The following is a 72,089-nucleotide window of genomic DNA, read 5'->3' as shown; positions in this document are numbered from 1 at the left end:
CAATGGCCACAGTTGCCAAACTGTGGAAAGAACCAAGATGCCCTTCAATGGACAAATGGATAAGGAAGATGTGGTCCATATACACTATGGAGTATTATGCCTCCATCAGAAAGGACGAATACCCAACTTTTGTAGCAACATGGACGGGACTGGAAGAGATTATGCTGAGTGAAATAAGTCAAGCAGAGAGAGTCAATCATCATATGATTTCACTTATTTGTGGAGCATAACAAATAGCATGGAGGACATGGGGAGATAGAGAGGAGAGGGGAGTTGGGGGAAATTGGAAGGGGAGGTGAACCATGAAAGATTATGTACTCTGAAAAACAATCTGAGGGTTTTGAAGGGGTGGGGGGTGGGAGGTCGGGGTACCAGGTGGTGGGTATTATGGATTGCATGGAGCACTGGGTGTGGTGCAAAAATAATGAATACTGTTATGCTGAAAATAAAAAATAAATTAGAAAAAAAAACCAAACACAATATTAACGAAAAACAAAGCAAAAAGAAAACAGAACAAAACAATAGCAACAAGTGAGGATTTTTTTCTATTCCTTAATCTGACATATTTAAAATTAGCTTTAGATATTTCAATGCTTGGTTTGCCTAGCCCAACCTCTAGTATAACCACCTGAAACAGAATGATTTTAAACTTATTTCTATGAAAACTTTTCCTTGTGTCCTACACTTCACTGGCTTCCTGGGAGATATTTCCTCTGTTGCTGGACAGCACCCTCTTTGAGTTTCTTCTCTTCCAGGGCTCAGCTCTCTGTATCCACCTCAAGCCACAGCTTCGTGGTAGAGCTGGTAGATTAAAGATCATCCCCTGGGCCTCTGTCTGCAATTCTCCACTGAAATGCTTCTGCCTGTCCTTTGCCTAGCATTTTCAGCTGCAGTCACCTCTCGCCACCTTTTCTGTGCCCAAAGACATGAGATCATTTATAGCTTCCCTGACATACAAAAGTGCCACCATTTCTCCCAGGCTCAGACTACATTAGCCTGAACACAATGCACAGACCTTCCTTTATTGTGGCTGTGCCATGCTTCTAGGTGTCAGCTTTGAGGCAAGATGTCCACACAGCAGCCGAAGCTTTTTCCAGGTCAATGGATTCCTTCCTACAAAATCCCCTGCTGCCTCTAGTCTCTTTACTCACCCATATTCTCTGTCTTCCTACAAAACTAAAAGAATATTCCCCAGTTTCCCCAAAGCAAGGAGCTCTCCAGTCTCAGCACTCTTGACATTTCAGGCTAAATTATATTTTGCTAACCGTGGAGAAATCGTCTAGTTCATACTGTAGGTGTTTATTGTTCCCAGATAAAGAACACTGCCCCAGCAAAATGATATGTAATCCTCAAATCTCACTCACCAAACATTTAAAATATGCTATAAGTGTTCCAATTTTTTTTCAAGGGCTGTAGTACTTTGGAAAGAAAAGTTGGCAAAGACTTAAGGAATATTTTCTATTTTCTATCAAACTTATACCCCTTACCCCAAGATAATAATTCTGTATCTCTTTAATTGAATGGAATGATGGGGTGGGGGGAGAAAAAGGAAGCAATGTCAGGAAAAAAAAAATCAGTATCTCAAAAATATTATTCTGTTGCATGTATCTGTTATTCTTATAGGCCCAGTCTTCTGATTTGATGGGAAGAATAAAGAACACTCATTTAGATTATTTTTGGAAGTGAGTAGGAAGTCAAAATTATTTTTCTCATGAACATGCTTCTCCCATAGCATATGAAGCAGATTGCCTCCAGATGTTACTATGTGTTAATTCATACCTATGATCATGCGGTGACAAAATCTGTCTCTTCTTTCTGTACTTTTTTTCTTTGATTTTAGAGAAATAATTCCCAGAACTTTGCTTCTTACTGGGACGCCTCTACCATTCTTATTGATCCTATTCCTCTAGCTATGAATACAGTGGAAAGACCTGATTTTAGAACACCGTTTGCTTCAAATTTGACATCTTTAATGCATGTGGTTTGTTGTGTATATAAGATTTCACTGTAACACCTTTTATTGACTGGAGGAGTTGTTTTATTTTCTCTTTTCCAACAAGTGAGGCTTTCACTTAGCTTAATTTTTCCTCTAATGGTACTATTATGTTCCTCTCACTTTCCATAGTTTTTAAAAACAATTTTTGTTTCTTATTGTGAGTTTTCTCTATCTACTTATTTTTACTTATCCTGTGAGACTCATCTAAGGCTGTCCCAAAATTTTAATCGCTATGTTCTGTGAAGGATGGCTCTGGTTTAGTGTTCTTTTGAATTTGATTTATACTTCTTTTCCACTAAAATCATTTTTTTTCTTTAATTTCCTCTTATGAATCCATAGGATAATTTTGCTCTGGAAAAACATTCTGGAATCTTTTTTTTTTCCCTAAAGATTTTATTTATTTATTTATTTGAGAAAGAGAGAGACAGCATGAGCGGAGGGGGACAGGCAGAAGGAGAGGGAGAAGCAGACCTCCCACCTTCCCAGAGGGAAGCCTGATGCAGGGCTATCTCCCAGGACCCCAGAATGATGATCTGAGTGGAAGGCAGACACCCAAATGACTGAGCCACCCAGGCCCCCCAGAGGCATTCTTGATTCTTTTTTCTCTCACAACCTATATTCATTCTGTTGGGGAATTCAGATGGCTCTTCCTTTAAAATATATCCATAAGTCCATAACTCTGATTGATTCTCTGACATTTTCCAAGTGATATGCCAGTGTCTAGAAATAGTAGGTGCTTGATAATATTTGTTTAATGAATGAATATGTGGATGAAAATAAAGATCTTATCCATGTTTACCACTAAGTTCACATATCTAATAAATAAATATATGTAAAATCAATAGCAGTGCTAATCATGTAAGAATTAATTTTGCCTATAAGAAATATAGGCAACTGCAATCATGTTAACCAGCATGTTATTGTTTTCTAAGAAAATATTGGCAATATCATCAGATAACCAATAATTATCATTCTAATTTCAAATATTTCCTATGTCTTAATGAAAAACATCTTCACTGGGCACTGGTGAGCCCATAAAATTGAGGAACTGCTGCTACAGAAACATAATTTGCTGCATTGTTCTCTAAGATTGCTTTTTATTAGGTGAAACAGAAGTGAGCATTGTCCTTTCCAGTGTACATATATTTTTATTTTGAATATAAAATGTTCATAATTAAACTTCTCTTAATGTTTTTCTTTTCATGCAAAACATTTTCTCAGGGGTACCTTAATTTTTTTTCATTGTATATTAAATAAAAATTTGAACCTTTTGGAGAATTTTCTGTAAAAATACATTGGTTTATTTAAGCCTTTCTTTCTCTATTTTTTTAAATTTTCCCCTCAAAAAAAATGGTGCCTAATATCTAGAAGGAAACAAAACAAAACAAAACAAAACAGTCTTTGTTAAATAAATCAATGAATCAGTACAATATGTGATTGGCAAGTCAGCCTTACATATTCGTGGACTTCCAGATTCTTTTTTTTTTTTTTTTTTTTTTTTTTATAAAAATATATTTTTATCCCCAGGGGTACAGGTCTGTGAATCACCACTTCCAGATTCTTTTATTCTGTTTTCCCTTTTAAATATCTGTCCATGAAAGCTGGCACACTGTTTCTTTAAATTCTATAAAACACTTTTGTACAACCTGGAGTATTGCTTTCTGTATATTGTGTTTTCAGTTTCATGGTCACCTACTTCTAGAGACCCACTTTATCAGTTACATTTGACCCAATAGTTGTATTGGTCATACATGATCCAGTTCATTAGAGTCCCTTGATGTTTTCTTTGTGAGTGAAGTATGCATTGGTCAGCAAGATTAATCAAGTGTCAGCTAGGTACGTTTACTTTACCTGCATGAGTGTCCCGGCAGATGTTTAAGTGGATTTGGTGCTCATTTAGTACTCTGGCAATGCTGCCAATATTGAGAACTGCATATGGAACTTATCTATTTACATCATCAAGCCAGATGGCTTTATCATATATTCCTTAATTGATGCTATGTGTCTTACTCTTTCCTTTTATTCTCTGCAAAATGAAAATTTGCCTCATTAGTTCTATTTGCTTAGAGAGCTAGACACCTGTTAGATTTCCTTCCTGAATCTCTACTCTCAGTAAGAAACAGTTTGATCTAAAAGTGTACAGTTTTCTATCCTGTTTAAATTATGAAGGTGGTCTTGGTAAATACCAATCTAAACTATAAACACAATTAAGATTGCATTAGTAGCTACTTTAATGAAAACTTCTCTCACATAAATATATATGTGTGGGCACATGTATACGTATATATGTATATATATCATGATAAAATAAAATGGTCAAATATCCTTTAAAATTAAAAAGTGCCCTTATTAATTGTATCCTTATGTAAGGAAATTTATTCAATCAAGGCACTAGAGAGGGAAAAAATATAACTGAAATAATTTTTCCATGTCATTTTGTAATTAAGAATCACTTAACTAAGCAAGTATATAAAATGTAATCAAAAGAGTTTAATAAGTGCTCTAACAGTACTGTGAAAATTAATGGCTTCAATGAGAACTAATTATCTAACTTGCTGTTTCAAATATTTAAAATAAGTTTTTGTTCTTCACCCTTTAAATTCGTTAATATTAAACAACTTCATTAATAATGTTAAAGTGCAGCTTACATTTGGTGATTAGAATACATAGATACACTTCCTAGCATAGAAATATAAAGGTCTGATAAGAAAAAAAAAGTAAAATGGGCTTCAATATGAGTATATTATAGCACAGGTTTGGTTCTGACCCAGTGGGAGCATAACTGCATGTTGTTTCCTTATAATGGGAATAGTTCCCATAAGAAAGATATTTAAGGAGTAGATATTTTAAAACTGAATAATGTTGCAGTTAGCATAATAACCAATCACTGAAAGAATCATAAAGGTAAATGAGTATTTGATAGTCATTTTTCATTAAAATGCAGCAGTGTCCTGGTATTAATAACTAGTTAATAAAAACTAAATGATACTTGCATTTTGATTGCAAATCTAAATTTTCTAAAACACAGACAGTTGCTTATAAGTTCTTCTGCATTTAATCATTTCATGTAATGATATATTTAGAACTTTATTTTTTTGAAGTGTTTTTCACTTCTAATTTTCAGTTTTTAAAGGGTTTTAGTTAATTATATTCTTCAAGATATTCCAGCTTGGTTTTTGCTAAGGGAGATGTTTCCTCTAAACAGCAAGAATGGATTAAAATTTAATCTCAATAAAAATCTACATCAGTTTAAAAGAAAATAAAAATAAAATTGTCCAAACGATTTAGAAGAAATCATGACTGCTTATCAAAGCTTTGCTCTCATTTGTGCTCATTTTTTTCACTTAAGTGAATTGACGGTATTTACATAGTTATACATCTGCTTTAAATTTATCATGCTCATAATGTTAAATTTGGTCCCTGCTATAGTCACTCCACATGTTCTTAGAGACGGTTTGAAATAAGAGATTTGATTATTTTTATATTTTGAAAACAAAAGAAGAATTGACATATGAAGAGAAGTATGAAGAGAAGAGAAAAAATATTCCTTCAATAAACATCCATGAGAAAGTTTTTTAATGTTCAATAAAATTAAAAAAAAAAGACATATTGCATAATAAGTTGTTCTTTATCCTCAGGCTTTAGCTTTCAAAGTCTTTTACACCTGAAACAGAAAGTTATCCCTACTATAGGAAAATAATTTATTTTCCATGAAAGTTTTGCTTAGAAGTAAATTATTCTCACAAATTGTATGGATTTTCTTTTCTTTTTTACTTTTTTTTTTTTTTAAGATTTTACTTATTTATTTGAGAGAGAATGAGAGATATTGAAAGAATGAGTGGGAGGAAGGGCGGAGAGAGAAGCAGGTTGCCGGCAGAGCAGGGAATCCCCTGTGGGACTCAGTCCCAGGACCCTGGAATCATGACCCCAGCTGAAGGCAGACACATAACTGACTAAGCTACCCAAGCAGCTTGTATGGCTTTTCTTATTAAATGTCTTGTGTAGTTTGGATTTTGACATCTGTTCTTAAAATCTGAGGGTAACTGATAATAGACTCTGGAACACAATAATAAAAGGTAAGATTATGTATTATATATTATTTCTGGGTCAAAGATCCATGACATAACTCACTACAAACATGCTTTCCTGACATGGCCGTGTTGGTGGGATGTGAGAATGTGTGAGATTTAGAAATGGCTTTAAGATTGTCCAGGAATGTGTTTTATGGCATATATTTATGTGTATGTGTATGTGTATGTGAATCATTTTGGCTCCATATCCATTTTTAAGTTTTCATACATAAAGATAGAGCTTCAATAGCTTGGCTACAGGACTAAAATTACATGGTTCAGGCAAGAAGATAAGGTAAAAGTAAACTAATGTAAAAATTGTTGAAAAAATATTATTTCTTCAGTTGTTTTTCAGTAAGTCAGCCACTGAAATGTTATGCTGTCATATACACTTATAACAATATTAGGACATTGACTTTTCATACTACCAACCAGGGAATACTGCTATGGTTTCCTAGATAGAAAAGAAGAGCTGCACAATTAACCATGAAATCCACAGAAAATATTTTGTAAACTTGAACTTGTGTTATCAAACTGAGTAGTTAAGAGCCTGCATCTGGAATCAGAAAACCCAACTTCTAGCTGACTTTGTGACAATAAAGGGCTGTGTGATTTTTTGGAGATGTTCATAACATTTTACTTTTATAATATTAGCCTGATTCCAAACTTATAATGCTGTATTTACAAGATTTCTTTTAATAGTTTTACAATCAGTCCTTCCCTTGATAATTAACATAAAAGTATACTTATTTCTATGCATGATAATTTGCATATATAAATTCCCACTTATAGTAATGGCAGAGTTATATGCTATGAAACCAATTCATCTACCAATGAAAGTTAGAAAAGTCATGGTACTTTAAAACAGATGAATAAACAGACAATAGTTGTTTCAAGTAATCTGAGCAATCAAGCCATCCAGACAAGAGGAGGGTTTCAAATCCCAGTGAAGACTAAATGCCTCTAGATGAATGTGAAATTTTATCAATGAGTTTGAGAGAGTCAAATGAGCCTCTTTGAGGAATCTGCTGCTTTCTTGACTGGTATTCTATCTAGAGAGTTAGAGTCAAATAAACAAACCAACAAAATGACTATTATACCAGAAGGTAAATATAGATTGAAGTAATTCTGTACAACTGGAAGACAAAATTTGTATTTCAGAGATTGACAAAGCAGCACCCTTATACGATGCATATTTCTAGTGAGGATCTTATAAACACTATTACCAAAGAAAGTACAAAAGCAAAGATTGTCTAGGTTTTACAAAGAAAGAAGTTCAGTTTCAAATTACCTAAATCTCGTATTATATTAAATGTATATGCAACTATTCTAATTTCCTATCACAAAGAAAAAGAAAAATCTCTCTTTTAGTAGATAACACCAACCAAATCTTGAAGTTAGTCTTGTCAATCATTTTATACAAAGGAAATGACCCAACTCTAGGAGAGGAAACAAAACCAGGAGAAAGAGATATGTAAATGATCTTGAAACTGAAGTAATCAAAGACTTTAAGTATCTTGATAATCATTCAAGATAATGATGAGTAGTTTCTCCAGATATTACAATCTGAAAAAATACAGTCAAATAAAAAAAAAATACAATGAGGGGCACTTCAGGAGAGTTGAATAGGCATCTGACTCCTGGTTTAGGCTCAGGTCATAATTTCAGGGATGTGAGATCGAGTCCCACATCTTTGCTGGAGTTTCTGTCTCCCTCTCCTTCTGCCCCTCCTGCTCATGTTCTCTCTACCTACCTCAAATAAGTAACTAAATCTTTTTTTTTTTTTAAGAAAAAAATACAATGAATGAAATTAAGAATACAATGGTTAAGTTTAACAGATTAGGCATAGCTGAAGACAGGATTGGTAAAAATGGAAAGTTAAAAATATGAAAGTTTTGACCAAAATATGCAGAAAAAGTGAAAGAAAATTAAGAAAAGAGCATAATTGATAAATGGAGCATAGTGAAAAACCAAAACAGTTAATTTGGGGACCAACAGAAATAAAGGAGAGCATGATGCAAAAGTGAAATTTCAAGAGATACTTTGAGAATTCTCTCAAAATAATGAATGACATCGAGTCTCAGATTCTAGAAGCCCAATGAATTCAAGTAAGGAAACACACACACACACACACACACACACACACACACACATGCACACGCATACACACGAGTTTCCAGGGAACAACTATATGTCTGACATCTGACTTTCAAAAGAAAATATAGAGGACAGAATAAAATGTGTTGATATATTTTAGTATTTAAAAAAAAAACACCAATCAATAATTTTAAATCCAGTGAAATGTTAGGATGGAGTGATGATTTTCAAGCTCTTTATATGCCAGACTGAAAACAAGGAGTCTATTTGTTTTTAATAAAATTAAAGTCCTATGTTCTCAGGAGAAAAGTAAGTGATAAATAAGTTGTCTTCTTTTTTCCTTCCATGTTCATTTCCATTTTTGTTTAAAGGAATAGCAAACTGTTTGTTATTCATAACTATAAAGGCTATAAGGATTTGATAATTATTACTGGAAAAAAGAAACAATGAAATGGAGTGATGGTTAGAAAAAATTTAAATAATACCATTATTTTCCCTTTGAGTTATTAAATGGAAAATATCAATGGACACCATTAGCTATTTAGGGACAAGGACAGGGAGGGTACCTTAGGTAGAAGTCAATAAAGACTTTCAAAAGATCCTAAGACTTATAGGGACTAGAGGTAGCATGTCCTTACATGTATCACTAAACATAACCATCTTGTGGTCCAACATTTATTTCCTTGTAATATAAGAAAGCAGTATTTGGGGGGTGGGGGGTTGCCCAAGTGGCTCACTTGGTTAAATGTCTCCTTTTGACTCAGGTCATGATCTTGGAATCCAGAGATCAGGCCCCACATCTGACTTCTTGCTCAGCAGGGAGTCTGCTCCTCCATCTTCTTCTGTCCCTTCCCCACTAATGATTTTTCTCTCTCTCTCTCAAATAAATAAATAAAATCTTAAAAAAAGAAAAAAAAAAAGAGAGAGAGAGAGAGAGAGAGAGAGAGAGAGAGATAGTGCAATGGGTGTTGTTAACCTGTAGGAAAAAAGTACTCATCATTAAGGAGTATATGCATTCAATATAATTTTAGACTCTTGACTCCTCCTACAAGCTTCCCTATTTTATAGTTTCTGTTTTCCTCCATTGGTATAGATTTAATCATGAATTCAGTACACTGAGCAAAGAATTTCCTGTCATTGGGATAGTCATCTCTATTAAAATTTGGCCGTGATATGGAACCACACATAAAAAACTGGCTTAAATGGTCCAAGGGATCTTTGTGATGTCATGAATAATTATTGTGATTTAACTCTTTAGTGATGTGGACAAACGTTTCTTTAAAATAATATTCATTTAAGGGCACCTGGGTGGCTCAGTGGGTTAAGCCTTTGCCTTTGGCTCAGGTCATGATCTCAGGGTCCTGGGATCGAGCCCTGCATCGGGCTGTCTGTCTGCAGGGAGGCTGCTTCCCTCTCTTTCTCTGCCTGCTGCTCTGCCTGCTTGTGATAGTTCTTTCTCTGTCAAGTAAATAAATAAAATCTAAAAACAAATTCATTTAAACAAGTTTTAACACAATATAGTAATGATTAAAAATTTTATTAATCTTTTTTTCAACCCCTGGGTTAATTATAATATCTAAATTTGCTTCTACTTCCTTTCTTTATTTAATACATACGATTTACTTTGATTCTCTTTTTTCTTTGTTAAAATTCTCCTACCAGTGTCTTCCAAAGGTCAGGAGATAGACAATCTAGTCACTCTGACATTTCTCTAAATAGAAGGTGAAGTTTGTGCACTTTCTGTTTTTCTCTCCCTAGTCAATGATTTGTCTCTCCAAGAGCAAGTGTACACTTACTAAGTCCTGACTTTAATTAAATATTAGCATTAACTTATTCCAAGAAAGTTTTTTTTTAACGATTTTATTTATTTCTTTCACAAGTAGGCAGAGAGGCAGGCAGAGAGAGAGGAGGAAGCAGGCTCCCTGCGGAGCTGAGAGCCTCATGCAGGGCTCGATCCCAGGCCCCTGAGATCATGACCTGAGCCAAAGGCAGAGGCTTTAACCCACTGAGCCACCCAGGCTCCCCTTCCAAGAAAGTTTTAACAAACCTCTATACAATTTTCAAATTCTGGAAATAATTTTTTTAAAATAGAAAATATCAGGATTTTATATATAATAGTGTGTGTCATATGTATGTATGTGTATATAGTGTATATATATATGTTTTCACCATTAACCTCCATTTTCAATGGATGATTTTAAAACCATACTTTAAACATAATAGCTTATAAAATATACGTAGTCAGTATTCATTTATTCTCCCTCATCTTCAATATAATTTTCATGTATTCATATAAAGAGCTAAACTATTACTGGGTATATTTTTATAAATAATGTATAAGATATAAAATTTGTTTTAAATCATACAGATGTACATATATCATATATAAGTAAATATGTATATGTTTATGACCCCATAGATATATTCATATTTTCTTATAATATTTTTCTTTTTTTAAAAATTAACATATAATGTATTATTTGTTTCAGGGGTACAGGTCTGTGAATCATCAGTCTTACAAAATTCACAGCACTCACCTCATAATATTATTAAAAGTTACTTTATCATACTAATATTTTCCCTTAGAATTCATTAAAACATAATAATTTCCTGCAATGACCCACTATGCCTGTTGAAATGAAACACAGATTATTTTAAAATACCTCATGTTCTTTTGTTTTATTCTTATAAATTTGTTTTTTATTATACTTGAGCTTTATTTTCAGATTATATTTCTTATTCTATAGATCTACATTACAGGCTATAGTCTGTAAGAATATTAAGGTCATTATTTATATATTTGCAATTCTTCTCAGTGAAAACATTTTTTCTAATAACATGGAAATGGTATGTCATTGTCAGCTTTCAATATATTCATAATCATATCAGGGAAACTGACAGAATCTTTTTAAAAAAGACAAAAGAAAAGTGAATTCAAATATCTACAAATTACCCCAGAAATAAACAGATTTCCAAAAAGCAAGACTCATAACAAAGTAAACATCAATGGTAACATATTGAATGACTAACATATTGAAAATTACATTCCAATATAGCAAGATTATCAGAACAAGAAAGTTTAGTTTCTAAAGGAGTAGTATTTTTAAAATGTCTTTGCAATTAATTTTATTGAATGGATAGTTCTGATATCAACTGAAGCACCCTCAAAAAAAAATAGGCAGAAACAAAACTTAAGACATACTTTACTCAAGTAGTATCTTAAAATTAAGAAAAATTTTACTCAAGAAGTTATTTGCCTTCTACCCCAAATTTTTCATTGCATAGATTTAAAAGTGTATGTAACACTTATTTGTCTATGTAAACTGAAATGCAGAGAAACTAAGATTAGGTCATCTTAACAGAAGAACAACAAATAATAAAAATGTAAGTGAGTTATAATGCCTAAAACCCTCATTATTTCATAAGGTAGGGATTCAAGGATAGATTTAAAATTTCTTTATTAATAAGATATCTACCTCTGTTTAATAGCAAATCATCTACAAAGTGACTAACAGTACAGTGATAATATATTTGGCTACATCCCACTTTATTTTCTTTACAAGAAAGAGTGAGTTGAACATTAATCCATCAATGTATCTACAACTTAAAAATTACTTTTAAGAATTAGGAGGTACTTTGAGTGTTTTTTCAATGTGCTCAGTTGGTATTGAATAAAAAGTGGCAAGAAATGATTATGTGCTAAAAGTTGTTCATGAACGATGCATATAAGTGCTAGTACCCTAGACATAGTCAATCTGTTACACTATAACAAAATATTCTGAACTCTGGTGAATCTACACAGTAAATTCAGTTACAGTGGATACACTCAATTAGTTGACTTAACCTATCCTTTAAAGTTATCATTGTATTAATAATGTACCTCCAATAACTTCTTCATAACCTTACTCTTTCTGCCCCCAAATAAACTACAAAAAGTGAAACCCAAGTGTATGTAACATGCCATCTAATGTGAATACAAATGAAATTTCCACTTGCTCTCAGTTGTGGAGGTAAGAAGATAAGCACGTTTTGATTCAAGTTTCTTTCTTTGTGTGTCACTACAAATAAGGGCACTTGATTGCTATTTTTTGACAGTAGTTTTGACATATATCATGGTTGATATTTGTAATCTTGAGAGTGGAAAAGATTTTGTTTCCTCAACTCTTTAAGAATGAAAAATTTACACACGAATTTAAACCTTATATGGATTTGCATGTGATTGTGAAGTTATAGGTCTGTGGCTTATTTAGGAATGACATCCTGAGCTATATTTCAACAAATCTTTACATAAATCAAAACAAAAAAAAAGAGAATTAATTGAAACCTTACACTTTTTCTCACTGATCATCATAGTGTGTAAGATTAGACTATATGGGGAATTCTTTCTTTATGTAATCTTTTTTTGTTAATATTAAGAGGGAATGAACAAAGAATTGGTAAATATGAGTCTAGGTGATTAACTGATTTGGAGTACATCTATTAATATACTTCCTTCTTAGACTTTACTTGTCCACTCATTTTCCTTGATTTGACTTATAAACTCTGGATATGTTCAGATAAACCTCTAGATTCTCTTTATAGCTCACTTCTTTCTTTACTATTAGCCTCTTACTCCCTTCATAATTTCATCTCATGCCATAATTTTTCTTACTTACATACTAACAAATTTTAAATATGTATCTCAGGCACAATACTGACACAAATACAGCTTTACAATTCAAAAAAATATTAACACTTCTTTGGCTGGTTCCTCTCCCTTGTCCTACATATTTCATGTAATATGCATGTTTATTCTACTTTAAATCTCTTTTACATTTATCCTTTTCTCTTGATCTCACTGTTACAATTCTAATCCGAACAACCATTCATTTTTTTAACTGTAGCAATAACTCCTAATTGATTTTTTATTGTGGCTAAAAAACATAAGATCTATTATCTCAACCATTGTTAAGTGTACAGTTCAGTAGCATTAAGTGTATTAATTCACACTGTTGTAAGACAGATCTCCAGAACTTTTTCATCTTGCAAATCTAAAACTCTATAGTTTTGAGAAGCTTCCCTTCCCAGATCTTCCTTCAGCCCATAGTTACTTCCATCCCATTTTCTAAGAATTTGACTACTTTACCTACCTAAAATTATAGAATCAGTGTATTTGTTCTTTTATGATTGGCTTATTTCATTTAGCCTAAAGTCCTCAAAGTTCATCCATGTTGCATTATGCGACAGGATTACTTTCCTTTCTAAGACTGAATAATCTGTAGTATGTATATACTGCAGTATGTATATATAATATATATAAATTAAATATTATACTTTATATATTATTTTATATTATATATAATATATAAGTATATATTAAATATATAATATATTATATAATATAATAATCTGTAGTATGTATGTATATGTAATGTGTAGTATGGATATATACATTTCATCTACTCATTCATCTGTTACTGGACATTTGGGTTGCTTCCATCTCTTGGTTATTATGAATAGTGCTGCTATAAACATGGGTGGACAAATATTTTTTAAAGACACTGCTTTCAACTATTTGTATATATACCCAGCAGTGGCATTGTAGTTCTATATTTTTAATTTTTTTGAGTGGCTTTCCTACTGTTTGCCATTGCATTTGCAACATATTTACATTTCCACTAATAGCACACAAGGATTTCAATTCCTCTACATTCTCCCAGCATTTGTTCTGTTTTCTTTTCTTTTCTCTTTTCTTTTCTCTCTCCCCTCTCCCTTCTCCTCTCCTCTTCTTTTCTTAGTGGTAGCTATCCTAACGGGCATGAGGTGATACCTCAGTGTGGTGTTGAATTAACTTCTCTGATGATTAGGGATGTTAATCACTTTTTCATATGCGTTTTGGCTATTTGTATATAATTTTTAAAGAAATGTCTATTCAAGTCCTTGGGCCATTTTAAAATAGAGTTATTTCATTTTTCAGTTGTTGAGTTATAGGAGTTCTTTATATATTCCAGATACTAATCCCTTACAGACATATATTTGTGTCTTCTCTCATTCTTTGTCTTTTCACTCTTGTGTCCTTTGATCTTATTTTTTAGTAGCCTCTTTTATAAGCCCCCCAATCCATTATCCATACTCTTTGTCAAAAAAATGCTTACAAAGCCCAAACAGGATCTTGTAATTTCACAACTTTATAGTTACCAATGTCTTCCCAAAGCTCTCTAATTAAAATTCAAAATGCTTAAAATTGTGCTATATAATCTGGCATCAATCTATTTTTACTAGTATCTTTACACACCTTCTTTCTCCCTTTACTTTCTGCCACACTGATTCTTCTCATGTCTCCTCTGATGACCCAAGCCCCTCCTTATCTTAGGTCCTTTGTCTATGCTTTTAATTCTGTTTTGTGTTTCTCCTTATTCCATGCAAAGAAAACTGTATTTTTTGAGCCTCAGATTAAATGTCTCTTATTCAATGAAGCATTTCCAGACTTTCCAGCTTAGAACAAATTTTTAGGTCTATAATGTCAACATTCTCTGAAATGATTTGTAGTATTCATCAAATGGAAAAATTATTTGTGCAATTATAGTTATTTATTTCATATCTGTCTCCTCAAATAGAATGTAAGATCCATGAATAAAGAATCATCCTTTCTTATTTATCATTATGTCTCCAACACCAGCAGAGTTCCCTGCCTATTGAACTGTTCAATAAATACATTTTAGATGAGTAAAAGAATAAATGAGGGACTAAATTTAGTTTAATTTAATTTAATCAGACAACTAAATCAGTTGTCTGATTTCTATAGGGCAATTTTGGCTATCAACCAATGATATCAATTTGGGTGATGTGGTATCTGGACTTGAGACTTGGGTTTTATATTCTAGTTGACACTTAGGAATAAAATATTAGGCCAAAAGTCTATTGGGTTGAAAGGTGTAGCCAATGAAGGGTAGGAGGAAGACCTTGATGTAATACAAATCAGGAACAAGAGATCAGGTAAAACAAAATTAATTTAGGAGAAAGGCTAGTAAAAAACTGACAAAAGCTTAGGAAATTCATATGAATGAAAATGAAGAGAGGTTTGCCTGAGTTACTGGCCTGGAGACACATTTAGGATAGGTGAGTTGAACAGAGTTGGTTTCGAGGGGAGTAAGTGTTAACATGATCAAAGGTATGGCCCAAGGCAAAGACTTAACTACTTATTTTTTCCTTCAAACTTTAAATATCTGCTTTGAATTGTTACATATTACCCTTATTATAACTATTGTGTTTTCTCCATGAGATCCACACTGTCTGTGTTACTTTACAACAGGTATTCCTAAACCATTTAGGAATGTATTAAAATTAAAGCATGTAATGTGAAGAAATTTAGAATACTTTGTTAGGCAAGAAGAATTCTGGTAATTTTAATTAATGGTCTAGTGCTCCCAGCTAGAATTGTATGCAGTTGCCTGGCAGATACCATCTATGCCTATGACCAAGGAACATGGCTTACTTTTCCCCTTTCTATGTAATGGAATTTAATCATAGTACATTGTAGTACATTGCTTATTGCTCTGATCTCAACAATAATCTTCCACACAATATTTTGCCATCACTTAATCAGGATATGAAGACATTAACTTCAAAGGGCAGTTTTACTTCCTGATTGTGGTTTCTTTATATTTATTTTTCCTACTCTAAGAAAGGAGATCATTTTTCATAAGTAGGTAGAAGAAGAAGAAATTTTGATAGTCTTTTCCAAGTGGTATTTAATACATTATGGTGCATGAAGAGATTTTTGTCCTGATTATTTCATAAAGATATCTTTTACCCTTTGATATGCCAGCGTCTGACAGTTGTGAACTCCTTACTTTGTTGAACAAGCTCTAACTCAGGGAAAATACCGAGTATACGTGCGATTGACCTTTAAACAAGCCTTGCCTTCTACTGGAATTTGTAAGTCTCTGTGACTGAGTTTCTCTCAAAGGAGGTTTTTTTTTTTTCCCCCCTATTATACATTATCATACAAGTAATACTTAGTTTTGAATTTTCAAATAATGTTGCATTCTGTTTACATCAAAATATCAGACTAAGAGGTAATACCTGACAGTTACATCACTTAGGTATAATGTAGGTACTTAGGGGTATTTTTTTTTCCTACAGTGCTTCTTGTTTTACTCGATATTACTTGTGTATAGAAGCAAATTGACCATATTCCATGCATTATATATTTCTTTTATTTTATCCATACTACCTAGTAAGAATGTATTGTTTCAGACAAATCAATTTCCTTCTCTGTATCTAAGCTTCCTGTCAGTAAAACGAAGGTTTTTGAAAACAGCCTGTTGAGCTTGCTGTCAAGCTCTGACACTGCTATCAAGCAGTGACGTTGCTGTCACTCTGTTTCTGTATTCTCAATGGGGATGATACTATCTCCAAGGAGGTAAAAACTGTTTTGGGGGGGTGCAGTAAATGACATCTTAATGTGTGGTCCTCCAAAGGGCCATCATAACAGTAAATAACAGTATTAAAATTCCATGAAAGGAAAGAAGTAGTTAAAAACAGTATATTTAGGGACACCTGGGTGGTTCAGTTTGTTAAGTGTCTACCTTCAGCTCAGGTCACAATCCCAGGGTCATAAGATTGAGTCCTGCATCCGGCTCCTTGTTCAGCAGGGAGTCTGCCTCTCCCTCTCTCCCTCCCTCTGCTTGTGCTCTCTCTCTCTGACAAATAAATAAAATATTTAAAAAAAATGATCAGTGTATTTAGTAAGTTTCCTTAGGAAGTAATAATTTAAAACAACAACAAACAAGTTTAGAAACACTGCTCCATGCATTTTTGCACCTCACCTCATGGGCCCAGGCTAAAATCATATTTAAGCCTCTGTTTAATTCTTTTTTCATTCATACCATATAGTCATATGATCACTATGTAAAGTGGATCATACATATAGGTGTTTACAGTGATTATTTTCCATCTAATGTTTGATTGCATGTATACATTCTTTATTTCTTTCAGACCTACATCTCTAGGTAATTATTTCCAAGTAAGGACTTGAACCCTCAATAAAATTGCCCTCAGGAATATTATACAATGTAGAGAAAATTTCCCAGCTTGATAATAAATATTTTCTTCAGGTAGAAAATTATTAGATTTTTTTTTAAGATTTTATTTATTTATTTGAAATGCAGAGAGAGACAGTAAGAGAGGGAACAGAAGCAGGGAGAGCATCAGAGGGTGAGGGAGAAGCAGGTTCCCTGCTGAGCAGGGAGCCTGATGCAGGGCTCCATCCCAGGACCCTGGGTTCATGACCTGAGCTGAAGGCAGACAGACATTCAATGACTGACCTACCCAGGCACCCCTGGATTATGTTGGTTCAGAATGATAAGCCATGACTTAAAAATGGAGCAAAAAATCAAATATGATTCAACTTACTATCCAAATATTTAGAACAGTTTCTTGTATTTATTTATTTATTTGACAGAGAGACATAGGTAATAGTGAGAGAGGGAACACAAGCAAGGGGAGAAAGAGAAGCAAGCTTCCCAGCTGAGCCCAATGCAGGGCTCCATCCCAGGACCCTGAGATCATGACCTGAGCCAAAGGCAGCTGCTTAATTGTTGAGCCACCCAGGTGTTCTTCTACTTTTTTTTTTTTTTAAGATTTTATTTATTTATTTGACAGAGATCATGAGTAGACAGAGAAGCAGACAGAGAGAGAGGAAGGGAAGCAGACTCCCCACGGAGCAGAGAGCCTGATGTGGGCTCAATCCTACGACCCTGAGATCAAGACCTGAACCAAAGGCAGCGGCTTAACCCACTGAGCCACCTAGGTGCTCCCTTTCTTCTACTTTTTAATATTAGATATAAAATATACCAATACAAAGAGTGCTCTTTCTTAATCATGTTCCAATCCAACATTTTAAGACACAATAAGCATATATATTAAATAATATAGGATTACATATATATATGTGTGTGTGTGTGTGTGTGTGTATGTGTACACTAATTTCCCTTTGTTTTTTATGAGGAAAATTTTAAAAAAGAAAGCAAAGTAAATGTAAGCAAGTGACCCAGGATAATAACAGACTTGTCATCAAAATGTAATCAGTTTTCACACTTACAGGATTCTACTCTTAAAGGGTTTATATTTTACACCAGAGAATGAAGTTAAGTATTCAAATTGCAGTTATTACCAGCATGGTTCCAAGAGTCTGGGAGAGTAGATAAAACTGCCATGCCTTGCTACAGGTTCACTGACCAAATGGCAATATCCAATAAAAACCAAACACGTGAGTGGTTAACACGGGTAATGTTTTCTAAATTTTCTAAACAAAACAGAATTTTATAGCCCAATGTCAAAGGTACAATTAAGTGGGTAATTAATTCAACCTCCCATTAAACTGTGATGATAATGTTTTGTACACACACACACACACACAGCACATGTACAAAATACTCTGTATAATAAATATGTCATGAGTATGGTGGGCAGAATAATGGTCCCCCAAAATGCATATGTCCTAACCTCCTGAACCTTTGAATATGTTCTATTACACGGCAAGGGGCAATTAAATTTGCAGATGAAATTGAGGTTGTTAATCAACTGAACTTAAAATAAAGGGATTACCTTAGATAATTCTGTGAGCCCAGTGAAATATTCTCCTGGGCATTGCTCGCTGTGAAGATATTCAGGAGCCACAAGGCAATGAAAGAAGGCAGCCTTGAGAAGCTGGAAGAGGCAAGAAAATGCATTCTCTCCTAGGGCCTCCAGAAATGCATGCAGCCCTGCCAATTTTATTTTAGCCCAGTAAGGCCATCTCTGTTCTCCAAGCTCCAGAAATAGGTGTTGCTTTTTAAGCTGTTTGTGGTAATTTGTTACAGCAACAACAGAAAACAAATAGAATGAAGTAAAATATTCAAAAACCTAGAAATATATTATTAAGGCCAAGTAGGTTAGCAAAAATATCAGAAGTTACTTATGCCTTTAAAAACATTATTTCTATAGACAGGTGGGTCAGCAGTATAGTTCAGAAGAAGGTCTCTAGAAATAGTCTACTTTTTTCCAGATCCTAGCTTTACCATATTCTATGTGGTAACCCTAAGAAATTACTTAATTCCTGTGGCTCCACTTTCTCATTTTTATAGTGGATGAAATAATAATTGTACCTCAAAAATTATATAAAATAAATATATCTGATATTACAATCAATATTACCAAGCACAGAAGAAGTCCTATGTATAGTTTTCTTAATATTTTTATACTATTTATTATTTGCTATTTGTGCTATTATTATTCTGAGAGATAGCACTCTAACACCCAATTTCATTTTTGTATTGTATCTTATATAGACGTAATATTTTTGGTTTCAATATTATACCTGAAAGAACTGGTATAAATTGTTAGCCTTTGGTTATCTTTATAGATTGATAGAGGGAGGTTTTTGCCCAAGGGCTTTTTATAATAATCTCAGTATCATAGGTAAAGCATAAATTTGTGTATCAGAGATAAACATGAAGACGATAATTTTTAAGCCATTTTGTGGTGGTCATTTCAAAGGGAATTGGCCCATCTTGAAGCTATCATTCTTTGAAAATACGTAATGATTTAATGTATTGCCATATATAGACATAAGTACTGTGAAATTTACCAATTACATGCTGGTTTTGCATTATGTTTTGGTTAAATAGAGCTATTATGAAAATGAAGCTGTTTATTTTGGGGTGCATTTATTTTGGGTAAAGACAACAATTTACACAAAGATAAAGTTTTGTTTTTTTTTTTTTTTTGGTCCTCCCCTTTTAAAGAAGTGTTGATGTTAGCAAATTTTAAACAGTGAAACATCCATTCCCCTTAATATATTTACGCCACCACAAATTCACTTATATCAGACAACTCAAGGGAAGGAGAACATATTGTATATTGCTCAAAGCTACACAAAGCCACTGAGATGTAAAAAATTATCTAATGACAGTTTTTATTTCAAAAACGAAGTTACTTTTTTACAGAAGAAAAAAAAAAGAAGCCCAAGCACTGCAAAATCTTGGGTTTTTTTTCTCCACTTCTGTAAAATGAATTTAGATTAAACATTCCTAGCTTCATCTAGTTTTTTGAAGTCTGTTTTTATTGTACATGATGGAAAGATGTTTTGCAGTTATAACCACATCAAACAGTGAAAGGTGATACTTTGATAGACTCAGCATCTTGTGGAGCTGGGAGGATTCTAAAATCATCAAATCCACACACACTCAGCTAAAATTTGACAATATATTGAATAAACCATTAAAATTTTATATCATTTTTCATGTTCAGGATATGAGAATCTCATATATTTATGCTATGACATAAGCTCTTTCAGTTTGTCTATTTATATAGAAGTTAAAAATACTAGATTGCTGTTTTGCTTTGTTTTCATGATAAAATTTCAAGCGCTTGAAGACTATGTCGAAGTTTATTTTTCCTTGTTCTTCTCAGTAGATAAAGGGATACTGTTATTCTTCGTTCCTTGGGTTACTGTGTCCAATATCTGGTCTTTTTCTCAAGATAGACTTCAAGTTTACTCCAAGTTTCTAAAGAATATATTGACTATAATTTCCTTAATTTACTTTAAAGGCAAAACATTTACTTGTATTCTACCTTGGTATCACCACTTTACGATGAAGATGATAATTCAATCTTGTTTTCATTGAATGCATCTGGCACTCAACATCCAAGCCTAATAAAAACTACGATCTAATGAAGATGAGAAAAAAAACCATTTCTGTTTTCTTTAGACTGACAAATCTAGTCAAACAACAACTGAAATGTTCATTTATAGAAAGAGCAAAACTTCTTTATCATCAGAAACTGATTTATCACACCTGAGTATTTCTGTGCTTGAATTTCCTTGGGGTATCTATTAAAGTAAAGTTGATTTTAAAGGTAGAAAAGGTAAAACCAATTTAATTGGAGAGATCAAGAGAGCTGAGGTGAATATCACTTTGAAAATGTTGCAGTATTATCTCAGAAACTAGGATAGACAGTGTTATTTCAAAAGAAAAAAAAATAGAACTATTTCTATTCAGGCAATCATAGGAATATAAAATGTGAAGCAGGGAAATAGGGTAGTATAAACTGAAAAAAAAAAAGTGTTAAAACCTCTTCTGTGTCCTGAACCCTGGGGGCTAGAAATCGCTGTCCCCTAAATGAAATTATATTGGTGCATCTTTAATGTGGATGTGTATGATATCAAGATTTTTTAAAGATTTTAATTATTTATTTGAAAGGGTGTGGGAGAGGAAGCAGCAGACTCCCGGCTGAGTAGAGAGCTTGGTGGCGGGGTTTTATCCCAGGACCCTGGGATCATGACCCAGAACCCAAGTCGAAGGCAGGCACTTAACCAACTGAGCCACCAGGCGTCCCTGATGTCACTTTTTTTTTTCTTTTTAAAAAAAATTTTTTTTTATTTATTTGACAGACAGAGATCACCAGTAGGCAGAGAGAGAGAGGCTCCCCTCTGAGCAGAGAGCCTGATGTAGGGCTCAATTCCAGGACCCTGAGATCACGATCTGAACTGAAGGCAGAGGCTTTAACCTACTGAGCCACCCAGGTGTCCCATGTTTTTTGTTTTTCTTTAAGAGACTCATGACTGAAATTAAAAACATAGGGCAAAGTTTAAAGTAGCAGATGGTCCTTATTAGTATCTCTCCTGTTGTTGTCCAGTTTGAAAACATGACATTAAAAATTAACACATGGGTGTGCTTGTGTGTATAGTACAAGGTGTTATAAATATATGCATATATTCTTTACTAAAGTGGAGTTTGACAGTTGGCACAGAAGTCATAATATTCTCTTTTTTCAAGATAATAAAAAAATGCAATGTGTCTTTTAATATTCATTTTATGAATACTACTGAGGTTTCAAATGCTAAAATGCACCCTTCAGTGACTATGGCTTTTATAGAAAGGTGGTAGAGACAGCTAATGATAACTCTTAGAAAACATGGAAGATAAACAATAAAATAAAGCATTACTTTAAAATGCCTTAATAAGAATGATTATAAAATAACTACAAACTGCATAGTATAGTATTCCGTTGTATATATATACCACATCTTCTTTATCCATTCATCTGTTGATGTACCCATCAAAAGAGATGAAATCTTGCCATTTGAGACGACGTGGATGGAGGGTATCATGCTTAGCGAAATAAGTCAATCGGAGAAAGACAACTATCATATGATCTCCCTGATATGAGGAAGTGGAGATGCAACGTCAGGGGTTAGGGGGGTAGGAGAAGGATAAATGAAACAAGATGGGATCAGGAGGGAGACAAACCATAAGTGACTCTTAATCTCACAAAACAAACTGAGGGTTGCTGGGGGGGGGGGGAGGGAAGGGCAGTGGGGTTTTGGACAGTGGGGAGGGTATGTGCTATGGTGAGTGCTGTGAAGTGTGTAAACCTGGCAATTCACAGACCTGTACCCCTGGGGATAAAAATACATTATATGTTTATAAAAAAATAGAAATAAAAAAAAAAAAAAACTGCAAACTAAGACCGCCTTAAAGGGTATTTGGGTATTTGGGCCATGATCCTCCAGCACAATGTTTGGCAAGTTCAGTTGGAGATGATGTGTTTCATTGGCAAGCCACAATTGCGGGACCTAATGACAGCTCATATCAAGGTGGTGTATTCTTTTGGACAATTCATCTTCCTACAGATACCTCTTCACACCACCTAAGGTTGCATTTGCAACAAGAATTTATCATCCAAATATTAACAGTAATGGCAGCATTTGTCTCGATATTCTAAGATCACAGTGGTCTCCTGCTTTAACTATTTCTCAAGCTCTTGTATCCATTTGTTCACTGCTGTGTGATCCAAACCCAGATAACCCCCAGTGCCAGAGACTGCTTGGATGTATAGAACAGAGAGGTAAGTACAGAAGAACATCTCGGGAAAGGACTCAGAGGAATGCCATGTGATGCTACTTTAAAATCAGAATAACCTGCATTAGAGCTGGAATAAACTTTAAATTACTGGGTTTTTTTTTTGTTTGTTTGTTTTGTTTTGTTTTGTTTTGTTTTTAAAGGTATCTGGTCAAGACTCTTAAGTTCACTAAGATATAAACATAAATTACTATCTAAAATTGGAAATAGCTACTGGTTAATTTTGAAAAGTCTTATTTGCAGATTTTTAGGAAAGACAATAATAACACTAAGCATTAACATACACAATATATTATGACCATAAAATTCTGTTTTGCTGAGTCAAAATAAATGTCAAACACTACTTCTTAATGTTTGGAAGATTTTGTGTGTGTGTGTGCGTGCGTGTGTGTGTGTGTGTGTGTGTTTTCCCAAAAAAATCCCTTGAGAAATTATGTACCCTTATATTTTATAATCTGATATTTCTCTAAAGTGATTTATAATGATAAACAGCTTTGGAGATAAGAACAAATCCTTTATTACTCTTTCCCTTATGTTCTGTTTTGCAAATATGTTTACTGTAGTAAGAGTGAATGCAAAGAAGAAAAAATCCAAGTCAACCTCTCAACTATATCTGAAAAAGTTCAAGTGAATCAGTTACAAAGGGCCTGATAATTGGTAGAAAGGACTCACAAGTCTCCATAGGGTGTGGTGACAAAAACCTTTAGTAAAAGTCAAGAGTATGGCACATTAGGAGAAAGAAGAACATACCCATCATAGAGGGTCTGACACTTCCAGGTGCAGTCCCATGTTTATTCTCAACTGCAGATGTTCTTTTCATCAGATTATAAATCAGTAAGACATGCAAGGCATCTTGCTTTCAGGGTTGCCCAGTCAAAAATTTACAGCAGTACTTTAAGATTTATTTATTCATTTATTTGAGAGAGAGGGAGAGAGAGCACCATCAGCAGGGGCAGAGAAAAAGGGAGAGAATCTTAAGCAGACCCTGGGCTGAGCATGGAGGCTCATGACAGGGCTCTATCTCATGAGCCGAGATCATGATCTGAGCCAAAATCCAGAGTCAGATGGTCAACCAACTGTGCCAGCCAGGCACCCCTACAATGGTATTTTTTGATAGCTAACTGGTTATATAGCTAAAGCCAGGTTGTGCAGATTGAACTGAGTGTAAACCTTTAATCCATCCCAAAACAGTGTGGGTAATTTAGCACTGGGCACCTATATTATATGGGAGTTTCAAACTGTAATTTGCACTTTATAAGTAGCTAACATATCCCTATTCCTATCAAGTGTCGGGACGACATTTCTAAGCATTCCTGGAGATTAGCACAAAGTAGAAGAGCTGCCACTGAAAGATGACCTTACCTTATACACAACTGGTAGTGTCGTCACTTCATTGATGAGAAAGCAGAGGCAGAACAAATGATCAGTTTTCCTGAGTTTATTGTTGAGAGAGCTAGGATTGGTAACCATCCATTGATACCTAGCCATGAATCTTCTGGTGGAACACACAACCTCTTAGAATAAGTGTCTGATATTTGCATTTGGCTAGCATTAAATAGCAAGATTCCTTTGGCTAGAATGACAGATATTTGCAAAGAGTGAGGGATTTTGTGCTTTTTCCATTTTCTCTGGGAGTGCTGAGTGATCCCATAGTGATTTCAGACATGGACAAAGAAGTGAAAAGAAAGAAGGAAAAGGAGATGAGAGTAGAAGAAATAAGGAGGGAGGGATAGAGAGAAAGGGCCACAAGGAGAAGAGAAGAGGAAGAAGAATCTAATTCATGCCAAATTATAAATGCACAATAGAAGATCTTTGTCTTTTGGCAATCTCCCCATATATATCTTAGTCAAAATAACAAACAATCTCATAAATTCCAGGAATAATTTACTAGTGGTATAAATAAGAATTATCATAAAGACACAAGGATAGTTTTCACTGGGGCTCAAACAGTAGAGGAAATCTCGGTTCACAATAGCACCCAGCTTCTAGTTTCACAGCATATAGTGTACTATATAGGTACTACTAAAGACATGATTCATGTGTGTGTGTGTATGTGTGTATGTGTGAGGGGAGGGAGGTATTACACACTTTAGAACTCATTGAATTCTTCATCTTTTCAAAGAGGAAAAAAAGTCATATGTAAAATCATGGTATTAAGGAAACAAAATAATTGCTAATTTAAATGAATAATCTCTACAACAGTTATTCAAACCTCGTACAGAAGATATCTTTCCAGCCCCCATCCATAGCTTCTCATTTCTACATTTTTCAGGACCTTATTGCAAATAACACCATGTGTTTCCAACATAAAGCTATTTGTCTCCTTAAAAAAAACACACACACACAAAACAAAAGAACAAAATCCTGGAGCCTACTGTATTCTTGGTAGCAACATCCCAGACAAAGAAATGCACTTACTGTGGCAAGCTTTCTGGGTCAGAGTCTATAAAATTCCTTGAGAAAAAAATTGAAAAGAAAACATATTTTTACTCTAAGACTAGAAAGCTTGTAACTCTAAATATAAAAAGTTGTCTTTAGCTTTTTTTACTTTTGTTAGCTCAATTAAAATACCTTCTTTATCATTTTAAGACATATTACATCATCACATGATGGTACAGCTGTGGTGTAGTCATAAACATTTGCTCCAAGAGATGGCCTGGCCTGAAATGCTTCTCATCTTGTTATTTTAACATGAGTTGGAATAACTGGTGTGAATTACCTCTCAACTGAAATCACATCATTATAGAGCAGAAGTAACATGCTCAACACTCACTCAGCATAGACATCTGCCTTAAAACCCTGTCTAAAAGATTCATTGAAAGTATGAGAAGACATCAGAAATCTGGCATTTCAAATAGGTATTTATGACAATGCTAGTCCACTTTCTCTGGGCTTTCTGAAGTCTCGTTTACCACTTCTCTTAAGTGTTTTGAGTGTTTATCATTTCTTTTCTTTCTGTTATTAGCTCTGAGGAGGGTAAAGAACATAAAATTTATTTACCCTTCCTCTGGGTGTTGTAAATCTTGAGGAAAGAGTCTCAATTTCTTTCAGCTAAGTCACAGTGCAGTGGCTATGAGAAATAAAGAATCCTGAAAATAAGATCTTCTGCATGGACACAGTGTCTGCTACACACACAGTTAAATTATCTTGGATCACTGTGGTAATTCACATTTTTTTATTCTCATTGGTAGTAAATCTTAATCAAAGCTCTTATGTCTTTGAACCATCCATGGGTTTATCTGCCTGAATCCTGATGTCAAGAGGCTGCAAAGTATTGGAAGCAAAGGTATCAAGAAAAGAGAACTTTCAAGAGTTCAGTGGGATTTTGAGTAAATATGAATCCCAACTCTCATGCACTAAGACATTCTATGGGGGTAAGGGCATACAATCTGATATTAAGTTTCTTATTTGTTTGTTCACTTACCCATTCAACAAATATTTATTTGGTACTTACTATATAGCAGGCACTTTATGGGTACTGGATATACAGTGTTATCATGGAACTTATATTTTAGTGGTGGAAGGCATTCAATAAAAATACATATATAAGTAGAAACTATGCTAATTTTTATAGAGAAAAGTAAAATAGTGAAGAGAAATAGGAAGGATTGAGATGAACGACTTAGTTATTGAGCAGGAAAGGCCCTTTTGAGGTTAATATTAATAAAATATCGGATCAGAAGAGACCAAAATTTTTTTGCGGGGGCGTGGAGGAGAAGAGTATTCAGACATAAGGAACCACAGGAGGCTTAAGGCTTAAGTTTTCCTGGCATGGTTGCTCTGCCAGAGTCAGCAATAAAATAATGACTAACAGAAACTTGACAAAGATGTTCATAAAAGATTTTCAGTTTTCTCCTTTTTAAATATGTAGAAGTATCTCAACATAACAAGATTGAATTTTAAAACAAGTATTATTGTGAAACCATGTAAACTTTAAAAAATATATACAGAACATGCCAAACATCCATATACTCACCACCTATATTTAAATTTAAACTTAAATTTTTGCCATGTTTTCCAAAATTCTTTTAAGGAAGTAAAGCATCTGTGAGAGTGAGGACAACACTGACCCCATCTTTGGCCTTCCATCTTGTTGATATCCAAACAAGGACCTCCCAGCTTTGGGGATACATGTTCTAGGCCCCCTGGAGGTTAATGTAAGCCCTGACAGAAATGCAGAAAGTCTTCTTCTGATTTTCCCTAAAGGGACAACATAGCAGTCTCCATTGCGGCTAGCCAGCAGAAATGACTGGCGTACAGACGGCCTCAGTGTAGATAACTACTCTGTGACCTCACCACCATGTCCCTCTCTCTATAGACACTGGGGATTAAGTTCTCACAGTGAAAAGGACCAAGTATCAGGGAGGGGACACTATTGAAAAGAGCTTCACATTTCTGGAAATTCAATTTTCTACACAGATAATCCATAAAGGCACAGGTGTAACAAGGAGCAAAGACTACAAAGGTTGTCATACTCTCTGATGATAGGATGAGATGTAAACACATAACGTAGATCCTTATCCAAAAAAAATGGTGCTCGGGCAGTAACAGTACAGAAAGCCACAGAGATCCCCTGGGAGAAATGACCAATGAGCACCTATGGGAGTTTACAGGAAGGGATTGAGGTGATCAGGAGTATGTAAACTTCTTCCAGTGAAGAGACCATGGAGAAATGAGGAACGATATACTTGGCCAGCAATATACGGAACCAGTGTATGCTGCCTTAATCAACATGTGGTAGGTGAACAGAATGCAAAGGATGGCAGTCCCACTATTATCTCAGAATACAGCTACAGATCAGGAGACATATTCGGGTTCTGCAGTTGGTATGAGAGCAGCAGAGGCCCAGCCCCTGGGAGCTTGAGCTATCTGGAAGGCGACGACTTGATGATGAGAGTGAAGGGGAAGATAGGACAGGGACATCTGACATTCTGAAGGCTGGTAATAATGTGGAGAAAACGAAGTACATGGTAAATTGCTGCAGAAATAGCCATTAAGCCTGGGTAAATTGTTCCAAATAGTACCAGTCCCAGCCATCAAACCAGTTACAGAAATTACAAAGCCCCTCTTCAGCCAGGAACTGGGTAGTCCAACAATTAATGTACAGATAAAATTTGTGGATGACATTTTAAAATCTCAAGACAGCCAAGAAACAGGTGAAGAAAGGTAACAGTGATTAATCACTGACCGGAGGAAATCTTTAGAGGTATATTCTGCTTCTCATAGGATAACTGCAGCAATCTCAACTAAGCCACCTTGACATCAATGGTTGGCAATCCAAATAAACAGTTCCACAGCATTCCTCAAAAAATCAGCTCTTTTGGAACAGAAGTTTTGAAAATATATTACTGATTAATTTTTAGCAGTAAAGTGCACTTAACTGAGTAATATGAAATTAAATGATAAATAAAAGGCTTACAATGATTAAAACGAGTAAGAAAACGGTGGGGAAAATTATGGATGAAGTGAAATGCTTCCCACAGACTCTTACATTCGTCTTCAAACATACAGGACAACTGTCCCACAGAGGATAAGAAAATTGGATTGTCTAGCTTCCTTAGAGAACAACAGCCTAAAGAACCAATACAATAACACTTGCCAACTCAACTTTGGCTCTGTACTTTTCTTACATAATGCTTTTAAAGTCTTTTAACTGATTTTTTTTAATCTAAAGTTGTGATATTACTAAAAATTTAAATCTAATTGCCAAAAGACTACTTCAACCTAGCTGGGATTTCATATTTTTTTTCTTTTTTAAGATTTTATTTATTTATTTGACAGAAAGACCACAGTAGGCAGAGAGGCAGGCAGAGAGAGGGGGGAAGCAGGCCCCTTTCTGAGTAGAGAGCCCGATGTGGGGCTTGATCCCACGACCCTGAGATCATGACCTGAGCGGAAGGGAGATGCTTAACCTGCTGAGTCACCCAGTGCCCTGTATGTTCTTAATCTATGATCAGAATGTATGATGATTAATTCTTTTCTTAAAAATTTGGAATTGCCTTTCATTTGTTGCTATAATCAGACTCTAATGGGGTTTCTCAACTTTAATGTGCACATAAATTACCTGGGGATCTTGTAAGAGTGCAGATTCTGTTTCAACAGGACTGAAACTAAACTGGGTCTAAGATTTTGAATTTCCAACAATTTCTCAGGTGATACTGATGGTGTTAATGCGAAGATAACACTTTGACTAGCAAGGCCTTGGACCTCACTTGTACTATCCCAACCCCAGCCTTGTCTAGCTGAGAGCATTCCTATTAGCAAGTGAGATCAGGCCTGCAGACAATGGCAGAAATAGATGAGAGATTATAATCTTTTTAAAATAAATATTATCTCATCCCCTAAAGAAACTGAAATTTTTTTCCCGAACAGTGGTTCTCTTGCAGGCAAGTTGTTAGATCTGCTCAGATGTAAATAGGTTATTCTTTATATGCTATAAGCTTGTCTTAAACACTTTGTAATATTTTTTTAATTAACATGTGGCAAGAAATAGGCCTCTGAAAGTTAAGAACCACAAAACAATAAAGAAAGTAAACCCTTTTGTTGAAAAGCTCCGATTCCCATGTTAACATCTCATTCACAGCCTAATCGTAACCCAATTAAGAAAATTAAGATAAGTAGAAACAGCTGGAACAGAAGGCACTCGGAGTGAAGTGTACCCTCCGCACTCATTATTTGATGGAGATCATTACCCAACTCTACACACAGTGCGTGATATTTAATATGATTGGGCTAATTTATATCTGAAAAGAATAAGAGCACCTATGTAAAGAAATGAATCGACCTATTAGCTCTGATTCTTTAAACACTCTGCTATCTGATGTTTCAAGTGTAGCCGTGTGACACACCTCGGCTATGTTGTTAGTCTCCTTTCTATGTCCCCCCATGGCTTTTCCTCTTACCTTTTGGTCATGGTATTGTATTCACCCTGTGAGTGTTGCAACCAAAGAGGCACTGGCAACAGCATTGAGACGTCCAGTGTTCAATTTTATGTGTAGTTAGTGTTAAAGACAGAATGAAAGCCTGGTTTGAATTTCACACCAGTAGTTACACACATACAGTCTTGCATTCAAAGGACTCTCACACTGAGGAAAAGCCTACATTGTTACAGCATGTTTTTTAAGAAGACAAGTTATGCATCACAAAAGGACATTTTTTTCTTTTCTTTTTTTTTTTTTTTTTTTAATCTATGTGAGATGATGGAGGGTAGCTAAACCAATTGCGGTAGTCATTTCACAATTCGTGTAAATCAAACCATCATGTTGTAAACCTTAAACTTATACAATGATATATGCCAATTATTTCTCAATAAAACTGAGGAGAAAGAGACCACAAATTATACTTTTAATAGTGACTTAAATTCTTCAAGTCTTACTTTCCTCATGTGCAAGAAGTAGGTAGTAACCATTATATCTCACAGAGCTGTTGAGAGGATTAAATGAAATAACTCATGTAAAACCCTTGGATTGTGCCTGGTCTGTACAACTTCTCAGTAAATACTAGTTATCTTTATGTATGGGGATCCAGCACATGGATTATTATGATTCATGATCTCTCCTCAAGATCAGCTCCTAGATAAGTTAAATACAGTGTAATTTATAGATTGTCCTGTGTGTATATACATGGATATCTCACCATCCCAGCAGGCCCATCTACAATCACATTTTGGAGTTCATGAAAACAAGTAAAATAAATGACAGGAAAAAAACAATACTTCTGATATGTACATCAGCAATATGAATATAAGCTAAAATATTAATGAAGACATAGTTTCAAATTATCTTGGTGTATTTCCATTTTAAATAAAAACTCAAAGATACTGGATTTTCTTGTCTGAGATCATGTGTAGTTGTTATCTATGGCTTCTGCATTTTGAGTGGATAAAGTAAGCAAAAATAATAATGCAATGGATTACACGTGATTTCTAAGGACTGCAAACTCCAGTTCCCCTCTACACACACACACACTATACTATACCTTCAAATATACATTTATGGGAAATATGGCCATCTAAAAAGTGACCCAAGCAGTCTGATAAATTTGAACTTTGTCTACACAGTAATAACAGGACTCTTCAATTTGATCAAGACTGTAAAACAACTCATCAGTTTCATGAGAGGTAGGGTTCCTTCATGGAATTAGCCAGTGGTTCACTGAGCTCACTGATTAATTCAATCAGTTTATACCATCTGGTAACCCTGGAGAGAGAGTGGGCCCAGTTCAGCAGCTTCAAGCACTGCTCTGCTTTATACTGGAATAATGTGTTGGTGGGACAGCCATATTAGGATTGGTGAGGGTTCTCAGATTCTGTAAGAAAATGAGCTACTGGCTCTATCTTGCATTACCAAGAAAAAAAGGAACAACAACAACAAAAAAGATGTGCTTTCTGGTACATATGTAATGTGTTATATCCACAGGATAAATGGGCTAAAATTCCATTTCTGATATAGCAATCTCAGATGGAGAAGAATAAAAATAATATATTCATGACTGTGACTAGATTTGCATTAACATAGCTAAAGGTAAAATTTTACCCCTTGTGTTTATGCTTCTTGACAATCTGGCACTTAATTTTAGGGGAATTTCTATTTCCAATATCCCCAGGCAATATGCATATATAGAAATGTTCAGCTACTTAAAAGTGACATGGAAGCAATTCTGCGTATCTTTCATGACTAATGGAAATACAAAAAAAAAAAAAAAAAGCAGTTTCTAACTAGCTAAGCTTGACAAGCTTAGATTTATACTTCACAAGCCTGATTATTTATAGCCCATTTATTTCCATACTAACTATAGAACGATGAAATAGTCAATGAAGTTTGACTGTTATTTTGAAGATTTGTAACCAAATTACTTTGTACATTTTGTTTGAATTGTTTTTTCCCAATAAAGTTATTATTTTTTAAGAATCTAAGGAAAAATAATTGAACATGCATAGTATTAAGAAATAAATAAAGGTTCTTAAAGAACAAGAATAATTTCAAATAACATTAGTGAATTGAAAAATAACTGGTGCTTTTTAAGGGACCATTTTGTAACAATTAAATATACAAGTTAATCAGTACTGAGAGAATATAAGATTATTAGGGAAAAATAAAAATACAAAGTCTCCGTGAAATAGCTATCCATACATCCAGTCCTGCAAAGGCTTTCCTGGGATCCCTGACTCCTCTCTGGGCTCCCTCTGCCCTGCCTCCCTAGCTCCCATCAGCAGTATGCCATCCTACCTCCAATTCAAATGCTCATCTGGAGAGCTGGAAACAAGTGTGGGGCCTGTGGGAGCGCCGTGAACCTTGTGGAAGAGGTTCAGGGAGCTGGGAGGAGCTTCCACAGCTGCTGCTTTCTGTGCATGGATTGCAGGACAATTTTAGATGGCACAGTGGCAGTGGTGCATAATGAAGAGATCTACTTGCAAATCTTGCTGTAGAAAGAAGGATGGTCTGAAAGGCTATTGTTGCAACCAGGGCACTGGCGCACTTAACATGGACAGTGAGGAGAGGCTGGGTATCAAACCCAAGTGTGTTCAAACTCACATGGCTATAACACACCCAAACACTTCCAAATTGGCTCAGAAATACAGTGGTACTGAAAAGTGTCCCACATGTAGGGATTTTGAATATGCTGCTGAGGGGATAATTGAAGCTGGAAAACCCTAGTACAAAAACCATTTCCTAGGTGCCAACTGTGGGAAAGATCTTGATTCCACAACTCCAAGAAGATGAAATCTATTGTAAAGAATGCTATGCAAAAACTTTGGGCTCCAGGATTGGTTATGGTTATGGAGCAGGAGTCCTTATTCATGCTCAGTAAAGATGTACATCCATAACTGAGATCATATGCAGAGAAACTCTACATAATCTAATAATATGAAACTCCTGTAAAATTCTGAGCACATAAGTCCTATTACCCTGTCCATAGATATACTGACTGACTAGTAGAAAGAGAGCAGTGTATATTTTTGCTTTATTTATCAGTATTTTAAAGAGCCATTTTTTTTAATCTTTAAAATTTTTATTATTTATTTATTTAACAGAGATCAAGAGAGATAGAGAGAGAGAATGCATAAGCAGTGGAAGAGGGTGAAGCAAAATCCACTCTGAGCAGGGAATCCAATGCAGGGACTTGATCCCAGGATCCTGAGATCATGATGAGAGCCAAAGGCATATGATTAGCCAACTGAGCCACCCAAGCTCCCTTCTTTTACATTTTAAATAAAAGTTCAGCTTGAAAGTAAAAAGTATCCGTATGTAATATTTACTATTCAAATATAATATTTCAAAAACATTTATTTTTTTAATTTTTATTTATTTTTCCCCAGCATCATTGTGATATAATTGACATACACCATTGGGTAAAAGTGTATAATATGTTGACTTGATATAATTACATATTGTAAAATGATTATTAATATTAAAGAAATATGTTATAACTTCTATTCCATTAAAAGTTTCAACCTTATTCATTATTTCATAATGAGGCAGGATCCTATGTTTCACTAAAATGCTTAGTATCCATAACTTTTATCTGGCTTAATTTTCCTGTCCACCTTTTTAAACACATGCAGGTCATAAAAGCTATCAAAAAAAAATCTACAGATTTTCTGAGAGGTCAAAAGCTGAAATTGACGAGTCCTCATAATTGACAAGGGCTACAGGAAGGATTAGGGTAACTCGGAGATTTCCAAGAAGCATATACTTTCTAGGAAAAGTAGAACTTGATTTTTTTCCCAATATATTCTTGATGTGTCTTTCATACCATATTCCATTGAAAACCACCAGCTCTGTTCATTCTCTTCAATGCGTAGTTAAAAACCCATTTGAGATTTCTCTGCTGATTTTATCAAATCCAAGTCCCTAATGCGGTGTTTTCTCCCCCAACAATGGACTTTGAAATCTGTTTGTTCTTTTGCCTATGACACCCCTGTTTGTTTAGAACACTCTTCCCCTTCCATTCTTCCAATTAACTCCCATTCCTTCTTTTAGACTCAGTTTTGCTCTCACTTCATCTAAGTCAGCATGGCTATGTTATATCGTAGTAACAAATAATCCCCAAATCTCATGGCTATCAACATCAAATATCTGTGTTTCATCCATGTTATACTTTTGATGTAAAGGAGCAGGAAGTTTTGTTAAATGCAGGTCCTTAGGACTGGTAGAGGCCCTATTTCCTCATTTCAGGATTGAGATATGGCAATTCATAGGGAAGGTAATGCAACAGAATATGCACTGGCCCTTTAGGGCACTCCAAAGACTCTGTCCATATTTCATAAATGACCAGTCACATGAACATACCTGACTCAAACAGGAGTATTAAGAGTACAATCCAATGGTGTGTCCAGTGGAAGGACCAGGCATTTGTGACCATCATTTTGTAATCAAGGGAATAAAAAGTGCTCCGTATTTACCATGATATGCACTGGCTATGCAGCTTTCAAATTCTACATGTATATCCTGAGTGTGAATCTACGTCTAACAATTTCTAAGTTATTAATTACTAATAAGTATAATACATTATTCTGGCTCTTGACAGCAGGGAATCAACCTTCAACCACAAGGTAATTAGCCACTCTATCTCTAACTTGCAAAATTAGAACATGCTTGAAGAATCAATAGGCCTTTGAGGTGATTTTTTTCTTTTTTAAACTTTGAGGAAAAACATTGCAGCGAACAGTGAGCTTGCATAGTCAGGAGTAAGACAGCATTAAAAATAAAAAAAAAAAAATAAAAAAATAAAAAAAAGTGGAAAGGAGTGCCTGGGTGGCTCAGTCAGTTAAGTAGCCGACTCTTGATTTTGGCTCGGGTCTTGATCCAGGATCCTGGGATTGAAACCTGTGCCAGCCTCTCTGCTCAGGAGAGCGTCGGCTTGTGGATTGTCTCTCTCCCTCTGCCCCTGCCCCCGCACTCTCTAACAATAAATAAATACATTAAATAAATAAATAACAAACATAGGTGGCAAAAGTGAGCACAGAGTGAGGAAAGACCTATTTCCCAGCTAATTAACCTACCAATTTCCAAGTCAGGGATATATTCAGACAAATTGAAAACCTTGTCATAATGTTGAGAAGGAAGATAAATTTTCACACTAGAACATTTAAAGCATAAATGAGATCTCATAAAGAATTACCATTTTATTTTTGATTATGGCATAGTAAAACACTGAGACTCACCCACAGGAGGGAAACCCTCTCTTCACTGCCCAAATATAGGAGACTATGGAGGTGTTAATGACAGACCTGATTATGCACCAAGAGAACAGTAACATCTGAACACTGGCAAAGATTCCCAAAGGCTGACTGACAACTCTCCTTTAGCAGATAGTTCTTGGAAAGGAAAAACAAGTTTCTGTTATCACTTGTCACCACTTCTCTAATGAACACTGCCTGGATCTGACTGGTAATACCTCACCCATTCCCCCAGCGCTGCCCGCCAAGCTGTACATAGATATGGCTACAGAAAAATGCTAGGGAGAAAACCTGTCTTGTGCTGGTGCCATATGTGTGCCTAGCATACAGATCCTTTCTTTCTAGGTGCTGGGCATATGATCACATGATTTTCTTAGACTTCTAGGCACCATTTTGCAATTAGTTTTATGTTTTACTATTTTGCATTTGTTTCACTAAGTCTTAAAGTGTAAGTTTTTACCTAACTTAATCTTCCTGCTTACTTCTTTAAATATATGAGGAATGCTCTAAGGTTAATGGAGTTACACAGACATATGGCAAAATCACTCTGAAGAAACATAAAGGACGAATCTTAAGAAAGTAAGATCACAGGGCGCCTGGGTGGCTCAGTGGGTTAAAGCCTCTGCCTTCAGCTCAGCCCAGGGTCCTGGGATCAAGTCCTGTATCAGGCTCTCTCTGCTCAATGAGGAGCCTGCTTCCTCCTCTCTCTCTGCCTGCCTTTCTGCCTACTTATGATATCTCTCTCTGGCAAATAAAAAAAAAAAATTTTTTTAAATGATTATATTTTTTAAAAAAAAGAAAGTAAACTCACATTTTCATTTGTGTAACAAGGAAGAGAGTCCTGAACTCTTCTTTAATACGATTTAAAATAAAATTTAAAAACTGTAAATTAACCAAGTTAAGATACTGTATTGTTTCTTATATATTGCAATTCCCTTAGCATTTTGAGCATTGTGGATTTTTAGTAAATATTGCCTCATGAGGATATGATCATCATTCAGTGAATGATGTTAATAAAGTCTAGATAATTTGACAAAGCTGTAGCCAACTCGGATTTACACTACTGCTTAACACCTCTGAGGAACTCTATGAGGATAGGCAAGAGGACAAAATTATGTGGTGGAGAGGTATTTCTCACCCTGATCTACTTTACTTTGAACACTTTACAGACACTTACTTTGCAATGTCTTTCTAGCATTGTGTACCATGGTGCTCTTTCATCTATAAACAAAACAAAATAACATAAGACAAGGATCTCTCTTTCCTCTCTATATTTATAAAATACCATCTCCTCCATTGTCTTTTATTTAGATGGAACAAATAAATTTAAATTTATTTTAAAAATCATAGTAACAGGAAAATTGACCTTAAATTTTTCACTTCTTTTGGTCTTCAGCATAGTGATTAGCTAGCAATAGACTTGTTTTACCAGAATAATAATAATAATAGTTTTATAACTATAAAAGACCATCCCTGTAAAAGTCAAAAAAGGGAGTAGTCGATGATAAATGTTGTAATTTTAAAGACTTGTGCTCTGGTTTGAAAAATATTCCCTTTTCTTGTCTTGTAGAAGTAAAACACAAGATGGTAGTATCTCTCTGAATTTTGGTAAATGTGCAAATCTGATCAACAGAACTATAGTAACTATATTTTATTTGCTGGTACAGGTCCATATTAAGTTTTAGCATTTACCTGTGTATTTCTATTAAAAAAGAAAGAAAAGAAAATTACTGTTTGTTACCATTCACAATTAAAGATTAAGTACATATAATTTGTAGGGACTATATAACACAATAAGGATAAAGTAGTAAACAGTGGCATGGGCCTTAGCATCACCTAGAAGATATAAAAAGAAGCAAATAACTGCCACAGAGAGAGATGAATGCCACATGAAAGAAGTAGAGATACTTTGTTATTGGGGCTAGCTATGGGATGGTGTGTGGCAAGGCTTGTCTGAGAATGTAATTTTGAAGTAGATCTATAGATCAATAAGTAGTTTAATAGAAGGTTGGAGATAGAGAGCAAATGTCTGAGGGATGTGTGTGTGGGCGCGCGAGTGTGTATGCGCACATGCACGTGTGCTGTGTTTTAAGACAGAAAGAGCTATATGAGTGGCTGAAGGACAGAGTAAAAGGGCCTAGTTATTGAAGTCTTACAAACTATATTAAGTTATGAAAACTTTACCTAAGAGCAGGACTGTCTCCATAATTTTCAAAATAAGAATATGGAGCTCTTTGTTCAAAGATTAAGAATTTCAAGGGCCTCTGGCTAGTTCAGTCAGTTAAATGACTAACTTTCAGTTTGGGCCCAGGCCATGATCTCAGGGTGGGGGATCAAGCCCCATATGTTCTCTGCACTCAGCAAGGAGTCTGCTGGAAATTCCCTCCCTCTCCATCTCTGTCCCTCCTTCCTCCACCCGCTAAAATAAATAAATAAACCTTAAAAAAAAAAGAAGAAGAATTTCAGATGATAGAACAGAACATTAAAACAAGTTTGGGGCCCTTCTAAAAGCAGGACCTGTGCACACTCATGTCATATATCCAAGAAACTGGTCCCATCTAAGAATAACAGGAAACTATAAAAGTTTTTAAGTATCAGAATACTAAAAGGTCATTTTAGTTTTAGAAATATCCTTTGCTTCCATTATAGTGTATTGCTTGGAAGGGAAGCCATATTTGAAGCAACAAGACTTGCCTGAGGGCTATAGAAATTCAGATGATCATCTTAGCATCAACTATGGTAAAGGCCTTAAAAGTAGAGTGAATTATAAAATTGAGGATGTAGCATTTAGAAGGGAAAAGACAAGAAATATGATAGATTGATGGGAGAAATAGAGAAGCCAGCTCAAGAATGAATCTTAGACTTATGTTTGAGTAAAAGGAATATAAGAAATGGAAAAGTATTAGGATGTAAAATAGTATCCCCATTTAATTGAAATTGCAGTGATCAGTTGTATTTATGCTATGAAATAAAAAGAGATATATTCTAAAAATAGAAGCTAGGAAACCATTGGTATTTCTAAAAGAATTTGAATGGTGGAATTTTTGAGACAATTTACAGAGACTATGTACAGTGAGTAGAGATAAGAAGAGAGTCCAGAGAAAAACTAACATGATAATGATATGCAGAAAAAATTCTGAAACAAGGAAGGAAGGAAAGAAAGAAGGAAAAAAGGAACATAGGCAGACAGACAGAGGTGAAAAACTAGAAAGGTAGGTCTTATCGAAGCCTATGGAAATGTTTTTCAGGAAGAAACGTGTTGTCAATGGTATAAAGGTTGCCAAAAGGTCAAGTAAGGTAGGAACTGAAAGGAATTTTGTGATAAAAAATTCACAGTGGCCTTGATGAAATTGGTTTCCAAGAATGTGTCTGTATGTGTATGTAGGGTGATGAGGAAACAAACAAACAAACAAACAAAAACCTGTGAGTAGGCAATTCCAGGTGACTGGCTTTGAAGAGGTCAAAAATGAGGTGATCACAAAGCAGGACTGAGAAGAAAGACGAGGAATGAGCATTGGCAGTGGTGATAGGGAAGGAGGAAAGAGAGAATGATGATTTCCCCAAAGATGCTTATATTCTAAGCCTGAAAACTGTGAACATATTACCTTTCATAGCAAAAGTGACTTTGCAGATGTGATTAAGGTTAGTATCTTGAGATGGAAGGATATTCCTGGACTATACTCATAGTATTCTTGTAAGAGGAAGACAGGAGTGCCAAAACCAGGGAGGAAGAAGTAAAGATGAAAGCAGACATTGAATTCAGATGCTTGCTAACTGTGGGTTACAAGCAAGAAATCCAAGCAGCCTCTAGAATTCAGAAGAGGCATGGAAACAGATTCTCCCATAAATCTTTTATAAGGAACAGAGCTCTGCTGACACCTTGATTTTAGTCCTCTAAGACTGATCTCAGACCTTTGAGCTCCAGAACTGTGAGACAATAAATTTGTCTTTTTCTAAACCACAAAGTTGGCGGTCGTGTGTTACAGTAGGAATAAGAAAATAATACAGAAGATATTAGTAGGGAGAAAAAATGTAAACTATATGAGAAGAGAGAAATCAATAGTGGGATAGTCCTAAGAAGCAGGAGGAGATGGAATCTGGAGCCAGTCAGAGGAGTTGAGTCTGGTCAGGAGGAAGCAGAGGACAAGGGTGCAGAAAAGCCCAGGTTTTAAGAGGTTAGAAGTAGGTGACATATAACAAGAGGGAAAACGGTAATATGGGAGGTCTGAGAAGAGAAATGGGGTCTCTAGACTAGACTAGACTAGACTAGATTAGAAAGAAGCCCTGGAAAATGTACAGAATTTCTAGGAAGCGTTGAAGGCCTTTGTGGAGATGGAAGTCTACTCATATAGATCAGCACATGCCCACTTGCTTGTGTGATTTTGTTTAGGATTGTTCCTAAGTTCAGATTCAGAAACGTCAGAGGGTTGAATTGATTTTTAGGTGAGGTATTAGAGCAAAGTAAATTATACCCCTGGCAAGATGATGGCTACAAGGATTGGTCATGCATTCTCAATCTATTTGCTCTTAGCTGCTACTGTAAGAAGTTGAGACATTTACCCAAGGATATACAGCTAGTAGGAAAGGTGATATTGCACTCACAATCCCCCTCTCATCCTGATCTCAAAAGTTCACATTCTTAGTTATTTCATCATGTATCTGTCAGCACACAGCATCATTAGTAGGGTTGTAGGAACTAGTGGTGGATAACAATAGACTAAAGAAGAAGAAACAAACTGATCAGAATAGCCAGAGACTCATTTTTGTTCCTTCAAATAATCTTGAGTGGATTATTTGAACACCAATTTAGAATTATTCTCCAATTCACAAATATAACTATTGCTATCTGCTTGGGTTGCCTTGCTGCTTGGTATGCAGAATACATACTGTGCATACATTTCATTCATTAAAAAAGGTTACTATTTTGAGAATATGTTTTACTTTACTGGTCATGACTAAATGCAGAAGAAACTTCCAAGGTTTTATTTAGATATATATTTTAACAGAAAATTATAAAAGGTTCATTATCTGAATTTCCTTAAAATAGTTAATGTGTAGATTCAGGCTTAGGAAGAGCAAGAAGCATTCAATTCTGTTTTCTCAGGATGCCTGTCTTTAAAGACCTATTTTACCATTTTCTTGATCAGTGAGTAGTTTTCTTGATCAATGAATGTAACTTCCAAGCCCCAATAGTAGGCTCATGCATGCATGTGATTCACCAGTTCTTCATTCCATGGATGAGTAATTATTCCAAAAAGCAGCCTATGGTCCAAGCTGGGCTAATAAGAAATTTTGGGGGGATTTTCACTGAAGATATCTGGAAAAACACATGCTTCTTATTTTCTTCTCTGGCATGCCAACCTCCAAGGAACATATAAATTGGCAGTTGCCTGGGGCAACTTGTTGCTTTACTTGAACAGCATCTTTCTGAGAATGAATTCAAACAGAGCAGAGAAAGGGAGAAATAAAGAGCTCTCAACAATTGAATTCCTGAAGCCAACCATGCCTGAAGACACTGTCATCCTTTGAGTCATTAAGTTCTTTTTGTGCTAAGGATAGATTGAGCTGTGTTGTCGTTTGTAACCATGACTGAAAAAAAAAATAGTAAGTGTATTTTTTTCTTTTTTGCCTTTATTTACATTAGTAACTCAATGGAGACTCAATGGAAAAAAATCTGTTAGTTTGCTTTCTCTTTATGAATGTCTTAATCACGCTTCCACTCCAACAATGGTTTCACATCAGAGATTATTTTTTAAACAGTTTCAAGTGCTGTGAAACTTCTCGAACAAAGAGAATCTCTGCCTATTCAAATTGTAGTACAAGAGATGCATACAAGTGATTATGCTATAAAAGACTAAAAGTATGAACAGAGAAATATAAATTAAAGCAAGAGTAAGTACAAAGTCACAATTAGGAATTTGCGGAAATAATGTTTTCTATTCACCAGCATTATGGCTAACCTGTCTGTATAGTCACATAATCCAAAAACATAATATAATGAAAATAACGAATTTTGGAAATTTTAATTATATTTGTTAAAGGTGAAAACATTTTCATACAGCTTATAGGAATTTATATTTCTATATTTAAGCTCTTTCTTACAGGGTAATTTTCTCTATACATCTCCCTAACATCTACAAGGCAAGTTAACATTTAAGAGTGTACATCATAATTATGCAATATTTAAAATCATTTTACAATATTAAAGATAAAATTTTATATATTTAAGATCAAGTAATATGTAAACTCATGTAATTTTTGCCCACTATACAGATAATTAAAATTATCTAAATAACTATGATTATATTTCCCAATTAATAACCTTAGCAAATCTGTTGTAAGAAAGAAGAATATCAACAATCACATTTAGCTTTGTCAGAAAAACTTTCCAACCTCTATAACCTAAAGATTCTTATGGAGCTTAAGAATTTTAATTGAGAGAAATTCATTGGTCACTGATTTGTGGCTTAGCTGACTTCCATTTTCAATGAATGTTTTTTGTCATTTTAAGAGTACAATAGAGTGCATTGGTATAAATAAAGCAAGATAGAACATGTTAGTATGCAGTTAAACCACTGGTAATATTGAAAATATAGTCTCTGTGGTAAGGGATATACAAGTTAAGAAAATACACAAACACATGCATGCAAATATGTATAGTAATACAACAACAAGGAAAGTTCAGTCTTGATGTTCTCCTAAGAGTTAGTAGACAAAGAAATTAGATCATTTCCTGAAGCCTTTTTTTCTTCCTGTATAATCTCTCTTCCACTTATTTATTGCAACATTTTGGTTATATTTACTATTGCTATTAATAATTTTCTAAAATACTTTTATTTTCAATAATCTATTGTATTTAATAATTGTCATTTGTGAATGTTAAAAAAGACTACAACCTATTTTTTCTATTTATTTTTAAATTTGTATTTCATCATACTCTAACTAGATGCATATTATCTTCATTGGAGAGAGTAAACAAGTAATACTGATTATCAATAATGGTCTTTAATTATCTAGCATAACTTCGACTCAGTTATTTTCTTGTCCCTTCCAATCATTGAATAGGCAAGAATAAGAAAATGTGTCCTTATTTTTATAAATTAGTTCTAAATAGTTCTTAGCTAACAAAGAAGAATGTGTAACTTGAAGAGATCTTTCTGTTCACACAAACTGGTCCCTGAACCCTGTAAGACAGCATTTGTCCTAATGAATTATCACTGTCTAAAATCTGATAATGCATTTGATATACACAGACTAATTTGAGGAGCACATTTTTTTTTAAAGCTGCATTTATTTTATTTGCAAGAGAGAAAGAGAGACAGTATTCGTGAGTGGGGCGAAGGGCAGAAGGAGACAGGGAAGCAGACCCTCTGCTGAACACAGACCCTGACACAGCTTGATCTCACAACAATGTGAACATGACCTGAATTAAAACCGAGAGTCAGACACTTAACTGACTGAGCCACCCAGGCACCTCTTTCTGCAGACTGCTAACATGTAAAGTCAAGTTATAATTAAAAAATATTTTATAAAATTCACAATTATGTGAGCTATGACTCATTCTCTCACACCAAAGGCAAGCTATATCACGCACCATATTATCAAAAGTTTGCTTGATGATCAGGAAAGCAGAACAAGGGAATTAGTACATATTAAGAAATCTCTTTTAGCTAGCTAGCAGCAAAATTATTTTTCACTTTGGGAAGCCTTGATTAGGGAGTATTCATGTTGGATTCTGTATACTTAAAGCCCCTTCTCCATGGCCAACCTCAGACTCTGCTATGCATACTTCTACTGATACTCCATCCAGTGTCTTTAAAAGGCTTTTCTTAGTGTGAGCCTAAATTATGTCTCTTTAACCACTGGAGTGGTTACTTCATAGCGTTTGGCAAAATCTTGAATTTAAATCATTGCTTAGTCAAGATTTACTGAACAGTAAGCTCTGGGAAGTCAGAACCTTTACCTATTTTGATCATTATTTTATGCACAATGTTTGACACACAGTAAGCATTTGGTTAAGTATTTTTTTTTTTCATGTAACAAATGATAAACAGGCTTCAGTTGCTAATCTGGCCTTGTACTATGGTCTCAACGAATCCCTTCCTTCCTCCATGCATATGTTAAAATCCTAATGTCCAACATTATGGTATAATGAAGAAGAGCCCTTGAAAGGTGATGGTTAAGTCATGAAGATGGAGTCTTGGGAATGGGACTCGTGTTCTTATAAAAGAGATCCTATAAGCTTCAATAAGGTGGCACTGGGTATGGACCAGGAAGAGGGACTTCACTGTCCTGGTGCTTAGCTCTTAGACTTCCAGCCTTCAGAACTGTGAGGAATAAATTTCCTCTTTATAACCTACCCACTCTGTGGTATTTTCTTATAGCAGACCAAATGGACTAAAATAGCTTGATATATGCTTAATCAAATTTTGATTTATTAATAATTTATTAATTTCAAATCTGTCTTTCTAAATATCACTGTCTTAAGAATACCATGTTTGAAATTCTGGGACCTCTTATACATCTATGATCTAATTATTTACTCTTATATGTGGCTAAATTTACTGTATGTGAACTTCCTAGTAAACCATTGGGACAACCATATATTTTGACAAACGTATTCATAAGTGGCTGCTCTGTTATTTCAATGCACCTTTCTATGAAGCACCTAAATTCTAGGGCAGAAAACATTTTGTTTGAATGTACACACTTACAGCAGTTCCTTTTTGAAAATTGTTTAAATGTAATGAGTTGTTGGTATAAATTTTTAGTCAACTAATTATGAATGTCAAAACATCTAGTGAGTTCACATAGGAAGCTATATATATATATATATAAAGATATGTATGTATTTCTAGACAGATAAGAATCTCTTTTCCTATCTGTAAATCTAAAAGTACAAGTCCATGTACCTCCTTCAGTTAGAGTTCTCAAAAATAAATGTATAAATAAACGTACAAACTGGCCAACCAGCCAGGAAATGACATTTCAGTCAATGTAGTTATTTAAACATCCATACAGCAGGAAGCTGTGAAGAACTTCCAATGTAATGACAATTTAGTTTGTGGCATATTTCAACATATATGTTTCTAAATGAATTGGCTATGTAACAGAGACTGATTTTTTAGTAAACTAACTCATTCTGAGATTTATCCAGACTCTAAACGTACAAAGACTCTCAAACCTGCAATACTTTGTATAGTAAATGCTTAAATTTCCCCAAAGAGATTTTTATCACAGAAAACATTTAGTATTCTGATATGATAATTGCTAAGCTTGAATCAAAACACATCTATCTATTATTGTATGTTTCCAAAAATAAAGTAAAAGTAAAAAGTCAAAGTTAATTATTAAAGATAGAAAATAGACACTGGTGAGTATTTACATAGCACTATGGACTTTCATTTTAATAGAATTTCATCTATACAATACAAAAAGTGCTATAAGTGTTATGCAAATATTTAATAACTGGAGATAAACAGATATTGAGACATAGGAAACTAAGGACATTAATTGGCTGGTAGATGACCAGATAAATACCAATGACCGTCAAGGAATGTAAAGGATCTGAACTTCTAACCTACTCATGGGCAAACAATTTAGCCTGCTTTCACTGGAGAGGCTGGGAGAAGGCACACAATCCTAGGCCAGAGACTAAGGCGGTTGATTACACAGAGTAATAGCAGTACCTCACTTTAATAAATCAGACTGAGAAAGACAAATACCATACAACTTCACTCATGGGCAGAATTAAAAAACAAACAAACAAAAAAAACAGAAATGAATAAACAAACAAAAAGCAGAACCAGACTTACAAATACTGCCAACACACTGAAGACTGCTAGAGGTAAGGGTGGGAGGATGTACAAAATGGGTGATGGAGGGAGGAAGAGACAGGCCTCCAGTTATGGAATGTAGAACTCATGGGAATAAAAGACACAGCATAGGGACGATTGTCAGTGATACTTTAATAGCCTTGTATGGTGACAGAAGGCAGCTACATTTGTGGTGAGCAGAGCATAATGTGTAGGGGAGTTGAATCACTGTGTGGTTCACCTGAAACTCCTGTAACATTGTGTATCAACTATACTCAAATTAAATATATATATATATATATTTCAAATTAAAAAAAAAATATATATATATATATATAGTTCCCAAGCCTAAATTCTCACATGGCAATGTAAAGATGGCCTAAAATAATGGAGAAGTAATGTATTTGATTACAAAAGAGTAAGCTTGGACATGGGCAATCCCAATCTTTAGAGTAGGCAGTAAACATGCCCAACCTTTGCTTCAGAGAAAGACACTGTTTTTATTTCCCAAGGTTGTTTGCTATCTAGACATCCTGGAAAAGTGCATCTGGACAAAAGGGCAGAAGTGTCTTGCTAGGAATACATGCAGAAATATGAGAGAGCCATGAAGAGCTGTGTCTCAACAATGGCTCTTTAAAATAACTGAACAAGGATCACCATTGGGCATCTTAATAATTAGTTTAGATTCTAGAATACTCAACAAACCTGTACTTACACTTTTGGATAGTGAAGGGTGACCATTGTGAAACATACACACCCATTTCTGGAGCACTTTTTTTACCTGAGCATTGTCTTAACAAAAACTCCATTCTCTAGAGTGATATTTTTGTTTAAAAAACAAACAAACAAAATTTAAATGTTTTAAATACCACGAGAAGAATGTCTATAATGAGTAAAAGAAGACTAATGGATTTAGAGTTTAAAGCAAAGTACCATCTCTCAAGTGTATTTACCTAATTCTGAAAGAAAACAGAATGTCCATTAATGTAACTATTCCCATCTCCATCACATGTGCATATGTACCTATTCAATCAAAACATAGACTTAGGGCACAGAATCTGATTCCAGTTACTCTTTTAAGAAACATAAGAGGTTTCCAAAAATGATAAGAAAGTGAATTTTAAAATACTAGAATTTCTGAAATTAAAAAAAAATTACCTTTCTTTTAGACCTTCCAAATTACACTTCTGAAGTTCATCTTGCACACATTCTACACTACTACCTATCTCTGTTGATATTCTAGAAAGAGCAATGTCTTTATTATCATATTTATATGAGTAATTCTTTTGAAAACTACAGTAGACTTTTGAACTTTGAGTATCACAGTATTTTCTTCCAAACATTTTTATTTCCCTTTTTGATGATTTTGGGAAATGACATGTTCATTGACTTATTCTTTAGTTTAACAAATACTTATTGAGACCTACTATGTGCAAGTTACTGTTCTATGGAAGAAAACTCTAGTCTTATCTTGTCAGAATAGCCAAGATCCTTGTCCTAACTGACCTTAAATTTAAATGAAAAGGAAAAATAATAACATTTTGAAATAAAAAAGCAAGATTACTTGATGGAATAATGGGGGAAAATTTCACATGGTGTGAAAATGCAGGGCTTTTCTACAGATGAAAAACAAGAAACACAAAGGAATTAGTACAGCAAGGCCCTTAAAAAAAGCAATTCAGGCAAAGAATGCAGAGGGCAAGTGCTACATCCCTGAAAAAACAAAGTCTGTATGATTGTAAGAGAGCTAATAATATGGCAAGATGAGACAGCTGGTAGACCTGAAGGTTATAGTAGGAAGTTTGATTTTTATTTCTATTTTAATGCAAAGTCATTGAAAATTTTTTTACAGCTGGAAAGGAACATTATTCCATCGGATTTTTTTTTTTTAAATACTGTCATTCTGAACATTGCATGGAACACTGATTGAATGGGGCCCAAAAATTGAGGCAGGAAGTTGGTATATTTAGACATATTTGAATTATTCCTGAAAGCACATGATGATGGGTTGGATGAGGAAAACATGAGTGAGAAAAATAACGGGTGTTCCCAAGTTGTGGGGTCTGCCATGCTATTACTGAGAAGGGACTCCTGGGAAGAGTAAAAGCTGTAATGCATAATGTATATATGAAATTGGAGATGCTTATCAGATATGCAACTAAAGATGCATAATAAAATATTGGATTAACCTTTGGACATATAAATTAAGAAATTATCACATATATAAGTGTATGTGTATATATATATATATATATATGGTTTTTTTTTTTTTTTTTTTACAGCTCGATGCAATTATTCAGAGTAGAGGATAAATAGAAAAGAAAAAAAAATTACTCTAACTTGACCTCTGGGGCACACCCATATTTACAGTTTTAAATTGGTCTATCCTGGAAAGGGGACCTAGGAAGAAGGAAAAGGGAAAGAGAAGAGGAAAGTCAGGGATGTGTGATTTCAAGGAATTCAGAGAAGACCTATCCCAGAAAGAAGGGGAGATTGATGAGATTTCAAGTAAGATGAGATTAAAGAAATATTGATAGGTGAGAAAACATGATAGTTTTTCATCACTCTAGTATAGTTGCAGAAACAAAGTCAATGGAAATCGATTGACAAGTAAATAGAAAGTGAGAAAATCAAGCACAAATTATAGAAGATGCTTTGGATATATTTGGAGTAAGCTAAAATTTTAAGTAAAATCAAATAGATATTATTCAGAACACAGGAAAAGACTATTATTGATAGGAGTAAGGGGATCAGAGAAAAGACAGATGAAGGATACAAATTTGAGTTGGATTTTAGATGTACTGGTGGAGAAAAAAATGGTTCTTTTTCTGTGTTAGATACTATTTTCTCAATGAAATATAAAGTGAAGTCACTATCTGAAAGTAAAAGGTTAGTAGGGAAGGGTGAGTCTTGAAAAATTTTAAAGGAAAAGATAACAATAGAAAAATAGGTTTCCTTGGCAGTGCTATTTGTGTTTGCTATTGTGAATTAATGGTGAAACTGCTCTGGCGTATGCAGAGATGAAACATCCTGCATTCAAGGATGATGGAGGTTGAGTGGACCAGAGACTTGTGAATGTTTCTCCTGAGGTCATTTCAATAATACATCAATATATACAAATTGAGTGAAAATGGAAGTGCAGGAAAGAGGTACCAATAAATGGAGAACGTGAGTACTGTAGAATAAATAAGTTGGATCAGTAAATAAGAAGTGGTGGTAGGAAAGTAGAATGCTTAAAATAAAGCTGTTGAAAGTAGAACACATCCTTTCTACTTCCTAGATCTGAGGCAAAACATGATTGTAGACCAACAGTTAAATTTTAGGTAAGATCAGGAGGTGAGCAAAAGTGAAAGACTGAAGATTTATGGATCGTTAATTTACTGATTCAGGGCTTCTGAGGGCATAGTGTTTTAATCCTGACCCTCACAAAGGGGAAGAAAGATGAGATCCAATTAAAAGATGTCCAAGACGGTAAGGAAATTAGAGTTCAGGTGATAATGCATAAACTGGGATGCTTGATTTCCGGAAATTGCAAGTGTTTCCCATGATAACCAGTAGTAAACAGTGGGATTTGAAATGGTTGTGTCATTGGCAAAGTGGGTCATTAAAAAACAAGCAAACAAACAAACAAACAAAAAAACTTCTTGCTATGGTTTCCTGGAGCCATTAGTCTGTTTTATAGCTAGGAACAGTATCACACTGTGGAAGAGAAATGTGATAGCCAAAGTGTTCCCCCTAGACCCTGAGGCAATGTGTTTAAGACTATATAATCAGAAGTAAAATAGACATAGCTTCAGATCTTAGCTACAGACCTTAATTACTAGGAGAATCACATAATATTAGGCCAACGACTCTTCATTTGTTAAGGAAGAAATAATTTAAAAAAATATCAGGAACCTAAGTAATTAATTACTCCTATATTGGTAGGATGATGTAAAAGTTAAAGACTAAGTGAAATGAGGTATATAGGAAAGTATCTACAGCACAGCTGAACATTATTTTCCTTTTCTCTGTGTCTTCTTATTGGACTTGTGCTCTACACCCACCCCTCCCTTATCCCACTCCCTCAGCCTAGTAATAATGATAATTTTAATAAGGGACAGATGTGGCATTAATTTTTGATAGCTTGGCTCATAATAAGCTTCCTAAATATTTTTCTATTGAATTACAAGAAAGTATAATTATGAATATGTTAAATCTTCAGATCCAATAAGTGCAATTTTTATACCATGAAGTTACCTGTATCATTTTTTTTTATTTAGAAAGATGTGAAAGATGGTTCTTTAACAATTTGGATAGACAACTGTCGGCACTTTAGTTCCTCCCTTTTTTAATTGAATTTACAGGGCTAGTACAATTTCTATTGTATATTTGTACCTCACAAATATGAGGATGATACTGTTTTCTGCTTTGTAAATTCTTATCAGCTCCCTTGATTAATGTTTACTGAGCTCCCACAAAAAACTTGACATTGAATTTAATAATTTCTTCAAAGCTGATGAATCAGCACTGTTAGTTGAAAGAATGACTTAAAACTAGAGTACTCTACAAAGGAAAAAAAAAGCTCTCAGCCAAGATTAGCATTCTCCTTCTCAATGCTTTAGTGCTGGCAATCAGGCACTGTGCTTGCTTTACCTCACTTCATAAAATGCTCCCTTAGCACTGCTAGTATTACTCTTGCTATCTTAATTAATTTTTCTGTTGATGCCTTTACTTAGAAATAATAGATGGCTTACATTCTTCTTTCTCAAGAAGACAGTTAATTGTTCTCTTCTAAGAAAAATTGATAATCATTGAGAATCATTAAATTTTATAAAAAAAATTTGGAACTGGGGCTCCTTGGTGGCTCAGTCAGTTAAGTGTCTGACTTTGGCTTAGATCATGATCTCAGGATTCTGGGCTGAGCCTCTTTCCCTTTTTCAAGAGGGACAGCCTCTTATCCCTCTTTCTTTGCCCCCACCCATGCCATGTGCTCATCTCTCTCTCTTTCTCTCAAATAAATAAATGCAATCTTTAAATTTTATTTTTTTTAATTCACTCCTTTCTAAATCCTTTCCTGAAATTCAAATGGGACATTGTTTTAAGTTATATCATAAAATATTATTAGCACATGCCTTCATTTTCATGTTTTACACAAATTTAATCATCCCCCTTTTTTTTTTTTTGCTACTTAACATAAGCCTGAATTCATATTATGTTTTAAAAAACAAATTTCTGATGTCATCTGCAAACTTTCCTTGCTAATATGATCTGAAATTACTCTATTTAAATTTCAGTGATATAAACCCAGGTGCTAGAACTACTATGCTCATTCCCTGATGTTATTTATTGACATGCTCTGAAGATACGTACTTTAATTTAAAACACTACCACCAGGAAAATGTCACTTCTTTTTCTCTAATGAAGGGTAGATCAAGAAAAAAAACAAAACAAAACAAAAACCCCTGATAATTATAAAAATAAACTATTTGGAAATACTCGAGTTAGGGAAGATCCTGTCTACTTGCCAGTTTTATAAATAGTGACTGTATTAACAAATGGCTTTGCTCTTAGTCACAGTGAAACTTTCACCTGGGGGTAAGGTTTTTAACTACATACAAAAGGGTTTCTTTCATTTGGAATCTTAAAAACAAAAACAATGATAATTTATTTCACCAGTCTAGAAATCAGATCCTGTTTGTTTGTTTAGCTTGCTTGTTTCTTTTTTTTTCTTTCTAACAAAGTTTTCCTTTGGCTTTTTGCTTTGCCCGATGAATCAAACTGTATTTTACTTTTTAGCTTCAAATGAAAAGAAGATAAAGATTCCAAATACAAACTCTCTTACCAATATTTTTTGCCTGATCGGTATGTCGTAAGAGCAGTGCAGGGGTGGATGGGAGGCTAAACTGGGAGACTATGTTAGAAGAAGGTATAATAGCATCTATACAGATAGATACAATCATCTGAATTATTTTCCTCTCTGAGTCACACTTTGAATTGGTCACAATCTGCTTGCCTGATAAGGATTGGAGCCAAGATTTAAATAAAATTTGCTAAGACTATGTAACTAGTGTTTTCTTCTTCTTTCCTTGGATCCTAAATGGCCAAAATTGCAAAGTAAAGAGTTTTGGTAACATAAATATTCTTTAATTCACAAATTAACCTAGCTTCCCATAGGTAAAACATTAGCTTTTCATGGTCTGATTTTAAATCTCTTTCTAAAATCTTGTGTTTGCCTCTCTTTTCATGGGGAAGGCTCTTTTAATTCTGCCTTTGTCTATTTAAGCCCAAATTCTAGAACACAACCCAGGTTCCAGTTCTATGTTTATGCTACCATCACTTTAGTCTTTGAACAATTTCTGGTTTACATTTGTTCTTGCTGTATTCATTTTGGCTTTTTGTTTGTTTGTTTGTTTTAAAGATTTTATTTATTTGACAGCCAGAGACCACAAATAGGCAAAGAGGCAGGCAGAGAGAGAGAGAGGGAAGCAGGCTCCCTGCTGAGCAGAGAGCCTGATGCGGGGCTCGATCCCAGGACCCTGAGACCATGACCTGAGCCGAAGGAAGAGGCTTAACCCACTGAGCCACCCAGGCGTCCCTTGGCTTTTTTTAATTAGAGGGTTTTTATTTCTGTTAGCAGGTAGACGTTCTTTCATTTTTCAGCTCCTCTAAAGAGCTCTATAAACCTCTTAACATATCTTCAGACCAAAGGCTCCCCAAATTAAACAATGTATCTTTTTTTTTTTCTTTTTTTTTTTTAATATTTTATTTATTTATTTATTTATTTATTTTTATTTCCAGCATAACAGTATTCATTATTTTTGCACCACACCAGAAACAACATAGGTCACTGAGTCTAAGGTTCAAAAACCATTGGGAGGGTCAGAGTAGACCATAAACAAGGTCAGAGTGAGGATTCTACTGGGTTTTGACCTAAGAAGTGACAACTTTTCTCTGTAGATAAAGCAAAGCATCTTAAAGGTATCTTTTTTTTTCTTTCTAACAAAGTTTTCCTTTGGCTTTTTGCTTTGCCCGATGAATCAAACTGTATTTTACTTTTTAGCTTCAAATGAAAAGAAGATAAAGATTCCAAATACAAACTCTCTTACCAATATTTTTTGCCTGATCGGTATGTCGTAAGAGCAGGTATCTTTAAGATGCTTTGCTTTATCTACAGAGAAAAGTTGTCACTTCTTAGGTCAAAACCCAGTAGAATCCTCACTCTGACCTTGTTTATGGTCTACTCTGACCCTCCCAATGGTTTTTGAACCTTAGACTCAGTGACCTATGTTGTTTCTGCCTACTCCAATTTTCTTGATGGAAAATTTTTTGAATTTCAAATTTTGAATGAGACACACATCAGGGTTGAGTAACTCAAAGTATACAATTCCCTTGGGAAACTGTAGAGAATAGCCTCCTTTATTCTTCACTACTTTACATGGAAAGACAATTACCACCCTTTTCTCATTACTGTCTTGTAGAGCACAAATATCAGCATTTACTATGTAAAAGCTGCCACTCATACCCAAACTGTGATCGCCCAGCAGAAAAATATTCTTCAACATTTAAAGTTCATTATGCTTACTGTCTCTCATTGTGGTTATACATGGGTGCTACAGAATTCTAAATTCATTAATTTCCCTTAATAAGCCATTTTCTTCTTCTTTTTTTTTAATCTCTTAATGACCTTTCTCCTAGTATTTAATCATAGCTTATGGCACAGATCTGTAAAAGCAATTATGAGACAACACATGTTTGGCAGCCTTGTCATTATCTCCTGAGTTAAGAAAGGTCAGACTCTCAATACTTGGATGGAAATCTCCAAAGAAAAGCCAGGTGTTTCATGGATAAGCACTAGGGATTCACATGCAGCAGCTCTGTCCTTTGAGACAGAACAGAACACTCTGGGTAAGACAGTAAATTCCCACCTCTCCCGCCCCGTCCAGTGAGGCAGCTCTGTTGTTTTCAGGTGAGGAGAAGAAAATGTTCATGAAAGTATATATTAAAAAGAATGAAAAATGGACATTAGCAACTTTTTAAAAGAAAGCTCTTCTTCTAAGAAGATAAAATAATTGAACTGATAAGATATGGAGCTGTTTATACAACATGGTGACTCTCCTCATCTCTCTTTCTCTTCTAATCTGCACAAGGGAAAAGGGAGAAGGCAGGGATTCGTGGTGATTAATTACCCACACATGCCTCCCTGGAGTCACATCATGGTGATAGATGTCTGCATAGTGCTGAAGTCCTCTAATTAGGGCTGACTGAATATGGTAGATTAAAATTCTAAACATTAGGCTTTGGGGAAAAACTCCAGCCCCCATTCAATTTTCATTAGCTTAGAGTCACTTCATATATTCAAAGTTATCTGAGAAATATTTATAGGTTTCCTGAGAAATTTAGCTACATCCTAGGAATGCTGAAATTTGACGATTATTTTAAACTGACTGAATTCTCTCAGTGGCACCTTCTGCACAGAGGCAAGGCCTTTAAAACTTTAAAATAATTGAAGAAAAACAGAATATTTTTTTAAATTATTGTGTTTATTTTGTTGATCCTTAGTTTTAAAGCCTCAACCCAGTTTGCAAAAGTTATAGATTTACATTTTACTTGGGTTTTTGCTTACTGTATTCCTCTAAAGCAAAATTCCCATTTTTTAAAATATGTTAGCCCTAAACACACTATTTAATGTAGAAAAACAACCTGAGTAAGTTTTATTTTCTCTGCTTTTAGTTTCCATTTTTTCCAAAGGGGAAATTTTATTTTAGTATATAATGTATATACAGAAAATCATGTAATTAGAATAATAAGTAAAAAATTTAAATGAGAAAAACAATTTCAGCAGGCCATTGAGAGTTACTATTAGTAACTTACAAACTTAATTTGGTGAACAGATTTAGTAAACTTCCTTAAAATCTGGCAATTTGGTCTCCACACTGATTTGTATTTTTAACAAAGACATGACAGGTGATACTGTCTCTGGTGGTCAGTTTCTAAGCCTGCCTGTTTTTCTTCCTCAGCTTGAAATCCAAGAGGGAAAGACTGCTTAAATAAATTGACTGAATGGAAGGGTTTGGGTGGAGGGAAAGTAGGAGGAGAGAGTCCTTAATCTAGAATCTGCTTCCACCTCCAAAAGTTCCCCCTAGCAGAACTCTTGGACACTAGTCAGCCTCAGAAATGCAGATAGAGCCTCAAGCAAGAATTCCTATTACTGAACTAATCCCGGGTTTGAAGACTATCATTTGCTTGTCAGCTGAAAGTTTAATGAAAAACTTCATGGGCAAAATGACAACCTGAAGGTGGGGAAAAATGAAAATCAAGCCTCGAGCATGTAGTAAAATAAAATAAATAGCTTCCCCATTTGGTTCTAGCTGCCCACTTTGCATTTGAAGGCAAAAATTATGATTGGCATTTTGTATTGGTTTTCAGCTCTAGACTTTTGTATACCAGTGGTGTATAAGAAGAGACTTCTCCCATATATTTTGTATATTATTCCTGATTTCATGGTTGAGACAGATCAGGAATGGGCATTTTTCTTGGCTTATTTTATCATTCTGAAGACTTTAGGCTAATAGAGAAGAGTACTGAGCTTGTTACTGCTTATAGCATAGATCGACCAACTTAAAGGCGTATTTATGCCATTACTGATCTCAAGATGATGCTGGGAAAGAGATCTGAGCACCAAATGGCACTAGTTAAGAGCAAAAGGTATCCCTGAGACACAAGGGATGTGGGTTTATGCACAATTATAGAGAAGCTATGGCAGGTTGTGTCTTCTTGTTTGTCACTTATATTTGGTTAAGTTCTATATTCCCCTTCACTTCTCCTTCTGCTTTTTATCACTGCCAGAAAAGCCCTACAAATCCCTTAGTTAAAATACTCCTATTTCCTGCTGCTAAGTTATCATTATTCTCTAGGCTTTTCAGTAACTGTTTATCCAAAAATTTGAAACAACTACACATTTTCCATTCCATTCTAAGGGCTATTTAATATCTATCGTTATCAAGTAGGACTGCATTTATTTAAAAATCACAGATAGCAAACATGTCAGTGGCTTCAACACTATCTGTTTTTATTTCTCTCATACATGGAAGTCTCAAGGTAAGGCATCCACCTTTTATGCCAGTTCTTCTGGGTGAAATTTCCAGAAACTCGGGGTAGTTTATCTTGTTGTTCTCCAAGGAGTGGTTTTTAATCCCTAAAGTGTTACAGTCCAAAATGCTTACTTTGCAGATGTCACACATGTTCAAGGAGAAAGGGATAAAGTAGAAGGAGTAAAGGACACACATCATTTTTCTGAGGAAGATTCCCATCCGCTTACATCCCCCTGGACACATGTTAGTCATACAGTATATGTACCTGCAGGTAGATTGAGAAATGCAGAGCCCAGATAAAATGAGGTATTATATTACTGTGATAAAGGGGGAAATAGATATTGGAGACAAGAAGCAGTCTCTGACATCTTCTACTAGAAATTAATTTTTTAAATGAAGAAACTTGCAAGTAATGGGTAATAAATGCTCTGGCTTCTGACCTTACTTTTAACTTGTCCTATTTAAAAGGCATGTCAATAAACCACTCTAAGCTTCAGCTGTCTTAAAAACAAAGTAGGGAAAATAATGACATCATTCTCAGAAGGTTATTGTGAAGACCAATTATAAAGAAAGTCATAGTCTAAAGCCCGGTGCATTATATGTCTTCAGTAAGTGTTCTCCTTTCTTTATAACTCCTTTCCTTGTATGCTAGTTTGTAGTCCTGCAGGAAATTTAATGATTATGTAAAATTGAACATCGTTGTCCAAAAGAAAAATCATATAAGCCAAAACTATGAGTACATTTCAGTATACATTTCCTAGTATCGATATTTAAAAGAAGTGAAAAGAATAGGATAAAATTAATATTTTTTATTTAAACATATAGTCAAAATGTTATCATTTCAAATTGAAATCAATGTAAAATCATTCTGATAATTTTCATTTTTATATGCTAAATTTTCAAAATTGCTGTGCATTTTACACATACAACCCATCTCAATTTGGACTAGCAATATTTGAGTTTCAGTAGTCAAATATGGCTAGTGACTACTGAATTGTGCAATCTATACCCCAAGATTTTACTTGAAGCAAAAAAATGCTGAAACTCAGGACTGGTTTTTTTTTTTCAGACACATTGACTATTTGCAAATCAATATTCAAAATAGTCCAAATTAAAACTTCCTAAATATATACACAATAGAGAAAGAAAATGCTCATCAGTTAGAACTGGCAAAAAGGAAGATTGGGTAGATATTTGAAGAAAAACTCCTTATACAGGAAATGGAGAGTAAATTTTAAAAATACTGAATGTATTAATGTGTATTTGTATAGGTTCCATCCATTGAACCCCCAATTGAGATATTTCTAATTTATTTACTGTACGTTATCTTTTGTATTCCAATACAAATGCAAACTTGTTTTACTCCATTAATAATAAAGAAAAAATCAATGAGATTTTAATGATCCTCAATAAAACTTTAATTATTAGAGGCAAGTTTTTCTTCTCAACATTAAAGCTATGTAGTGATAATTAGTTGTTAATATGGTAAGTGATTATGTAAAATAGGTCACAGAATCAATGGTATTGAACATAATCCAGTTGTACACTGAGAAGCAAGAGTCAAATCAACACTTGATTTTTGTCACTACTTATAAAATCAATTGTTCTCCCTCACAAACAAAAAGAAATAAATAGATTGAACACAGACTATTAAAATGTAGAAGACTAACTCATGAATTTTGGGGGCAGTAATTAAACAAAATTGATCAATTCTCAATATATATGCTTTTACTAATCAATTTAATAATTTTATGATAAAATTGGTTTATGTTTAAAATTTATCAGACAACTAGAATAAGATTATTTTAGAAAGAAAAATTTTCCCAACTTGAAATCTCTTGTTTTGTGTTTGAAGAAGCCAAGCCTCAAGAAAAGTTAATTTCCCTCTAGATAACTGGTTTGTGTCAGAAGTACTTTAAGTTCTAAAACTAAATAAAAAATCTACATGAATTTTGAGCATTCAAATTTTTAACAAATGCATAAAAGACAAATTTTCCTTCCAAGCTGCAGTTGTACCCTGAAACATGGGCCACACCCCTGCTTTTTCACGCACACTCCTCTCAAGCGCACAAACACGCACATACATGCTTTCCCACACTGATAATTTCCAGTTTCCTTGGGGGGCATTCACAAGAACAGTCTGATATTTCAGTGAAGTCAGAGGCAGCACTTTCATTCCAGGCATTTAAAAGTCTCTGTATTGGCTTAAAACAACAGAATTTTATGCTCTTGTGGTTTGAGAGTCCTAAAGTTCAAAGTCAAGGTGTTGGCAGCTCTACAGTCTATCAGATGGCTCTAGTGAAGGATTCTTCCTCAGCTTCTCCTGCTTCTGATGGCTCCCTAGTTTGTGGCAGGGTAACTCCAATGTCTGCCTCTGTCCTCACATGGCTTCTCCTAGTGACTCTGTGTGTCCTTTCTTGTCACATAGAAGGATGTTCTTATTGGATTTAGGGTCCACTCTAATCCAGTATGACCCCATCCCAATACTTATGTTAATTACATCTGCAATTAATTACATTCACAGGTGCCAGGGATTATGACTTAGACATATCTTTTGGGGAGGCACTATTCAATCTACTAATGTATCTAATGGTTATATGTGTGCAAATTATTTTTACAAAACAAAATGACATCATATCTAATGTCATTATGGCTACCATTTGGATAATGGTATCATATTTTTCTTTCATTATCAGTTTGATTATCTGCCTTCCCAACAATCAACCAACTCCAAGTTCTCAGAAATTCCCTCACCATCACATCTTTTAAATGTTTTCTCTTGTTCAAAAGAAACTTTCTCTTCTACCTGCACTTCATTCCAGTTCAGTAGGATTTCAGTGGGAATCTTACTAATGGGATATTCTGGCATCCCAGTGGTTATCATTCCCCGAAGCATTCTTTTCCAAGGGGTTTTTGACATTTGTCTGGCTAGTTTTCCAATTTTAGGGTCCGATTTATAGAATTTGCTCTCTAAGAACACTTATATTATCAAATGTACAACAGAGCCAGACCCTGTAACATGATTTAAGTACAATAATTTTGTTTGAGACGTAGAGGGAAGCCTTGTAGAAAAGTTGGGGCACCATGCAGGGGAAGAAAGGCAGCAAGTTAAGGATTCATTATCAAGGAATGATTGAAGCCTAACATGTGAAGAAACTTGAGAAACAAGGTAAAGCACACATCTCAGCATTAATCAACCTAAGAGGCAAGGGGACTTGTGTCTTTATATAATCCCCCCCAGTCTTTGATTGAGGATTATTTCCTGGACTTGCCACCCGTGAAGGCTGTGTTCCATTTTATGTCTTCAGGGGGAAAAAAAAATCTGGCTGATTAGAACTAAGTTATACCTCACTGAAGAAGTATGGCTCTAGGGATGTGGGCATGGCCAGGGAGCCTCTGCTCCACTCACACTGTTCATGTTCCTAAAGTCTGTTCTCCACTAATGTGCCCACTATCCTCAAACATACTACAACATTTACTTTTGTCCTCTTTTTTTTTTTTAAGATTTTATTTATTTATTTGACAGACAGAGAACACAAGTAGACAGAGGCAGGCAGAGAGAGAGGAAGGGAAGCAGGCCCCCTGCTGAGCAGAGAGCCCGATGTGGGACTTGATCCCAGGACCCTGAGATCATGACCTGAGCCTAAGGCAGCAGCTTAACCCACTGAGCCACCCAGGCGCCTGACTTTTGTCCTCTTTTTAAATTGTGAATTTTATCTCCTAAAATATAAGCCAGATCAGGACAATTTTTTTAACTTATCTGCAACAGTCTCAGTTATTGACAGAGTACTTAGCATGTAACAGGCTCTCAAAAGTACTAATTAAAATTAATGTTATATCAAGCAATGCACTCACTTGTGATCATCTGAATTGGGGATTCTGTCTCCATAGACAATAGGTGGCACTTTCTACCTGCTATTATCTCTGCATTCGAGCAAGGCTGGAAATCAGATTTCTTATTGACACTTCAAAATTTTTAAGAGTTTATAATATTCATAAGGAAAGCTTTTAGATTTTTCATTTAATATCTGGCTTAATTGGGAAAGAGTAAATACTCCTCCATAGATCTAACTTTTTAGAAATTGCAGAAAACAAAATAGCAAGACCATTGGTATGGGAGTGATTTAAGGAAGCTAATTTGGACAAGTATGGATTGTGAAACCAAACCAAGAGTGACCTACACAACACAAAGTCTATTTCCTTTGCATACTTCACACATACCCACAACACCAACTGTGTCTACAACTAAAGATAAATTCGTAGAGAGATTAAAAGAAATCCTATTCCTTACCATTTTTTAAAGGGACTGTACCATATCATACAAACTACTATCTCCCATGGCCTGGTACCTTTACAATGACACACCAGGAATTAAATAAAATCCTTATTTATGTGAATCCATATATGGCTATATTAGTCCAATACATTCAGATATTATAATGTACAAAATCTAGGTATAATTAACACCCTCTACATTCAAATCTCATTGCAGTCCTCTCTTCTCTATTCTTAGTAAAGAGATGTAGATCTTTCATAAACTTAAAGCAGATTTAAGTTAAGTTTCCTTGCATGTGTATGTGTGTGTGTGAGCATATGTTTTCATATCAGTGTTTGGAGATTGATTCCTAAGAAACTACAAAGAAAATAAACCTACTATTAAAAATAGATTCCCAACATTGAGCACATAGGTCAACTCAGAGAAGACATTTAATAATTTTTGTTGAATGAATTGCTCTAGATTTCAACTTCAATTTTTCTCATAGTACAATTATAGAAAATATCCACAAACTTACTGACATTATAGAACAAAGCTGTAAAGATCTGCTTGGGATATATTTTTAAACCTGAATAATACCAGTGGCCACTATGTTATTTTTTATGCTTTCACAGCTGCATTGAAAGTAAAGAAAAAAATATGAAAATGTACTACTATGCTAGATATTGTTTATTGGTAAAGTAAATACTATAACACTGGTGTATATCTGATATATATATATATATATATATATATATATATATATCTGGTATAAATGTAAAGGAGGTTTCTTTATCTAGTTAGCCAACTGTCAGAAATAAGGAGCAAATAAATATATCTGAAGAAGAATATTATACAAAATAGAATGCATTAGAATCCTCCCTTTTCATAAATCAACACTTTCCAAAGAATTCATGATGATGTATTTAACAGACTAATGGTATAATTTGTTCAGTGCTGCTTAAAATTATAATAGTTCCACTCTACATCCTAAGTGGCTTGAATTAAATAAAACACAATCTAAAAAAAAAAAAAGTGATTCACACACTGACCCTAGTACTGATATTTGATAGATACTTAAAAATTCAACTTGATGATTTAAACACAAGGGAGGTCTTCTTCAAGGTAGAGTTAATAGTATGCTATTATGGTATGGTAGCACGGTGATCCTGAACTTGCATTATCCTCAGCCAAGAACACCAGCTTCTGAAGTTAAAGTTCCTCAGATCAGCCAGGTCATTTCCTTCAGTGTAGTACAACAGTTTCTGAGCTTAGGGAGTGATCCTAACTCCCATGCCACCTTATCTTGGCACCCCCATCCTGTGAGATTTAACTTCAGGGAAGCAGGTGAATAGGACTGGGGTGTGGAAATCTTCAGCTTGTTTACCTAAGTAGCAAAAAAAAAAAAAAAAAAAAAGTAAAAAAGTAAAAAAGTACAGTTAATTTCCTAGGGCTTCCATAACAAATGACTACAAAATTAGTGGCTTCCAATAACAGAATTTTATTCTCTCAAAATCTCGAAGTTCTAGAAACCAGAGGTCAGAAGTCTGAAATCAAGGTGTCAACAGAGTCCATTTCTCCTGGAGACTTCAAGCCTTAGTCTTCAAGAATCCATTCCATGCCCTCTTTCTAGTTTCTGTAGTTTCTGGCAATCCTTGACATTACTGGTTTCCAGCCACATGGCTCCCGTAACTCCCTCAGTCTTTACATTGCCTCTCTTCTATGTGCCCATGTCTTCTCCTCTTATGTCTAAAATCTGCCTTTTTTCTTGTAAGGAAATCTGTCCTTGTAAGTCACATTTGTCATCTAGGATAATCTTTTCATTTCAAGGAAACATTCCCAGGTGTCCATGTTTAGAATATGGACATATATTTTGGAGGGCCACAATTCTACTACAAAGAAGTTGTTAGAAATCGAAATAGGAAATGTTAATAAACCAAGATTTATTATAACTATTAGACAACAACCTTATTTTTCTTATACATTCTGGTGAATTCATAATCATTAAAGAGGGGTTATACAAGTATTTTGAGAAGGGAGTTTTAGAATAAAACACTCTTCTAGATACTTTGAAAATGAGTATTTTTGTGTATATAGTGGGTTGGCATATTTCTGCATATGAGAGAGAGAGAGTATTAAAAGAGATGGTCTAAAGAAAAGTACTGAGTCCTAAAAAACAGCTGACAAAGGCAAGGAGTTGGATACTGTAATAATGAAGAAATGTGCTGAGCTGTGGACTGAGAAAGAAGGATTTTAGAAAAGTTTTTCAGAGCAAGGGTAAAACTTGATTACATTTCAAGGAGGATAATTGCATCTTTTTACACTGTGGAAAAAAAATACTTTAAGAACCAATATAGGAAATCCAGTGACAAAGCCCGATGCGAGGCTCAATCCCAGGACCCTGGGACCATGACCTGAGCTGAAGGCAGAGACCTTAACCCACTAAGCCACCCAGGTGCCGTGATTTATTTATTTTAGAGAGAGAGAGATTTCAAGAGGGGATAGGGTTAGGGAGAGGGAGGGGGGAAGCAGACTTCCTGCTGAGTGCAGAGCCCCGTGTGGGTCTCTAGAGCTTATGACTCTTGACATTATGACCTGGGATGAAACCAAGAGTTGGACACTTACCCAACTGAGCCACCCAGGTGGCTCAGGAAGGGCATTGTTTTCTTTCTTTCTTTTTTTTTCTTTTTTGGTCAAACTAACACATAAACATCGTTTATTATTTTTAAACTTTTTTTAAAGATTTTATTTATTTATTTGACAGAGAGAAAGAGAACACAAGCAGGGGGAGTGGAAGAGGGAGAAGCATGGGGTGGGGGTGGGAGAGAGAGAAGCAGGCTTCCTGCTGAGCAGGGAGCCTGATGCGGGACTGGATCCCAGAACCCTGGGATCATGACCTGAGCCGAAGGCAGACGCTTAGCACCTGAGTCACTCAGGCGCCCCGCATGAACATAGTTTAAAAAGTCAAATTGATGTCAGTTAAAAATGCACATTGATAACGTGCTCTTCACTCACCCTCAGAAAACACCCTAAAATGAACACCAAAAAAAGGATAAACATATTAAAACAAAAAGGGAAGAGACGGGCCAACAGTAGATAAAGGAAAGTAGACATGACAACAAAACTTCAGAAAATTTAGAGTAGATGGAAAAGTAATATCTGACTGAGGACGCTGCACCCTGATAAATCTAAAGCTATACAATAAGGAGTCAGAGTCAAGGTGATACAAGCTAAAGAAACTCCTAAACTGCTCAGGAATTAAAGGAAAACAAACAGACAAAAAACAAAAAAAAACAAAACAAACAAAAAAAAAACTGAAAATGGTTAAAGTTTTTGTTAAAAGTCAAAAATTTTTATGAAGAATGTGTGGGTTCCTACATACCTTCCCATCCCATTTCAGGGATGATATTTGGTACTCTGAACCAAGCAAGAGACACTGGGCAGAATGGAGGGGTTATGGACTGCAAACAGGGTTTATGTGAAAATCTACCTGACTTTTCTGCCCCCAAACTCCTTCAGAAAGGTAGACTGCTAGACTTACACTACCAGAGAAGAGACTGGGAAATTCATCTTAAGAAACTTGGAAGACCAGAGAGAAAAAATGTACAGAAACCTAAAACTAGCGATCTTACAGCAAGGTTTTTTGTTTTTTGAGCCACGCCCACACATGGAGGGTCTAATATGCTTTTGAGTGCCAAAGATTGGTAGATATTGGAGGAAAGTACCCACGCTGGCAGAAAGAAATGAAATCATACAGTTATAAAAGCAGTGTCTGAAAAAACAGAGTCAGAAACATTGCAAGGAACAAGCAAAAGTAAATTCAGACATGAAGCAATTTAATATTCTCAGAGGAATGAAAGAAGAGATTGGACTCATAAAATAAAAACAGAAGGCCATAAAACAAACAATCATAAAACAAGAAGGAAATCTTGGAAATGAAAAAAAAAGATGACAGTGGGTATTTACCAAAAAAACAACAACAATAGAAATGTTGAAAATGAAATTGAAAAAAATCACAAAATTGAAACAAATTGACACAGATGAAATGAGAAAAATGCAAGCTGATTTAGAAGATTAGTCTGAAGGATTCCACATCTGATTCAGAATAGATTCTGAGAAGAAAGAAGATGAGAAGATGAGAACTAGGATCTCCTTATTATCAAAGAAATAATTCAAAAATTTTTACAGGGCTGAAGGCCAAGAGTTTCAAAATTGAAAGCCTCCCCCAATGCCCAGAATAATAAATGAAGTGCACAGACATTCTCTTTCTCTCTCTCTCACAGACACATACACACATACATACTCACTAACACACATACCCATAAAACTGAAATCAAAACAAACAAACAAAGAGAACAAAGAAAAGATGCTTAAAGCTTGCATATAGGGAAAAAAAATTAGGAACTGGAATTTACCAGATTTCTTAATATCTGCAGAAAAAGCTAGAAGACAATGCAGAAAAGTCTTCAGAGGAAAAAAAAAATTTCAAACTTAGTTACTATTTAATCATCAAGATGTGAGTTAAGGTTGAGTTTATTATAAAATTTTCAGAAACAAGAGGACTCAAAACACTGTGTTCTGGGTATAATTTCTCCTAAAGCCTATAGATGTGCCCCCCACAAAAGCTGGGATAAAACAAGAAAAAGGAAAACAATGGCATCCAGGAAAGGAGCAGGCTTTTATACAGAAAGAAATGAAAGGCAACCCTAGATGGTCAGAGAGGACAACACCAGCATCCTGGCTGGGCAGCAGGCTTGGGAGCCAGAGAACCAGACTGGGTTAGGGAAGATGATGGGTAACTTCAAGGAGGAGCAGTTAAGAATGGAGAAGACATGTAAGGAAACTGATAGGTTTGAATGTTTTATGAAAAAGTTTCCAGCTTTGTCCAAGATTTTGTAGATAAATCTCTAATGGCTTTCTCTTTTAATTTAATTTTGTTTTAGGTTGGCTTTCTTGAAATCTAGGTTATGCAGAGGAAAGTGAAAACAATGGCATCTTCCAGCAGGAATTCTCAGTCCCTGCTATGCTGTAGTAAAGTTGCTTGTTACACTATTTCTGGCTTTCTCCAGGCTCAGATGTGTCCAGCGAGGCTCTGTCCTCTGGGTCATGGTCATACAATGCTAGAATACTGAATGTCTTTTCTGCTTAGAAAGGCCTTCATTAATGTACTTTCAGATAAAGACAACTTTAAACCCAGCTGGACCAACTGGAAGCAAACAGAGAAAAGCAGCACAGTTCTATAATTTTGCTAAAGGATGTATGTACTTGGTATCTGTGTGCAGTGCCCAAAATAACCAATGGTCAGATTATGATGAGTCTTCGTGAATAATCACAGTTAAATATTCTGTATAAAGTTAGTGAATTGATTAGGAACTTACATATTTTTGAATATTTTGGATGTAGAGTTGGGAAGACTCAAATCACCAGAAGAACCTGTATTTCAGATCCTTGTCAAGGGATGAATATACCTTGCTTGACAAGGATGTTAATGTCTTTCATTATTGGATGCTCCCCTCCCTGCCATGTATAGACCATTTATTAACTATTGTAAGCTACAAACTAACACATTTTTTAAACCACAATATCCTTATCTATAAACCATACAATCATTTGAAAAAAATGTGCTTACATAAAATACAGTCAGTAAGTGTCCATAGGTATGTACTTTGGAACTAATGAGATAGTGGTGATTTATGGCCATTTTACTGGATTTTAGGTATCTGACCAATGTGCTGTATATCATAGTTAACCAATATTATTTTTAACCTATTCTCCCTCCCATGGGACTCCTTCTTCCCACATCCATGATCTCTATTACAGAGTTGGGCTGAAGTAGTCATATTTGCAACCTTTGGCCCTTTCCCTATGTGACTGACTTGAAATTGGATCCATATCTATTTTATGCAGCGTCAACAACATTCTCTCAAAAATCCTCATTTTAAGAGTTATAGATAACTGGATAGGTCTTCCATTAAAGCTTAGCCAAATGTCTTCCTATTGTGTTATGAATTGTTGTTTAATTAGTAAAATAAATACTTTTTAAATCTTTCTTTAAGTAAATTTCTGTTCCATATGGCAAAAATATTTCCCTTAGTAGAGTATCTTTATGCATTAAATTATACTTTAATTTATTAACTTTATTTATTAAAAATTACAGTTTAATTTATTAAATTAATTTATTAAAAATTTATTATAGTTTCTATGAGTTCATTATTTAACCTACATTACAACAAACAATATTTTATATGTCACTTTCCAACTATATTAAAATTGTCTCTATAATAAATGCTGTGTTAATGTTTATGTTGATACAAATTTTATCTTGTATGAAATATGATAATGGGTAATGAATTGGTAGAATAAAAAGCTTATAGTTTTACTTATCCTGAATATCCCAAATAAAGACTATGGTATTATGCTACAAATCTCTCACAGAAAATCTCCCTACTTATATGACTATTTCTACTTCTAGTTCTACATAAGATAAAAATAAAAAGACAGTCTTCTTATTTCTTGATTCTAATTCTGATTTAAATTTAGTCCATTGAAAGAAGTTAATAAGAGATATAAAACACCTTCTGGCTACTAGCAGATATAAATAAGAAGTAATTACTCTCAATAGCAATTTAGTGCTATAATTTCATTTCTATTTATACATTGGTTCATAAAATCAAGTAAAAAACACTTTAAGGTATTCCTGAAATTGCTCATTAAATTATTATTTATTAAGACCCTGAAATATCTATGATGTTGAATTTATCAGACAGTCTAAAGTTCTAAAGTGAATTCAGAGGGAAAAGCATAATTGAGATCAAGATGTGAAAGTTTGTAATTCCAAATGGTTTCTGATAAATGCAATTACCATAATCTGGAAGGTGAGTTAAAAACTTATTCATTTGGATCATAAGACTTTTCCCTTTGCTCTTTTATGGCAGCATTCTCTATTATTTTGCCATTTGTTATTTTGACAAATGGAAGAGATTTGTAGGAAGAGCAAAGGGCAATGGGTATGAGTAAATTTTAATCAAGTCCTTGTACCACTAGTGGTCTCCCCACTACCATGTCTATTACAGATCCTGGCCTATCCTATGGTGTGCAATGGCAATTTCTCATTACAGTTAATTTTACATGCTGTTAACTATCTTCTCAAAAGGATAACTGAAATGATTTTCTACACCCAATCAAAAATTTTTGGTTAAACAAACACTTGTAATTTTTGAGGCACTAGACTTATAATATTAAAAAAGCATGTACCCTATCCTTAATCATTTCAGAGTTTAATTAAGGGAGACATGAAAACAGTTAATTATGGTACAGGAGAGATTCGTATGTGCATGATTCTGGGAGCCCTAATTCCCCTTGTGTTGTATTAGAAATAGAGCTTTTAGGATGGGTAAGGTTAAAGGAGTTCAGAAGGGTGGAGCTCTGATCCAGGGGAACTGGAACCCTTACAAGAAGAGGAAGATATATCAGAGGTCCCTCTCTGCCGCATGAGGACACAGCAAGGAGGTGACCATCTGCAAACCAGGAAGAGAAGGGGAGTGCTGCCGCCATGACCTTTGACTACTAACATCCAGTACTCTGAGAAAATAAGTGTCTGTTGTTTAAGCCAGGCAGTCTATGATATCTTGTTATGGCAGATTAGGCTAATATACAAAGAATGGGGAAAATTAACACTGGGGGGGGATGGGAATGATACAAAACTTTACAGAGTAGTGACTATGATACGTAAAACAATCCCCAGAGGTATTTGCATCCCAATCCTAGACATTTGAGAATGTTACCTTACATGTCCAAAAAAACTGTGTGAAGATGCTACACTGCCTGTGTTAAAGACAAGGAAGGAGTCATGTAGCAAAGAATACGGGTCACCTGAGAAAATGAAAAAGGCACTGGAACAGATTGTCTTCTTAGAATCTCCAAATAGAATGCAGTCTTCTTAAAACCTTGATTTTTAGCCCCAAAAGACCCATTTCAGACTTCTGACCTCCAGAATGGCAAGATAATAAATTTGAATTGTTTTATGCCACTAAGTCTGTAACTTAGTAACATGTTTTGTCACCAATAAGAAACTAATACTGTGGCCTTTGAACTGGCTGTGGAAGGCAGAATCAACTTCACAAGTAAAACAAAGAAGTGAGTTACAGAAAGCAGTTTTCATGCCACAGACTTCAGCATAAAAAGAATGGCCATTTCAGTAACTACCCATGATTCCATTTGATGGACAGTAAGGGATGAATTGGAGGTAAAGGACTGAATTCTCACAGGGTTTGGAATTTGGACATCTTGCAAGTTACTTGAGTTTTGTTGTGAGTGAGGAGATCCTTTTGACCAGGAGTATCCTGCTTGGAGATGTATTTATCAGAAGACTAATGGAAAAAGTGTGAGGGGCAAGAGTTGCGGATATGGGCTGGGGATAATCCTGACAGCATGAAGGTCATTTAGAAGGTAAAGACACTGCAACCTTAATCTGTTGAATGAATCTTGTCAGATTCATCCTCTAGTCTCCCTGAGCAGGCCTAGTAATTATTTTCTTTCTGCTCTGCTCAATCTAACTTCCCTTATCCATGCAAAACATCAATAACTAAAATGCTGCATTTTAGGGACTTCTGGGTAGCTCAGTTGATAATGCGCCCAACTCTTGGTTTTGGCTCAGGTCATGATCTCAGGTGGAGAGACTGAGGTCTACCTCCCGGCTCCCCATTGGGCTTCATGCTTACTAGGGAGTCTGCTGAAGATTCTTTCTCCTTTTCAGCCTTCCTCTACTCCTCCTCCCACTCGAGGGCATCTGCACTCTCTTCCTCTCTAAAATAAATAAATAAATCTTAAAAAATAAAATTGCAAATGCTTCATGCTGTGGTTCAAAGAACAATATCAACTTTATGGAGTGCCGGGATGGCTCAGTCAGTTAAGTGTCATGATCTCAGGGTCTTGAGACTGAGCCCTAAGAGGAACTCTGTACTCAGCATATTTCTCTTTCTGCTCCTCCCCCTGGACTCTCTGTCTCTGTCTCTCTCTCTCTCTCTCTCACATAAATAAATAAACAAACAAACAAACAAACAAATAAATAAAATCTTTAAAAAAAAAAAAAGACAACCATGAACTTTTTAGTTTTCATAATCTTATTCATTCAATTCCCATATCTGGATATTGAAATCCTATTGCCCCCAAGAACCAGTTAGTTAGAATTCAAGAATACACAGGGATTCCTTTTTCAGTCATTGCTACCTTTTCCTGGTCATTCATGTTGTCTGTTCCAAAACTTTATGAAGTCACTCCTTTCTGTGTTTTCACAATTCACGGTGCCCAATCAGCACTACACAATGGCATTACTGCTCTGCCTGTCTATGTTTCTTGGTAGACTGTGATTTCTTTAGGGCAGAGAGAAATTTCTATATATCTCCATCATTTACTAGTAAATAATAAATGCTCAATAAATCTTTATTGAAAATTTGATAAATAAATGATAAATGAATGACAACTATTGTAGTGGTCATTTCCATATCCCTTATCTTCCCAGAGAATATCATTTAAAATGTGAAGGAGAAAAAAAACATGTCAGTATCAAATAATGAATATATAAGATTCAAAATTCAGAATTGAGAATGCCACATGGCCAAAGAGGATTTAACATGAAGAAAGAGCAGGCATGATAAGGTACAGTAGCATGTTCATTCCATTCAGACTGATAACCCACAAATAAAGACTTTAGTAATAACCAGTCCTACACGCAACACCTTGCCAGGCCATACTTTTGGTACTATTCACATATTGTTCAGAGCAATTGCCTTGCAATAAAAATGGAGTTTTTATGCAATAAAAATGGTTTGAACTTCTTTATTATCAAAATTAGAATTTTTGTGATTTTAACTAGTTACTTATGTGTTAATTACTTATTTTATGTACTTATACTTGACAAAATAACCTGATTTGCTCTCTAATTAATGTAAAGAATTTTACTGTTTCCAGAATCTTCTCTATCAGCCATAACATCAGATTTATGAGAACTAATCTCATTATTATTAATGGAATTTTTGCAAATAAATCGCATCATGTATCACGGATAGACGAGAGGTTGGTTAAAAACTCTAAAAAAAAATCTTATATGCCAAGGACATTAGTGAAAATGGATGGCATCAAGGGATAGAAACCTTATTAAAGCATGACCACCTAAATTATGTCCACCAATGTTAAGAAATAACAGCCATTATATCACAGATAAAATAGCATTTATAGAGAAATGAAAGAGATTCAAGACTTTTTTCCTATGTGGGGGAGAGTAGTGTGGTGACACCTGCAAACAGAAAAATCACTGAATATGTCTTTTGGCATAAATATTTCTGACAGCTGTCTGATTTATTTTGAAATATCTATTTTCATGCTCTTTTAATTTATGCATTTAAATGGGGGGACCTCAATTAAATGCTTACTCTTCTAAATAGTTCAGTCTAATTCTGAGTAGCTATCTTTTGCTCTGCTTAGAAAACCTCCCTGCAAGAGTACTGAGAGCAGCTGTAGCAGCAGGGGTGGAAGTGGTATTATTACCATAGTAATAGTGATTTTCATCAAGATTCAAAGTTAACCTTAGGCTGAGCAAGACGCAGGATTCATAAGGCAGCACTGATTTCAACTTGAGAATTATCAGTCTATTGCACAACTACTTTCCCACTATATGTGTGTTAACCGAGAGTATCTAATTGGCAACTAATGCTGCAGCATGTGGTGAAGAGACAGGCATTGCTTTTTTTTTTTTTATAAAAATCCTTGATAACTTTTCTGCTGAATCAAAGCATTATACCTATTCTTTACTAAACATTGTATCAATGCAATTTTGAATGAAAAAAATATCTTGAAGAAGATAAGTTCGTTGAGTAAAAATTAGATAGAATGAAATGAGAAAAATCAGCTATTTGTAATGACTCTGTCAACTTCATCAGGGTATATGGGGTATATGAGTAATTTCAATCCACACATTTATATTTTTAACTCATTTGCCAACACATTTGTTAAATACTTACTATGTTTTATAACACTAGAGTAGATACTGGAGATAGAAGTAGGAGTACAAATACAAATAAATATTTAATTTAAAAAATACATGGTATTAAATGCCAAGAAGAAAATTACAGGATCATAGGAGCGTATGTCCAAGACTTAACATAGAACAGAAAGTGGGGAAATGTGGATTGCAGAATGAGTGAGGGCTTCTTCAGAAAGTAACATCTAAGGGGTGCCTGGATGGTCAGTGGGTTAACCATCCAACTCATCATTTTGGCTCAGGTCATGATCTTGGAGTTCTAGGATTGAGCCCTGACTTGGGCTTTGAGCTTAGTGGGGAGTCTGCTTGAGATTCTCTCTTCATCTCCCTATGTCCCTACCCTACTCACTCTTTCTCTCTCTCTCTCAAATATTTTTTTTTTTTTTTTTAAGGAAGAGTGAAAGATGTTTTATTAGTCAAGGTTGGCTGAGGGCTGGTCAATGGGAGGGTCCAGCTAGCAAGAAGAGTGCTGGTAATCACCTGAGTCCGAAAGGACTATGACAATGCAGGAACTGAGAGTCACGACACAGAGCACTCAAACCAGAGTGCACACAGAAAGATCATGAAGGACTCAATGTATATGTTGACTTTTGGTTTGTATCCTAAGAGATATCAAAGCCACTGAATCATTTTAAGTAGGGGAATGGTATGCTTATATCTGAGTTTGTCAAATATTACTCTTCCTTTAATATGAAAAAAAAATTAAGTGGAGAATGGATGATACTTCAAGACTTTCAGGTAATGACCTAGAAAAACAATATGCTTCTTGATTGGTAAAATTCTAGTTCATTTAGCATTTAAAATTTGCATATAATTAAATTCAGTATATTTGAGGGTTTTTTTTTTTTAAGATTTTATTTATTTATTTATTTATTTGTCAGAGAGAGAACACAAGCAGGGGAAGCTGCAGAAAGAGAGAGAGAAGCAGCTTCCCCACTGAGCAGAGAGCCCGATGTGGGGCTCAATCCCAGGAACCTGAGATCGTGACCAGAGCTGAAGGCAGACACTTACCCAACTGAGCCACACAGGCATTCCAGTATTTGAGTTTTAAAAACATTTTATGTCACAGGGTGTCTGGGTGGCTCAATTGGTTAAGCATCTACCTTTAGCTTGGGGCATGATCCCAGCATCCTGGGATCAAGCCTTGTATCAGGCTCAGCAGACAAGCCTGCTTCTCTTTCTCCCTCTGTGATCTGTTTCACTCTCTCTCTCAAATAAATAAATAAAATCTTTAAAAAATTTTATATCAGATATTTCAGATATTAATAGAATGTCATAAAATGTCTATCAGTTAAAAATATATAATACATAAACGATTTTACCTAAGTAGAAATTATAGTTGGTAGAGTAAAAATATATTGAGACTATTCTTATGAGGATAAATTTTTAGTAATATTGGGAATACATTTAAAACTAAATCTATCACATTATGATAAATATTTGTATCCATTTTCATCTACAAATAACTTCTGGATAATGACAGTGGACTGCAGAAAAATTTTTAAATTTGGTAAAAAAAAAAACAAAAAAAAAACAAAAAAAACAGGTAAGCAAACAACAAAAACACCTACAATAACAAAATAGCATAAATTTCATCAACAGCAACCAGGAGGGAATGTTTGTTTTTCTGCTTGTTTCCTATATAGTAATCATCATCATCATCATCTTCTTCTTCT

General features: G+C 34.8%; 1 pseudogene; it reads left to right on the top strand.

Moving 5' to 3' along the window:
* Nucleotides 1-32,289: 32,289 nt before the first annotated feature.
* On the top strand, nt 32,290-32,861 carry LOC116590007 (annotated as a pseudogene).
* Nucleotides 32,862-72,089: the final 39,228 nt, after the last annotated feature.

The sequence above is a fragment of the Mustela erminea genome, chromosome 5 (assembly GCF_009829155.1).
Source record: "Mustela erminea isolate mMusErm1 chromosome 5, mMusErm1.Pri, whole genome shotgun sequence".
Classification (NCBI taxonomy): Eukaryota; Metazoa; Chordata; class Mammalia; order Carnivora; family Mustelidae; genus Mustela; species Mustela erminea.
Note: the sequence above shows the minus strand (reverse complement) of the source record. Positions and strands in the feature narration are given on the sequence as shown.